Source organism: Camponotus vicinus, unplaced genomic scaffold, assembly GCF_025532165.1.
Source record: "Camponotus vicinus isolate PSW18456_S1 unplaced genomic scaffold, iyCamVici1.0 SCAF_8, whole genome shotgun sequence".
Classification (NCBI taxonomy): domain Eukaryota; kingdom Metazoa; phylum Arthropoda; class Insecta; order Hymenoptera; family Formicidae; genus Camponotus; species Camponotus vicinus.
In genome coordinates, this window is record NW_028141980.1 from 5,205,998 (window position 1) to 5,278,086 (window position 72,089).

Sequence of the window (72,089 nt, forward strand, 5' to 3'; positions counted from 1 at the left end):
ATATTTTTTAGAAATGTCAAAAAGTATCCAACAAAATGCAACATCTGATACACTGAATTCTATTAATGGTGATCCTCAAACATCGTACAGTCCATCTCATTCAACAAATACATTTAGATCATCTTCGAATGAACAAAGTGCAACATCTGATACACTGAATTCTTTTAATGGTGATCCTCAAACATCGTACAGTAGTCCATCTCATTCAACAAATATATTTAGATCATTTTCGAATAATACTCCAACTACTTCAACTGTAATTGAAAATAGCTTTCAAGATAGTATCCACAATCACGGTACAGGTAAAACTTAAATTTGTTAAAAATTTTGAAATTTAATAATTATATTATTATATTATTGTCTTATATATTTTTTTCAGTTACAAAAAAATATTTTCCTTCCTTATTCATATTAAGGAACAAAATAACAAAATATTAGCATTATTTAATGATAAACAAATCGCTCCAAATACTTCAGCTCAATTTACATTAGAAGATTTGCCAGTAAATTTACCTGTATCGACTCAAGCGGAGTTGGATAGTTTTAAAAATTATTTAAAAAATAATCAAAATAATTTATCTTCCATGGTAAATATTTGTTATTAAATCAATAACTTTTTCTGTTACTATGTGATTTCTGTTAATACAAGTTTTAATATTACAGTGTTCATATTTAGTCACATTGGGTGGAAGAGATTTTACATCCAAAACTAACAGGATTTTAAAGTATCTTTTAAGAGATGAGGTAGCTTCTAATTACAGTTTTTACGGTAAACGAATGAACAAAAGTCCCTTTTCTTCTTTAACTTGCTGCAGTGCTGTAGTTAGTAAGTATTTCTTTTTATCAAATTTAAAAAAATTTATTATACAATTGTTATTATACGTTCACTATCCATATAAATTTTATTATGGGCAATGTTAGCTAAAACATATCCAATAAGGTTGTTCTAATGATATTAAAACTATAAATATGCAGTTGCATTAGTCGCTTATCATTTACATTTATATTACAATTCTGAGCTGTTAAATATATAGATAACTAAATAAAACAACTACATGTTTATTAATAACATTAATAACAATTAAAAACATTGACACAGTAATAGATCTTTAGCTAATATCAATTATGACAGTATATTATGAAATTTTCTTTGAATTTTGGTCTCAAAAAATACTCTGTATTGCTCATTTCATGTATTAAACTTTTGTTTTTATAGAATCGGTAAAATCAACATCATCTCAGACAGAAAAAGATATTGAAGATGTGATTAAGGTATGGCTTAAACACGCACCTCAGCGTATAAAAAATCGTAATAAAAATAAAGCTCCTGAACATAATAATTAAAAAGAATAAATTGGTTTTCATAAAGATTAGGTTGTGATCCGTTTTGAGATAGAGTTTTTTGTTTCAAGTTTCTTAGAATTTATTTGTTTTATTCGGTACTTATATTTTAAGTTTTTGTCTACAGAAACATTTATTTTACTGTTCTATTTTAATTTTTATATTTGCGTTAAATTTATTACTATTTCTTGAAATATATTCATTAAAATATATTTAGCTTTGCTTTTTTAGATATCAGATAAGTATTAATTTATTTTTATACAAGAATGTTTTCAAATAAAAAAATCAAACATAAAAAAACAAAATTAAAACATAATGTAGGCGTTCGACAGTTATATAGGAGAGTCTCAAAAGCTGTAAGTACTATTTTAGATGAAGTAGTGCAGATTGAAGCTAATAATATTAGTGTTAATAATGGTAATATTTCAAATATTAATAATGATGAATGTTCCAATTATAATATTAATAATGATGAACGTTCCAATTATATTAATAATGAATGTTCTAATTGTAATAATTTCTCTGAAGAAGAAAGCTTTACATATACACAAAATGTTACTTCATGTAACTTAGATGTTATTGAAAATATTATTTCCGATACAGATTTATATGATTCCGATAGTAATAGTATAGTTACAAATCCAGTTTTATTATCACGAGATAATCATTCACCTTTGCAAAATGATGTATCTACAAAGCTACAAGACTGGGCAACAAATTATAAAATTTCCCATTCTGCACTTACTAGTCTTTTACATATTCTTTCACCTCATTTCGCAGAATTGCCTCTTCATTCTAGAACATTGCTTCAAACACCTATACATATGCAAAGTAAACAATTGGAAAATGGAGAATATTGTCACATTGGCTTAGCAAATGAATTAAAGAATTTTTTGGCACAAAATACTATGTTCTCAGCTGAGGTGCTTAAAATTGGATTTAATGTTGGTGGTTTACCTTTATTTCGTAGTTCAAACATTCAGTTTTGGCCAATTTTAGGAACAGTTAAAAATACCACACAAAATAAACCATTTCTTATTGGAATTTTCTGTGGCACGTCAAAACCAATACCGTTAGAGAAATTTTTAGATGATTTTATAAATGAATTAGTTTATCTATTAAAAGAAGGTATTGAATTTTGTAATAAAAGATATCGTTTGGAAATTCACAGCTTTGTATGCGATGCTCCGGCCAAAGCATATTTGAAAATGATTAAGTCACATTGTGGCTATTCCTCATGTGATAAATGTACTGAATCAGGTAATTATGTTCAACGAAAAGTTATTATGAGAAATATTTCGGCCTCAAAACGGACAGACGATTCTTTTAAATTACAGTTGGATAAAGAACATCATATTGGTAAATCACCTTTGTTAAAACTTGAAATAGGTTTAGTCACATCTTTTCCAATTGACTATATGCATTGTGTATGCCTAGGTGTTGTGAGGAAACTTATACATTCTTGGATCGATGGACAACCATTACAAGTAAAACTTTGTAGTAGATCTACAAATATAATATCAGAACGATTAATATCACTAAAGCATTGTATTCCTGCAGAAATTAATAGAAAGCCTAGATCACTGTCAGAGTTGCAAAGATGGAAGGCAACTGAGTTTAGAACATTGTTATTATATACAGGTCCTTTAGTTCTCAAAAATGTGGTTGATAAAGCCATTTACCAGCATTTTTTATTATTGCATTCTGCAGTTACAATATTAATTTCTAAAAAGCATATTTCTAAATTTACTTGTGATTTTGCTGGTGAGCTATTAAAAATCTTTGTTAATCATTGCGAAAAAATATACGGATTACAATTTTACGTATATAATATTCATATGCTATCTCATTTGAGTGATGATGCACAAATATTTGGCCCTTTAGATGAATTCTCTGCTTTTGCATTTGAAAATTATTTAGGGCAGCTTAAACAAAATATTAAATCTCCTCACAAGCCACTTAAACAAATATACCGTCGGTTAAAAGAACTTTCTATTTCCTCTGCTAATAAATATCTTACAACTAAAAGTTTAATAATGTATGAACTAGAACATACTTCTGGACCTTTACCAACAGCTGGTTGTCATTATAAACAATTTAAAAAATTGCGTTTAGAATCTTTCACTTTAACTATTAACCGTCATTCCTCTTCTGATTGTTATTGCCTCACAAATGACAATTTGGTACTGCAAATCTTTAATATTATAGTTGGAACAGAAGATGAAATTTTAATAATTGGTAAATATTTTCTTTCTTATAAGTCTTTTTATTCATACCCTATTGAATCGAAAGATTTATATATTTTTGAAGTAAAAAATTTATCAATACAGAATCATACGAGGTCCTACAAAGATATTATTGCGAAATGTATACTTTTACCAATGGATAAAGTTTTGTTATCTATGCCTTTAATACATTCATTATCAGTTTAATAATTATTATGTTTTTTACTTGAAAACATTCTTGTATAATTAATTTTTTAATAACTTTACATTATAATTCATAATTTTAATTGTTTATTTTATAATAAGATATAAATGTATATATGTTTGTTATAAAATATATATACAACATAATTTTTTTATAAAAAGATTAATGTATATGTTTGTTATAATATATACAACATTATAATTCATAATTTTAATTGTTTTTTTTATAATAAGATATAAATGTATATATGTTTGTTATAATATATATATAACATTATATATATAAATAACTATAAGAAATTAGGCTCTGTGTATTAAAACATAAACTTAAATTTAAATAGGCCATAAGAGCTAAACGCGGATGATAGTGCGTAAGTTCAACGAGAAAATAAGTTTTTCGTTGAAACTTATTTGTGTGCACAGGGCACAAATTTTCTTGGTACGATACCAAGCAAATTTAAATAATTCTCAATTCGAGAATTTATTTAATTATTATCCCTCTTTCCCCCCTGTAATGTTGTAGGCGAGAAAAATATCGGGCCGAAAGTCGCTGAATCGGGAATCGAACCTGAGTCTTTCGCTTGCCGGGCGACTGCTCTTACCACTGAGCTATTCAGACCCTCGAGGGTCTGAATAGCTCAGTGGTAAGAGCAGTCGCCCGGCAAGCGAAAGACTCAGGTTCGATTCCCGATTCAGCGACTTTCGGCCCGATATTTTTCTCGCCTACAACATTACAGGGGGGAAAGAGGGATAATAATTAAATAAATTCTCGAATTGAGAATTATTTAAATTTGCTTGGTATCGTACCAAGAAAATTTGTGCCCTGTGCACACAAATAAGTTTCAACGAAAAACTTATTTTCTCGTTGAACTTACGCACTATCAACCGCGTTTAGCTCTTATGGCCTGTTTAAATTTAAGATTATATATATATATATATATATATATATATATATATAATATATGTTTCGTTACAAAATATCCATCAGATGTATATGCCAAGTTACATATCAGCAATAAATACATGTGAAATAAATATGTACTATACATTTTTTATTTTGTCCAAAATATTAAAATGACGTCTTTCTTACGTCAGAATAGAGTAAAAAAAGGTTATTATAACACGTCATTTTCACGTCTCATTATGACGTCTGTGGACTGTGACTTATTCCCGTCATTTTTACGTTATTATTACGTATTTATAAAAGGATAACTGACGTTACGACTGACCAAAAATTAACGTGAAAATCACGTGACGTTGCTGCCTGGGTAAATTCGAAAAAATGTGATATACAAATACAAATTCGAATATAAAAGGCTCTTACTAGTTTATTAGCCCTTACTATAGTCCTTTATACCCGAATTTATATTTTTATATCAGAAAAATTTTTTCGATTTTATTATTTTAAAATATAATTCTTACTCATTATATTTTCTCTATTGTGCGCCTTACATATGAGCAAAATGTATGTTGTTACACATTTACACATTGTTATATATATGCATTTGAAATGTTTATGTTACTTAATGTATATCCACATTGCGTGTTTATTAGGAATTAATAGGTAACATTTAGAGGATTAGCCATATTGTAATGTTATTTTATTCTTAAGTTATTTTTTATATTTTTGTCAAATATTATATAACAGAAATTACATAAATAATTAAAAAATGTATTAAAATCTTATATTAATGTATAGTAATTATATATCACAAGTATATATTTATTTTTTATAAATATTTAACATACATACACTTGAGAAAAAAAGGATAAAATAAAATTTCAAAGATAAATAATAATTTTACAATGTCATGCTGAATATCAAAATATAGTCTGGAATGTCGTGAAATTTAACTTACATCATATATATATTTCAGCATTTGCTAAAAAACAAAATTTATTATTTAAGTACTATAAAATTTAAAAAAAATATGCACTCTTGTATATAAATATAAATATAAATATATATATGTGTGTGTGTATAATATATATAAATAAAATAAAGTAATAGTTTTTATAAATTCTATAGCAATGGCAAAAATTACTCAAGTTACTAGTCATATATGCATGTGTAAGTGATGTGTACGTGTGTGATATGTATATGTAAGATTTGATTTGTTTTGTACTACATTTGTACACACTGCACTTTTTTTTACATTGCACATTTTTCACAGCATTTGAACTCATATTGTTACTTATAATATAATTATATTAAGAAAAGTATTTGAAAATCAATTTTCATTATTTATTTTAATTTTCTTTGTTATCACCTGCGCCTGCTTCATGTCTATATTTTTGTTCTCTTGAAAGCCTTAATTTGCTGAGACGGAACCATTCACTCGCTGCCTTTTGAAAATGTATTTCTTGAAAATTGTAATGCGTTGACAATACTGCATCTTAAAATATTTGTATAAGCAAAAAAATAATATTCGCATAAATAAAATATATTTGAAATCGATTGAATAAGCAAATGTAAGTACTTACTTTGAATTACTGTTATTAGTGAAAGATCACAAATCTTGAAATTGTTTCGTTGGCCTAACCAACTGCACTTTGTACCAAGATTTGTAAAAATCCTTTTGAATATTGCTTTTACGTTGTCTGTTCCGTTTGCACCACCAATACGTTTGACATACATTATCTGAAAATATTTATTAATTTTAACTACTAAAGCATTTGTAATATACAATAACTGCTTTCGCGACAGAATCAAATTGATCCAGAATAAATTGAAAATTCAATGAAATTTCAGATTTGACCAATCACAACGCAGGCTCATTTTATTCTGGATCATTTTGATTCTGTCGCAAAAGCAGCTAATATATCCAAATAACATACAAATGCTTTTTTAACATTCTCGTTTTCCATAGATTGATCAAAATGAATCAATTGATCAATTGTTTTTATAGGCAATTGATCTTGTATTATTTGTATTTTCTCTCCATCGGAATCATTTTTTTTCTTTCCATTCTCGAGACATTTCAGTCGGATATCAATACTTTTTACGTACATTTTTATTAACGTACATTCTTGTAGAATTCTTTGTACTTTGTCTGCAATATATATAAAAACATGCAAATATATAATAATATATAAAAATGTAAATATTAATGTAAATATTTGGAAGTTTTTTCTTACTGTAGGTATTTGAGCTGGCAATGCCAGCCTGGCATCCGTGACTGGTTTTTGAATACCAGAGGTAACTTCTCTATTTGGACGAATTGGTTCTAAATCACACACACACATGCAAACATAATAATATATAAATAAATATATAATACATAATAACATATAAATAACATATATACATACACCATGCAAATATATATATATATATATATATATATATATATATATATATGAGTAAATACACACACACACACACACACACACACATATATTTTTTTTCTTATATATATATATATATATATATGTATAAGAAATAAAACATACCTTCTATTTCAAAAGCTGGTGATGTATATGTTGAATTAGACGCTATTACAACAGGAATCTCGTTCAATGTTATGACATTGCTATTCTGATTGTTTTCATTAACTAGTACATCTGTACAAGAAAATTCTCCATCGCAAATATTTGTTGTTGAAGAAGACAGAATAGAGTCCGGTAGCTTGTCATGTGATACATTAAGTGTTGAAATTTTGTAATTTTGCTTAATCACATTGCTTTTCTTATTTAATTGTGGAGGAGGCTTATAACCTGTAATAAAATATTAATATTTAGAAGATAATTATTTTAGTATTATGTATTATATAACTTTCACTTCTCTATTGTGTTGTAAAATTGTATTTATTTTTATTATTTGAAAAAGTATGCTATAAAATGAAATTTCATTATGACTAAAATTTAATAATTTTGTTATTACTATTTTTAAATGGAACAAACATAATTTCTTTTCTTGTTACATTTTGATTCTAAATCTTCAGAACTTTCACTGTCGTCGCTGGTCAAAAGCTTTCTTTTTTTTTTTCGCTGACCTTTCCTACGAAAAACATTCTCTTCAGTAGAAGTGCAGTTGCTGTCTTCGGCTTTTTTTCTTGCCAGTTGCACAGTTCCTATTGAATATAATAATTTATTTTACAAGAGAATTTATAATTTCTATTTCTATTTCAATAAAGAATAATTTCAGTTAAGCATAGGAAAATTTACTATAATAGTTTGCACAATTATTCATAACAGTAAAATATATACCATAAAATCCTTCAACCTCTACGTCATAAATTTCCCATGTTGTTGGATCAGGTGTTACGCTGTGATTAATATATTGTGATACATTTTTAACTTTGGGCCACCAGCATTTATATTTTTCTTCAGTGAGCCATGATGATGGTATCTCTGAGTAATCATTGCTTTTTATAAAATGCACTACAGCATAGGAAACCATATTTCTTCTTATATTTTCTATAGCATACCACAAACATAAATTCCAAAATTTCTATATTAGTGTGCATATTTTAGTGTGAATAATGATAATAAGTATATTATATTAATAAGTGTATTATATATTAATAATAATTATGTATAAAAGGCAATATTACAAGATCTCCAGATTCTGTTTCAATAACGACATTCTTTTCACGCACTTGATTTATATTTACTGAATTGATAGCAAACATGTCAGTTTTAGATATCAGAAGAATAGATAAGTCGATAGAGTTACAAGGCGTATTAAAGAAAGATTTGCATTTTGTAACACATTTACCAGAGAAGGAAATATGATTTTGATATAAAATTTTTTCCACAAAGATTACTGATCCATCATGTAGAAAACAACAATTGTCAAATTCTTTCGTAGATAAACTAAATCCTGCAAATTCTATTTTCTCGATCATGTCATTTTGTGCATGTTTAAAATGAATAATGGGATATACTTTTATTTCATTTTTTTTTACTATTTGTGCTGTTTCATGTAATCTGTTGAATACTTGTTCTAAGTAATTTTTTCCTATATGTATTTTACTCTTTAATTTATATAAATAATTTTCAAATTTAAATGCACTAAATGAATCCAATGGACCAAACAAGGCCACATCATTTGAAAGATGTATAAGATTGTGTACATTATAAGAAATGTGTTGCACACCATATAATTCACCATAATTTTTTACAAAATAAATTAATAATTCCTGTGCATATGATCGGTGACTAATACACATATGTGTATGACAAAGTATTCTAATTGATACACTTAAGCATAGAAAATGTTCATAAACACGTTTTGACAAAACATCTTTTAATAATACTGGTCCTGTATAAAGTATAAACAAACGGAACTCCGTAGCTTTCCATCTATCGATTTCAAATAAGCTCCGAGGGTATCTAGCGAATTCTAAAGGTATAAATTTTTTCATATTTTTGTATGTATCTGAAGTACTTTGTAGTAAGTGTGATTTTATTCGAACATGCATTTTGCCTCGTACCCAGAATTGCAATAATCTTTTCATAATTCCTAAGCATACTAAATGCATGTAATCCAAGGGTAATTGCGATACCAAACCGATGCCTGTATTTTCAAGAATAGATGATATACGATGATGCTCAGGTTGCATTCTGTTTTTAAATGGCATATCTGTTCGAAGAGGGCATTTGTACTCTAGAAAAACAACCCTATTTTCAATAAAGTCACCTTTGCATATACATTTTGTACAGCCAAAATATCCTGTATGATTTTTTATTCCAGCGATAAAAGCTCTTGCTGGTGCATCGCACACAAAAGCATTTATTTTTACAGGAATAAGTTTTTTATCTATAAATATACCACATTGATTCTTTATAAGCAACATATCTAAAACTAATGGCTGTAAGAAAATATTTACATTTTCTGGTTTTTTGGTACCATAATAAATTCCAACTGTGAATGGCTCAGTATACAAGGCATTATCCACTACAGCAGCTAAAATAGGCCAAAATTGCCCAGAAGAACTTTTGGATACAGATAATCCATCTATATTAAAATTTAAACATATTTCTTGCGGTAAATTAACATAATGTTTGTATATAGAAGCTCTGATGCCTTTTTCTAAACCAAAATGTATATATTTGCCCTCTTCGAAAATATGTGTGATATTCGACTGTACATTTCGTGGTGTTTTCATTAAAGATCTGACATCTTTTGGCAAACTTTTATGATGTTCGTACTATTTCAAAATTTTTAGAAGATCATTTGCTGCTGCATGACTTATATTATATTTTAAAATCCAAAAACGTATATCATATATAATATCATGTGTCGAATCATCTTGCATTTTTACGGTAAAATTTTCGTCGCTTTCGATATCACTTAACGATTCAAAATTACTGTAATCACTTTTAGATTCAATACCATCATTATTAAGATTCGGTATAAAAGCAGCATCATTATTAACAATACTATTTGTCGATGCATTTAATTCACTGAATATTGTGAGGTTAACCTCTTCATTTGTTAGGTTAACAATACGTCTACGCTGTTGGCGAGCTGATAAATCACAAAAATCTTTTCTTTTCGACATTTTTACGCACTTTAAGACTATTATTATTAGTACCCAGTGAACACGTTTTATAACGGCAATATAACATGAAAGTTACATGTAATGTAAAATTTGCTACATGCAGGTAATATAACTGTTATATATCGTTTTGGCATTACAGTTATGTAACAAAAATTGTGTAATTGTTACATAATATGCTTGTATCAATGTTAATATAACTTTGTGATATTCTGATAATATTAATGGAGTGTAACAAAATAACCTAACAGTAATGTAACAAGATTGTTAATTTGTTTACTATTTACGTTTTTTTATATGCCCAGGCCCTTAAACCCTTGCGTCGTTCTATTTCGTAAGGGCTAATTAATGGTGCTTTTCGTCAAAAATTCATATAATTACACAGGACCACAAAATAAAATCGATGGAAGGTTCCATGGACCAGACCTAGTGCATAATATGTTTTTGGGGTCGCTGAAACCGAATCTGCAACCTATTTTTCTCTATCACGTCAGCACTTTTCCTAACCTCAAAAAATAGCTAAACATGGTAAAATCCAACCTTATCAACCATGAAACCTCATTTAACCTTATAACTTTATACCCTTGTAACCCTTTAACTGTAAAAACGATAACTAATAACCCTAAATCTCATAACCTAAAAGTCCATAACCTCAAAACCCTAATTCTCAAACCCCAATAACCCAATAAACGCATGAAACAGCAGACATGTGAGATTCCAACCTAAATCTTGGATAATATTAACCTTAAAACCCCACAACCCTATAACCCCATAACCCTACGAGCCTGAAACGCAACTTCGGAAAAATTTATACGTAAGATTTTGATTCTGAATGTTACAGAGTTCAAACTCCATAAACTAACATCTTTATAAGTCCATCAACTTTAAATCTATAACCTTAAAACCTCATAACTCTATAACCTCACAATGCAGCATCAAAAGAACCCGATAAGAATACCCGATAAGGTCACTTGTGTTACTTTTAACGAGAATTTCGTCCAGGGCATTGATTTGTAGTTGCATTTGAGAGTTTCAAGATTGTAAAGAAGATGTAGTTTTTTTATCTTTTAGATCGAAGATTAAAGTTTTATCTGTAAGTCCTTTTGATGCTGCATTGTGAGGTTATAGGGTTATGAGGTTTTAAGGGGTTATAGGGTTGTGGGGTTTTTGGGGTGTAAAGAAAACACATAGTTGTTTTTAAGAAAAAATATGGAATTGTTAATTGCAAATTACATATTTTTTCTTCAAAACAACTATGTGTTTTCTTTACACCAATTGATTCCTCTCATTATTTTGTACGTAAAATTATTAAGGTAAGATAATCGAAAAATAAATATTTTACAAGATATTTTACGGTTTATGTAAAATTAAGAAATTATTTCAAGCCTCATAACTCAAAAAGTACTTAATGAAAAGGAATTTAATTATAGTGTTTTGGAAAGCTCTTGAGATAAGCTACAAGAGTGTGCAAAAATATATAGGGTGTTCCATTTAAAAAAATTGAAGTGACCTTCACGTGACCTTCAAATGACTCTTCAAGGTCAAACCAATGGTACCGTCTTATGGCCCCTTTGAAACCAAACAACTTTTGCCTGAAACATTTTTTTCTAAAATGCACCGTTTGTGAGATATTTAGGGGTTTCCACACTTTTGACAAACCCTGTATACAATTCATATAAAAAACATCAATGTAGTTATACCAAAATTACGAAAGAAAAATTAATATTTTGCAGTTATTTTGCGTGATCCATTTCGAAACAAAAAATGTATTTGTGTACACAAAAAATTGCTAAATTTAAATACCGCAACAAACTTATTTTTCTAAAATAATAACATTTTAATTGATTGTATTTTGATTATCATAGAATTTACAAAAAAATCATCGAAACCAAATTAAAAATTAAGTGATATGTTACTTACTTGTGACAATAAATCAGGATCCACATTTCTCGTATTATCCCAGTGTTTCACATCATTCTGATCCAACATTGCATGAATCAATGCTGGATGATAACACACCTGACGCAATAGTAGTAGCATCAAAAATAAAAGCACTAAAATCTCAAGCCTTTTTACATCGGCACGCGTCATCAGTAATTTTTAAGAATTTGAAAATTGTTTCTATATCTGGAAATAGAAAAAAAGGAACAGATAATAAGTACCATGAACTTATTATTATTATTGGATTTACACTTATTTTATAAATACTCTTAACGTTTCTGTACATTTTCGAAAGTTTTGTTGCTATTTGGAAAAAATAAGAATAAAAGTTTTATAGAATAAGAAAATATGAGTCAAAAAATATGAAAATATATACAATTCATATAAAAAACATCAATGTTGTACCAAAATTACGAAAGAAAAATTAATATTTTGCAGTTATTTTGCGTGATCCATTTCGAAATAAAAAATGTATTTGTGTACACAAAAAATTGCTAAATTTAAATACCGCAACAAACTTATTTTTCTAAAATAATAACATTTTAATTGATTGTATTTTGATTATCATAGAATTTACAAAACAATCATCGAAACCAAATTAAAAATTAAGTGATATGTTACTCACTTGTGACAATAAATCAGGATCCACATTTTTCGTATTATCCCAGTGTTTCATATCATTCTGATCCAACATTGCATGAATCAATGCTGGATGACAACACACCTGACGCAATAGTAGTAGCATCAAAAATAAAATTTGTTCTCTTCTTAGATTAACTTTCACCCTTGGTTGCGTTCGAAAACTTACTCCTTGGAATAGAATAGTGTTTTCGACTGACCAATTAGGTCAAAAGAAATATAAATTTCATTGTTCTGATTGGTCAGTCTATTCTATGCTAAGGAGTTTTTCGAATGTAATCCTTTAGGCCAGCTTGTACGTTATTAGCTTTTATTTAAGAAACAACGATCTCACAAACGTTTTAATTAGTATATTCGTAACTCACAAACGATTTCGCGTTGATTCATCCTCTGCAGAACTTAAATAGAATTGAAATTAAAAACGGGGAAGCTAACTTCTCGTCATTTCTCCAGAAATTATCAGATATGGTTTTTGGCTTTTATTTAAGAAGCGGCTTTCTCACAAACGTTTTGGACGAATGGATCAGTTTTCGAAACTAACTAAACTGCATCTAATGAGAAGCCAAAAACTCGACGCAATCATGGACGCGTTGCAGTTGGAACATTTTCCACAACTGGGAATGCCGGAGGAAATTCTATCCGACAATGGAGGTCAGTTCATAACCAACCGATGGAGAGAGTTCGCGGAGAACATGGGATTCGCCATAAGAAGAACCACACCATATAACCCGCAGAGCAATCCAGTCGAGAGGGTGATGCGCGAGCTTGGACGAATAATTCGAGTTTACGCACATGATAGACACACATCCGGGGCAAGATAATTCCCAGAACGGAGAAAACGATAAATTCGACGAAACATCGAAGTACGGAGTGTGTACCATTGGAACTACACCCAGAACAAGAGGGATACTTACCTATGGATCCTATATTATATCCAGAAGAAGACCAGAAGGAGGACGAGGACCTACTACTGGAAAGAAAAATTGAAAGTGCAGCCAGCTTTCTCAAAAAACGAGCTGGACAGAGAAAGAAGCAAACCGATAAACATGGTGAGGCGGAAGTCTACACTCAAGGGCAGAAAGTGTGGGTGAAAATCCATCGACGAAGCGATGCGAGCCGGAGGCTTACGAAAAAGATACATCTCGTCTATGATGGACCATATCAAATCAGAGCCCAGATAAGACCAAATGCCTATGCCGTGGAGGATGAAGAAGGAAGTACAATCGGAATATTCAATTCGCGATTATTAAGACCACATCGGGAAGCAAAATTAGAACCGGTGGCCAGAAGAAATATGATTTCAGTCAAATGAGAAATAAACGAACCTCAAAGACAGGAAATCGAAAATTTCTGTAGAAACCTGAAAAGGAAAACAGAATTAGATAGAGTGAGTAAAAAATCAAATATACTTACCAAAAAATCCGGAAACGAGTCTGAAGAGCAGGAGTCCGAAGTGCAGCAGGTGCAGCAACCAGAAGCAGCGGAGGACGACGAAGCCAATGATGACATCCTGGAAACCAGCGTGGAAAGGAGCCTGAAAAGAAAATGATCAGGACAAATCAGCGAAAAGGGAATGCGGCACATAATACGCATATCACGATTTATTTTCGAAAAAGAAAAGGAAATAAGAATCGACGGGTTAGTTAACGAAATACCGTTGAAAATATTACCAGATTTCAGAGGTGAGTTTAACGTGATCACGAGAAAAGCGTTAGAACTCATTGAAAAGAAAAACGGAAGACTCAAAAGAATCTACGATACGAAAAGCATACCTTCGTATCCTCGAAACGAAAAGAAGATTAGATTCAAAGCAGTCGGAATTAAAATCGAAGTAAAATTCGAAAAAACCTACGAAGAAGCCGTAGTAATACAACATGATAAAACATACATAATTATGGGACGTCATGTATGTAAAAAACTTGGACTAAAGAATATAGCCCAAGATAAATCAGACAATGATTTTCAATTAACAAGATGGAATAAAAAACGCAGTACAACCCAGATGACAAAGTTGCGGAATGTCTGAGAAACCAAGAAAAACAAACGGAATCCAAGGAGCGGCGATCCGGAGGAAAGAGAACGTCGAACGAGCCCGAGAAGGAAGAACGACATCCGAACGAGCCGAAATCCGAAGGGAAGGACGTAGAAATCATCGTAATCAAAGAAGAACCCGAAAGTGCAGATATCACTGAAAAAAGTGTAGAAAGTGCAGTTCGCGAAAAGTCAATTTCGAGCGATGATATTAACAAAAAAGCAATAGAGAACGCGAAAAATGATGAAATAAGTCATGCTAGAACCGAAATAGAGTCAGTGCGCGATAAAATTAAAGTAGCGTTAAATTGCGAAAGAAAAATTCAAAATATGACAAAAGGACAAATTAAGAACGATGCGTGCGTAGAAAGTAAGAAAACTTGCGTGCGAAATAGTTATAAGAATAATAACGAACAGTCGAAAGACATTAAAGTGCAAGAAAGTGCAGATGAACAATTTAAGAACATTAAGTTAAATAAAGATGCGTTAGAATTAAGTGCGAGCGATCAAATAGAAAAATCAGAATGCGAGCCATATTCTATCTGCGAAAATACAGATTCTAATTTAATACCTAAAATTAATTTATTAAATAAATTAAATCTAATCACGAGCACACCAATAAGCGATAATGCGAATAAAACGTATGTGATTAAAAAAGAAGTAGATCTAAAACAAGATTTACTTAATTCAATTAGAAAATATAAAGAAATAGTAATTAGCCAATTAGAAAGGAAATTACTAGAAAGAATCGCCAATGTCAATACGCGTCCGAATAACGAACAAACCGACCTAACCTTCAAGAAGACAGCGCCACGAGTGTCAAGTGGAAACCAGTCTACTGACGAGCGTACAGGAAGAAACACGTATATCGATTGCGACGCAGAAGAGACAATGGATAACAACAACAATGATTCCGGTAAGAAGGATGTCCTCAAAGAAGAAGAGGATAGATCATTGGAAAAGGCTACTATTAAAGCGAACGAAAAAGCCATCGAACAATTAAGACTACAAAGGATAGCTTTATTGAAAGAATGTGTAATCTCATCAGACGACGACGTAGAGGACAAGAAACTCGACGTTGAACAACTAGACAAGGAATGGCAAGAAGAAACAGATAGAACGACAATGATCTTGTCATCGATCTACGATAACTTCAGAATGATGAACGCGACAAATACCTACAAGGATACATCAATTCTGAAAAATGAAGTTGGTGAACCGCATTACCGAATCACAACTAAAGTAATGACGGAAAAACTGACAAAACAAGCGGACGATACAAGAAAAATTAAAGGTACGTTCGAAATGAAGGGCAAAGAATGGAAAATAATCCATGAATACGGAGACAAAGAAAAAGGTGCAACAGAATCCATCGAGCGCAAATCGTCGGAAAAAGGACGAGTTTTGGAAGATATAACAATGAAGAATCCATTAAACGACCAAGAAAATATTTCGATGGAAAAATTGGCTAAGAAAATAAAAGCGAATAAACCTAAAATCAAAGAGATTAAAATAATACAAAGAGCCAGAGAATTGCAATCGTCAAAACGACAAAGAAGCCCGAATTCTACAGAAAATAAAGATAAGAAGAAGACGTCTCACCTCGAAGTCGCGGCAAGACGGTGGCGGGGGATATGCAACCGGAGTTGCAGAACACCTCGGCTCCCCAGGACTCAGGAATGATAGAACCAACACCTGGAACATCAGGGGCAACCCAGACGAAAGAAACCGTAGATAAGTATAAATCTACGGACAAGGCAATGATTATGAGCCCAAAAGGAAAATTAATACCGTTCAGGACCTTGGACAGGATGACCAAGAATGACGAGGACAGGAAGGAGGACAAAAATAATTCTGACCCTCCAAAATACAAAATATATTTTATAGTAATAAGATTTAAATACATATATGATTATTATATGTATAAAGTCATGTAAATTAGTATCCTAACCTATAAAATAAGAAAAAGTGTGAAATGGGAAGCACTTTAAAGATAATAGCCCAAAAAGTGCAAAAAGTGTACGTCGAAAGTGCACTTAAGCGTAATAGAGTAATAAAATAGAGTTAAAATGTTAAAATAATAATAATAATATGTTAAGAGTATAGATTAAGACATATTATACTAATATTAAGTATTATTAAGAAAAAGAGACTGTATAATACTGACTGCGCAGGTATTGAGTGACTGCGCATATGAAAAGACGAATTGCGCATGCGCAGTGCGACTGCGCATACGAAAAAGATGAATAAGGGTGACTGCACAGGTGCTAAGCGTCTGCGCATGTGAAAGGACGAAGTGCGCATGCGCAGTGCGACTGCGCACACCAGAAAGGCGAATACGCAAGCGAAAACGATCCGACCAATAGCGCGTAGCGATTAAAAACAGACCGAGCCGCCGAGAAAGCGTTAGTGGTGGGGATAGCGAAGAGTGGGGTGGCCTATATAAGGGGCTGCAGAGCTCACTCGACAGCTTTTTCCCGGATGTCTTCGTTGCGATATTTCGATAGCGAACGTATAGTGAGTTTGTCGGAATTTTCCATAAATAGAAACGAAACGACGCGAATATTGTTCCGCGTACACGGCGATATAGTGTAAATAAATCCGAAAGCTTTTTCCCGGATGTCTTCGTTGCGATATTTCGTTCGCGAGCTTGTAGTGAGTCAAACGGAATTTTCCATAGAAATAATCGAAGTAACGTGAATATTGTTCCGCGTACACGGCGATATATTGTAAATAAATCCGAGAGCTTTTTCCCGGATGCCTTTGTTGCGATATTTCGGTAGCAAGCGTGTAGCAAGTTTATCGGAATTTTCCATAGAAATAACGAAGTAACGTGAATATTGTTCCGCGTACACGGCGATATTGTGTTTACGAGGACTTGCATGTCCAAGTGTGAAATAACTGTAGAATCCAAAGTTCATTTATATTTTATTTTATTTTAAATATATAAATATATATATATATACAGGGTGACCCATTTTAACTTAGGCAGCCAAATAACTCGAAAAATAAGCAAGATAGAGAAAAATGTTTTAGACAAAAGTTGTATGGTTTCGAGGGGACCATAAGATGGTATCATTGGTTTGACCTTGAAGAGTCATTTGAAGGTCACGTGAAGGTCACTTCAATTTTTTTAAATGGAACATCCTATATATTTTTGTACATTCTTGTAGCTCATCTCGAGAGCTTTCCAAAACACTATAATTAAGTACATTTTCGTTAAGTACTTTTTGAGTTATGAGGCTTGAAATAATTTCTTACTTTTACATAAACCGTAAAATATCTTGTAAAATATTCATTTTTCGATTACCTTACCTTAATAGTTTTATGTACAAAATAATGAGAGGAATCAATTGGTGTAAAGAAAACACATAGTTGTTTCGAAGAAAAAATATGTAATTTGCAATTAACAATTCCATATTTTTTCTTAAAAACAACTATGTGTTTTCTTTACACCAATTGATTCCTCTCATTATTTTGTACATAAAAGTATTAAGGTAAGATAATCGAAAAATGAATATTTTACAAGATATTTTACGGTTTATGTAAAATTAAGAAATTATTTCAAGCATCATAACTCAAAAAGTACTTAACGGAAAGGTACTTAATTATAGTGTTTTGGAAAGCTCTCGAAATAAGCTACAAGAATGTACAAAAATATATAGGGTATTCCATTTAAAAAAATTGAAGTGACCTTCACGTGACCTTCAAATGACTCTTCAAGGTCAAACCAATGATACCATCTTATGGCCCCCTCGAAACCATACAACTTTTGTCTAAAACATTTTTCTCTATCTTGCTTATTTTTCGAGTTATTTGGCTGCCTAAGTTAAAATGGGTCACCCTGTATATATAATTTGAACGGTAGCAGTTATCATTTATCCAAGCGATAAATTCCAAGATCCTTAAATCCGGTAGTGATTAATCCATCCGGGAGTGATCTGAAAAGAAATATTTGTGAAACAAATATTTCGAAATTAAAAGGTGACTTACCTGAGGAGGAATCCATAGCGGTGACGTCATCCTGTCAGTGTTGTTCAGCGGCGAAGTCCATCGTCCAGCGGCGACCTGAAACAGAAAAAGAAATATTAGAACGAGTGGAATTACGACGGGAATACGTCGGAAATTTCCATCGTTGAGACGCAGTCAGCGGCCATCTTGTAACCCGATACGGTGGCGTGACGCAGCTAGGCGAGGCCAGTGGAATATTCCAGGGATCTTGATTCTGGCGTTGGGCTTATCCCAGCCCAAAATCCTTGCTTATTGGTGGATAAATAAGCTGGCGACCGTACTTACTAAAGGTAAGAGAACTACATCCTCGGATATTTTTACCCAATATTAAGTCGTCCGACCACAACCTAACTCTAATCTAAACCTATTTCTGATTTAAAACGAAAATTTGGTTTAGGGTGAATCTTGCTTTGCGTGAAAAGTTGCAAACCCATGTGAATTTCGTTTTATCTTGCAAAGTACATGCATGGCTACAATGGGTTCTGCCTCCCCTACGGTGGGGCTCCACTTCAGAAATACCCTAACTCTATTCTGATTTAAACCAAATTTTAATTTTAAATCAGAAATATGTTTTTTATAGCATCTGCATTAATTAAAGGCTATATTTATAGAATGGTTCCATAACCAGAAAAGCGCATTCTATTATTTAATATTTTAAGAGAAAATAATTGTTCTTTCTTTATTAATGTATATAAAAGTTGACCTAAATCGTAGTGACAAATTCCTTCAAATAAATCATGCATCAACATGATTGATATTTTTGGTTATGTAAAAATTTGCTATTGAATGAAAGACACATTCCTCGACAATACCATGTTTTTGATCAATGACATCTAATTTTCTATATTTCGAAGTAATTTTGCTTCTTCTTGTTTTTGTCGTATACATTAGGCAAATTCTGTAAAAATAATTGGAATTGAAACTTGTACTTAATCCGAATATGGTATGAAGTCCTAAATTGTCCTCAAGAATATGCAATAACACAAAATTTTTCTCCAAATTTAAAATATTTAGCCATTAGTTATTTTAGTTTAGCTAATATTTATACCATTAGTTTGAAGTTCATTAATCTGATTAATTAGAGTTGAAAAAATACTTTTATTTCCAAATTCTTTGTAATCTACAATATTATGTAATTGCACCAAAAATATATTTTCAATAACATTTGCTCTTCATCGATACCACCGATGGTACAATATACATTTTTTTTATAAGAGGGAAAGTGCACTTTATGCACACCTCGCTGGCAGGGACCAGCAAGGTATTGTGAGGCTCTGCTGGTCGCCATGTTGCGATCTAGGCAAATACATTAAAAAATCTCTTGCGTCTTCTACATCTCGCCCGTGTGTCGACCACCAGGGATCCGCGCTATTACTTCCTGAGAATCAGCGGGCCGCGCGCTGACGACGACGACTCACGCCCGCGCGCCCTCACTTTCAGGACCCGGAGTCATACTCCTTGGGCCCTCTTAGGCTGTGTTCCGATTTCCCACCCGGGTACATCTAGAGAGCGTTCAGATTCCTCCTAAGTACTTTTGCTGGACTCTCAAGTGAAGCGTTCAGATTACCACTCTATCCACCCGGGAGAGTGAAACAATGGAGTCGGGTGATTTGGGTGGTGATGACGTATAAAGATTACTAGCGATACAAATCGACACAAGCATAGGCTGTGTTCAGCAGGAAATTTTTTCAGCATCAGTGAACAAATAATCTAAAATATAATCTAATCTAAAATACATGAATATTTTACGTACAAAAATGTTCTCGGAAAAGAAATTAATTTTAGATGCTAAAAGGCATCAATTGTGCAAATCGAAAGACAATAAAATCACCAGTTTTGACGGCTCATTAATTGTATATGATAAAATCAGTAAGTATTTATGTGACATAAACTCACACAACACAAAAGGTTAGAAATTTCTTAATTTTCTGTAATTATTTCTTATGTTATTGAAGTGTTTACAGTTTTATCTATCGTAAAATATCCGTAAAAACAAAAATAATTCGAATTGTTATTATATTACATTTTTGATAAGTGTTAATATATTACATTTGTAATAAGAAACAATGTATATTCCATGCAATCAACTAGTATATTTCAAAAAATCATATTTTCTTTACCAAATTTCTTTTAATAATGCTCATATAAATATTGTTAAGGATTGTAGCGCTAAATGGAGGGCAGAGCGCACGGGAATAGGGAACGTAGATGAAGGAGAGAGATAGATAGCAAGATGGCGAGAGAGCGTGTGCACGCGAGAACAATGTGATTAAAAAAATATGTGATTGTTAAATAAAGACAAAGTTAAAATAAGACAGCAGTTATTAATCACTCAATAACAAAATTGGCGCCCAACTAGAAGCAACGAACCAAATCTGAGAAAAAGAGTTTGTGTCGAAATTTGGTGGAAAAGAACAATACATCGAAGAGTCGAGCGCGTGGCGAGCGTTGCGGCTACGGTGAAAGACACGAAAACGTTTCACGACGTACAAACAATAATATAGTGAACGTATTACAATCGTTCGGTAACAAGTATCGTAACGGGTGTAGTGCACATGTACATATCACCTCGGTGATATTCGCACAGAGGAACGAGTATATTGAATACTCACACATCGAAAGAGACAGAGTCTCACATACACAAGGATACGGCGTGGCGGTGGACGACGCGCAGTCGAGACATAACCTCAAAGACGAGAATTAGGCATTGGCGTGGGACGACACGCACATTCAAGGCATAACCTCAACAACACGAGAATCGACGCGGCATTGGACGGCGCGTAAACACACGGCATAACCTCGACGATACGTAACGAGATAACGGCAAATATTAGGTAAGTGAGTCGCTCATCTTCTCCTTCGCTCATTCTCTCATCCTTCTCTTATCCAAATAAATAAAGAAAAATGGAACCTAAGCAGTTGAGAATGAAACGCGGTCAAGTGAAAGCGCAACTTACTCGTATTCAGACATTTTTCAGTACAACAGCTGAGTCAACAGTAGCTGAAGCACGAGTACGATTAGAGAAATTACAAGAATTATGGGATAAATTTGAAGAACTTCAAGGTTCTCTCGAGAGCATGCAGGAAAACTTAACCGAGGAGGAGTTGCGGGAAGCTCAAAGCAACAGCGAGGCTGAACGTGCAGTGTTTGAAGCAATGTACTACGACGTGGCGGCGAAGGCTCACGGTATAATAGACAGAGCCAATAGGGCACGAGAACACTGAACATTAGAATTGAATCAAGGTAACAATCGTCAGGACGAAAAAAATTATGTAAGAAGAGCCAAGCCCAAGCTACCGGAAATAAAACTCCCTGAATTTCGCGGAGAATACACAAAATGGATGTTTTTCAAGAATAGTTTCGAATCGACAATTCATAATGATGAGGATCTCTCGCCGGTGCAAAACCATCAATACCTGGTGGGGGTGCTTTAAGGTGAAGCTCGACAAGTATTTCAAGGTTTTAAAATTTCAGATGAAAACTATGAGTGTTCGAAAACCGAAATATCATTTCGCTTAAAAATTATTCGCAAGTAAAATCCGCATTTTTCAATATGTTGTAAATTCGCAAATTCGAATTTAACGGGCGTCGAGAAACTTCTCGAGATGTCTATTTTTCAGAAAAACTCGATCGTTCGTATTATCTCCAATTTTTTTTGGAGCATAAGAAACGCGTGTCATAAACAGTGACAATAACAACGTCAACCGTCGACAAAATCAGCGCGACGCACGGGCATGCGCGCCCATACGTCACGAACAGCTGATTGCCAATCAGCTGTTCTAAAAAGACTGCGCGCATGGCAACCGCGAAAAAGCCGACGTCAGGCCTCATCGGCGGCCAATTACGCGCGGCGCCATGAGGTCACCGCTAAACAATCAAATTTATTGGGCCACGTCGCAACGGGCCCAAAATTCCGCTCGCCTTATAACGGGCACCGCACGCGAGCAAGCCGAAGTCTCGCACTTTTTGTCAAACCGCTTAGTTACAACCGCTCCGCATAGTAAAAACCGCTTATAACGATCGCTTACTCTCTTGGACTTTCCGCAATCTCTTAGATAAAACCGCTGATTAACCGCATTATACGACCGCTTACGAATTCGGAAAACGCTTTTATATCGCTGCATCGCTCGCGATTCCGCTCGCGAAGACCGCTGTTCCGCGAATCACTCAATCGCTGCACTAAACACTTGTCTTTTAAGTTTGACTTTAATAAATGTCACTTTTCGTTTTGTCAAACGTGGCGCACTTTTTTTACTGAAAGACCTTCCGCTCTTACTGTCCACTGTCGGATTCGCTCGCGAACATTTCTGGTCCTTCGAGCCGGATTAACATCCGCTTCCGCAGTTCGTGGGTGAAATTCACGTGTGTCGTCCAGTGCGCGAACCTGAACAGAAAGACAATTAGTGAAGATGAGTGCCGATTTGAAGGCGTTGCTGGAGGCGCAGAATGATGTCCACGGGCGAATGTCTCGCTCCGTGGACAATCTGCGCAAGATGGGCGTCTCAAACATCACCGCCGAAGCCATCCAAGCTCGCCTCCACCTCCTCGAGACGCTGTGGAACAAGTTCGAGGCTCAGCATGAACTCATCAGGACTGCGCTGAAAGAGAAATATCTCGACAGTGAGTACGCAAAAGCTGATTTTATTGACATTGCGGAATCAACTTACGTGACACAGCGGAGCACGTTAGTCGGGTACGCGAACAAACTCAAAAGCGAGCCGCCCAGCGTGCCGAAGACCGAGGCTTACCAGGAGCACGCGCTCAAGACATCGTTGCCGCGGATAAAGCTCCAGACGTTCTCTGGCGCGTACGGAGACTGGCCAGCGTTTCGCGACATCTTCCTGTCCATTATAGGAGACAATCCGTCTATCTCTGACGTGGAAATGCTCCACTACCTCCGTACCAGCTTACAAGGTCCTGCGGAAAAATTAATCCGGTCATTACCGATTGTCGGGGGCAATTATGAGCGGGCGTGGACGATTCTGAGCTCGCATTACGAGAACAAACGGGAACTCATTCGCGCTAACTTCGCCGCTTGTACCGCCGTGCCAAAAATGAAAGCCGCAACCGCCGACGAGCTAAGTCGCCTCTATAACGCCGCCACGACTGCCATCAACGCTCAGGAGAGCATCGATAGGCCCATTGCCACGCACGGGATGGACCTTTTCAATCACCTGCTCGTCGATCGATTCGATCCGCAAACTCGGATGGAATGGGAGTCCTCCATACGCGGTTCCGTCGATCCGCCGAGTAATGCCGTCCTGTTGGGTTTCATGTCCGATCAGATCCTCACACTCAACGCCGTGCATCCGAACTCCGTTGCGAAATCCGGAGGACCATCGAAATCCGCGAAATCGCATTTCGTGAAGCGCACATCCGACTCCTCGACGTGCGCAGCATGCAAGGGCAAGCACTCCCTTATGCAATGCACGGAATTCAAGTCGAAAACCGCGAGCGACAGAAAGAACTTCGTAGAAGCAAACAGACTGTGCTTCAACTGCCTTGGCAATCACTTCCTCGCCAAGTGTCAGTCGGTGAAGACTTGCTTCACGTGCAAGTCACGACACCATACGCTACTCCACGACGCATACGCACCAGCCGACGGAGCAAGCTCATTGTCGGCCAAACGAGTCGCGTCAGACCGCAAGGCGATCCTCCTCGCCACCGCACGCGTCACTGTTACGGATCACCTGGGGAGGCCTCAGGACGTTCGCGCGCTGATCGACCAGGGATCGGAAGTCTCTCTGGTCTCCGAGACCTTGGCGCAACGCTTGCGTCTGCCGCGGATCCGATCCTCGATGATCATCGCCGGGGTTGGAGGAGCATCCGGAGCTACTCGCGGAAGGCTATCTCTAAGCCTCGCCTCTGGAGTGACAGGGGCCACGCTTCCAGTCATGGCGTACGTCCTTCCGCGCCTATCGACATACCAGGGTCCCATCGTGAGAAGTACCATCACCTGGCCACACATTCGCGGTCTTTCTCTGGCGGACCCGCAGTACCTCGACCGAGATCCCATCGAGTTACTGCTCGGCGCGGACGTGTACTCCGCCATTCTCCAAGACGGTCTTCGCAAGGGGCGCAGGGACGAGCCCATCGCGCAGCAAACCTCACTCGGCTGGATCCTGTCAGGAGGTAACAGGGCTACGACCCAAGGCAACCAAAATACCCACCAATGTTCGGTCGATCACCACCTAAACGACCTGGTGCAGCTATTTTGGGAGCAGGAAAGAGAGCCTGCCGCTCCCGTCGCTCTCACCGCCGAAGAGAAGAGGTGCGAAGACCTCTTCACCCGCGAGCACGCACGCACCAGCACCGGACGGTACGTAGTGAGACTGCCGTTCGCTGGAGCACCGCCCTCTCTCACCGAGACCCGCAAGCCGGCCGAACGTCTGCTCAACGCCATGGAGCGCCGCTGCTCCAAGGACGCTCGATTCGGCGATCTTTACCGCAGCTTCATGCAGGAGTATGAAGACCTGCAACATATGGAAGTCGTAAACACCTCATCCGAACAAGAAAACACCGCTAAGTGCTACTTACCGCATCACGGAGTGCTGCGGGAAACGAGCACATCAACGAAGCTCAGGGTCGTCTTCAACGGCTCGCAGCTCTCGATCTCGGGCGCGTCCCTCAACGTCAACTTATTGACGGGCGCCAACCTCCTGCCAGTCCTCGCCGACGTGCTCCTTCGTTGGCGTTGGCACCGCTATGTCTTTGTGACGGACATCGAAAAGATGTACCGCCAAATCCTCATCCATCAGGAGGACCGCGACCACCAGCGGATACTCTGGCGGCACCGAGTCACCGACGACGTCCGCGAGTACCGCCTACGAACGGTCACGTATGGCTTGGCGTGCGCGCCATTTCTCGCCATACGGACCCTACACCAGCTCGCTGACGACGAGGGTTCGCAATTTCCGCGCGGAGCGGTAGCACTACGCCGCGATACTTACGTGGACGACGTCGTCACCGGAGCAAGCACCATCTCGGAGGCCACCACGTTGCAGCGGGAACTACGCGGTCTTTGCACGGCGGGCGGGTTTCCGCTCAGGAAGTGGGGGGCCAACAACCTCGGTATCCTGTCTGGAGTCCCACCAGAACACTGGATCACCAGCTCACCGCACTCGTGGTCCCACGAAAGCCACGCTACACTGGGCCTCCACTGGCACCCGGCCAGTGATCACTTCACTTTCTCGGTGCAAGCACGTCACTTCACCGAGTTCACAAAAAGACGCGTTCTGTCCGAGACCGCACGGCTGTTTGATCCTCTAGGGTGGCTCACTCCGGTCACAATGCGAGCTAAAATTTTGATCCAGTCCGCCTGGCTGAAGAAGCTGGACTGGGACGCTCCTCTTCCGTCGGCAGACGCCCTGTCCTGGAAGAACCTCCTCTCTGACCTTCCGCGGCTGAACGAGATCAGGGTCTCTCGCTGGTTGGGCAGCGACGGACCACACGCACAGATCGAACTCCACGGGTTCGCCGACGCCTCGGAGCGAGGATACGCCGCGGTGGTGTACCTCCGCTCCACCACTGAAGATGACACCGCACTTCACTTGCTGGCTGCCAAGGGCAAGGTCGCTCCGGTGAAGCCAGTGTCATTTCCGCGACTCGAGTTGTGCGCGGCCACCCTACTAACGAATCTCACTGCTCACACGCACACTCTCCTGGGTTTGCCCACAGCGCCAGTCTTCCTGTGATCTGACTCCAGGGTAGCGCTGAGCTGGATCCAGGGGCATGCCTCCCGCTGGAAGACCTACGTGGCCAACAGGGTGTCACAGATCCAGGTCCAACTGCCCGACGCTCGATGGCGGCATGTGCCGGGAAAGGACAATCCGGCCGACTGCGCCTCCCGAGGAACCCAACCGGGTGACTTGATCGGCCATCCGCTCTGGTGGACCGGACCATCCTGGCTGCGGAGTGACAAGGCACTTTGGCCGAGCGACGACTGCGTCTTGCCAAACTTGGAGGTGCCGGAGCAACGAGCCGCCGGCTCGCTCAATACCTCCGTCAAGGCCATCACCGAGCCAGAACTCATTCTCCGTTTCTCGTCCTTGCACCGGCTACTCAGGGTGACGGCCTGGTGTCTTCGTTGGCGCAAAATCGCACGGAAAATGCACAACGCCACAGACGTCGCACAAACTCTGGAGCCACGCGAAATCGAAGACGCACTTTTACGATGGGCTCGAACTTCGCAGGCACTGCACTACACAACCGAGGTCTCATCACTGAGCAGAGGACGTGCTTTGCCACCACGGAGTCCGCTCACCAAGCTGAGCCCCTATCTGGACGACAGCGGCACAATGCGAGTCGGAGGCCGTCTCAAACACGCCATCCTGTCTCACGATGAACGGCACCCAATCATCATTCCGCCGGACTCCTGGATGGCTGGGCTCCTGGTGGACTCCTGCCATCGTAGGACTCTACATGGAGGAGTGCAGCTCACCCTCGGGCTACTGCGCCAACGGTTTTGGATCCCGCGAGGTCGAGCCATCGTCAAGAAGTCCATCCATCAATGCGTCACGTGCACCCGATGGCGAGCCACCGCACCGCAGCCACTGATGGGCAACCTCCCCCAGGAGCGAGTGACTCCGGCGCGTCCATTTTTGCGTACCGGAGTCGACTACGCCGGTCCGATCCTCATCCGGACCAGCAAGGGACGAGGCCATCGAGCAAACAAAGGTTTTATTTCTGTTTTTGTCTGCCTTAGCTCCAAGGCAGTTCATCTAGAAGTGGTCTCCGACTACACAGCTGAGGCGTTCCTGGCTGCCTTCCGTCGCTTCGTTTCCAGACGGGGACTCTGCCACGAGGTGTTCTCGGACTGCGGCACTAACTTCATCGGAGCAAGCCGAGAACTCCGAGAAATGTTTCGCGCCTCAACTGCCGACGGCCGTCGCATCGCACAGGCAGCAGCTTCAGACGGCATAAAGTGGCGGTTTAATCCGCCCGCAGCTCCTCACTTTGGCGGACTTTGGGAGGCAGCCGTCAAGTCTACGAAACATCACCTTCGAAGGGTCATCGGCGAGGCAACGCTCACCTTTGAGGAGATGACGACTCTTCTCACACAGGTGGAGGCGTGCCTCAATTCGCGCCCGCTTCAACCACTGACCGACGATCCGGACGACTTGGCGGCACTCACACCCGGTCATTTCCTGATCGGAGCTCCCCTTCTGGCCGTCCCCGAGCCGTCGCTTGCCACCGAGAGAGAGAACACGCTGTCACGATGGCAGCTTCTTCAAAAAATGCGCGATCACTTTTGGGAACGGTGGTCGCGCGAATATCTTCAGACGCTGGCTGGCAGACCGAAATGGCAGAGGAGCGAGACCGGCCCAAGCGTCGGCGACCTGTGCCTCCTGCGGGCGGAGACAACACCTCCAACCAGGTGGCCACTCGCCCGAATCACGGCACTGCACCCGGGAGACGACGGCGTGACACGCGTGGTCACCGTGCGCACAGCATCCTCGGAGTTCGTTCGGCCACTCGCGAAGATCATCCTCTTGCCAGGAACTGACACCGCAGCATCTCCAACGCACTCGGATTCGTGAGCTCTCACGAAACCCGAACTTTCTTTCATGTCTCATCCACATTGTACAATATTCACTCACATTATGTTTCACGGTATCATAATTCCGGGAATCGTACGCGCTTAATCACATGTAATTATATTAAAGCACATTCGATATTATGCGAGATCCGCGAGCCGTGTCATCAGTCTCTTTTTTTTTCTCTGATTTCTCTGTTCTCTCTCTTGCACCACAATTTCACGTTCACGTTAACATTTCACTGCACTCGCGAGATTATTCACAAATTCACTGTACATTTTCTCATCATTCATCACTGTATAAATCTCTTTACTTCACACGATACTATTCTCGCGAAAGACACGAATAAACTGAACGACACGTGTCTTTGTACTACGTCACGCATTCCATTCATGATCACTATCACCAACTCATCAATCGGACCGTTCGCGACACCTGCCCGCGCCCGAACACATTCGCAAATTTCGTCACGTACTGACGAGGCGGGCGGGATGTTCGAAAACCGAAATATCATTTCGCTTAAAAATTATTCGCAAGTAAAATCCGCATTTTTCAATATGTTGTAAATTCGCAAATTCGAATTTAACGGGCGTCGAGAAACTTCTCGAGATGTCTATTTTTCAGAAAAACTCGATCGTTCGTATTATCTCCAATTTTTTTTGGAGCATAAGAAACGCGTGTCATAAACAGTGACAATAACAACGTCAACCGTCGACAAAATCAGCGCGACGCACGGGCATGCGCGCCCATACGTCACGAACAGCTGATTGCCAATCAGCTGTTCTAAAAAGACTGCGCGCATGGCAACCGCGAAAAAGCCGACGTCAGGCCTCATCGGCGGCCAATTACGCGCGGCGCCATGAGGTCACCGCTAAACAATCAAATTTATTGGGCCACGTCGCAACGGGCCCAAAATTCCGCTCGCCTTATAACGGGCACCGCACGCGAGCAAGCCGAAGTCTCGCACTTTTTGTCAAACCGCTTAGTTACAACCGCTCCGCATAGTAAAAACCGCTTATAACGATCGCTTACTCTCTTGGACTTTCCGCAATCTCTTAGATAAAACCGCTGATTAACCGCATTATACGACCGCTTACGAATTCGGAAAACGCTTTTATATCGCTGCATCGCTCGCGATTCCGCTCGCGAAGACCGCTGTTCCGCGAATCACTCAATCGCTGCACTAAACACTTGTCTTTTAAGTTTGACTTTAATAAATGTCACTTTTCGTTTTGTCAAACGTGGCGCACTTTTTTTACTGAAAGACCTTCCGCTCTTACTGTCCACTGTCGGATTCGCTCGCGAACAATGAGAGTGCATGGAAACTGCTCAAGGACACTTATGACAATGAGATGATCATAATCGAGACACATCTCGACGAATTGTTACAATTTTCGAATATCACGAAGGAAAATAAAGCTGAATCAATCCGACAATTTATTTGGCATATTCAGACACACTTCAAATCGCTCGAAGTGTTGCAACAGCCCGTATTTGAATTGGAGACAATCATAATACATCTGGCAAAAAAAAAACTCGATTTCACGGAGCAGCGCGATTGGCAGAACATTGTTGAAGGTAAGACACCTCACAATATGCCACGACTGGATGAATTTATCAAATTTTTGACGGAACGTTGTCACATGCTCAGAGTCTTGAACAACTCAAAGGAAAAGCCTACAGTGCAAAAGCCTCAGCAGCAGAAGAGGATCGAGAAAAAGGTTTCTCTTGCTTCGACATCATCGAGTTGTAAGATTTGCAACGGAGATCATCCAGCATACAAATGCGATGAGTTGCTCAAAACGGCAACATCGGAAAGATTTCAATTGGTTCGAGAAAAGCAACTCTGCGTAAATTGTCTCAACCCAGGGCATTATGCAAATAATTGCAAGGCATCCTCGTGTAAAAAATGTCAAGGCAAGCACAACACTATGCTACACAGAGAAACGGAAACATCGTCGCGAGAGAACGAAAAAACGGATACATCAGTAGTGATAATTTGCTCAGAGAATTTATCCACGAAAGCCATACCGATGACAAAGGTTTCGAGAGATGAGGAGACCTCGGCAGGAGTATAATACGCTCAAAGACCAGCGTCCCGTGTGGTACTGTCAACAGCTCGAGTCTATGTACAAGATGAAGATGGCAACCAGCAGATTTGCAGGGCATTACTTGATCCTGGATCGCAATCAAATTTAATCACGGAAAAAATAATACGAAAACTTAAGTTCATGTCGATCAGAAGATCGAGATATCTGCGGTGTCAGTCAGTCGAGAACAAAAATACGAAAAGCCGCGCAAGTAAGACTTGCGTCAATGCATAATGATTTCGCGACAATACTCGAGTGTCTCGTCTTACCATCGATAACAGAAGATTTACCGCAAAAAAGGATCGAAATGAAAGGCATTACGTTACCGAAGGATATTTCGCTGGCAGACCCTATTTTCCAGGAACCGGGATCGATTGATCTATTGATTGGCGCAGAATTATATTGGAAAATACTTCTAGGCGCACCGCGAAATCGCATAAACGGACAACCTGCGCTGCAAAATACAAAGTTTGGCTGGATAGTAGGAGGTTCCCTAAACGACGATGAAGCTAATTTTCGTCGTCATGTCTGCTCGTGTCGAATCAAACGTTGAGCGAACAAGTCGAGCGGTTTTGGAAGCAGGAAACGGTTCCCGAAGCCTGTCAATTCACGAAAGAAGACGTTGAATGCGAGACGAAGTTTATTGAAACTACAGAACGAGACGAGACAGGAAGATTTATTGTTCATCTACCAGTACGCATGAGCGTGAAATTAGGCGATTCGAAAGATTCGGCATATCGGCGATTTATTGCGCTAGAACGACGGTTGAGTAAAGATCCAACGTTAAGGGCGAGCTACGTGGATTTCATGTAAGACTACGAGCAGCAAGGACATATGTTGGCGGTGACGGAGGAAAACGCACTCGAATCGGAATCATATTATTTGCCGCATCAAGCTGTAGTGCGACCTGATAGTGTGACAACTAAGCTCCGAGTTGTATTCGACGCATCAGCCAAAACGAGTACGGGGAATTCGCTAAACGATAAATTAATGGCAGGCCCAAATCTACAGAAGGAATTATTAAACATTATACTCCGTTTTAGGATGCACGAATACGTTTTAACCGCAGATGTGGCGGCTATGTTCAGGCAGATTCTCGTGGACAAGCGAGATCGAGTGTTACAGCGAATACACTGGAGAAAAGATTCGAGTCAACCGGTACAAGTTTTTGAGCTGAACACGGTAACATACGGAACAGCATGCGCTCCATATTTAGCGATGCGTTGTCTTCAACAGTTGGCGAGGGAGCACCTTGTCGATTTGCCAGAAGCAGCGCATGCCATTAAGGACGATTGTTATATGGATGATATTTTAACAGGATCGAGAAAACTCGAAGATGCGATTAAGTTGCAAAATATCTCTCAGATTTTCATGAACGGACAATTTTCTCTTCGTAAATGGAGGTCAAACGACCCACGAGTACTTCGGCACCTTTCAGAGAAGATTAGAACCGATACCTTGTTACGCATCGACGACAATGGGACCTTAAAAACGTTGGGCTTACTGTGGAACTCGGCATCAGATTGTCTACAGTATAGCATCGAGATATCAAATTCACAAACGGTGACTAAACGAATGTTGTCAAAAATAGCACAAGTTTTTGACCCACTCGGGCTTCTAGCTCCTTTGTTGGTCAACGGTAAGATAATTCTGCAGCAATTATGGTCGCATAGCATCGAATGGGGCGAAAGTGTACCCGAAAATATCCGTGCAACGTGGGAAAATTACTATCTCTCCTTGCCAAGAGTCAATGAATTACGAATTCCGAGAAATGTAACTCCAGCGCGAAATTCGGAAAAATTCAATGTCGTTGGATTCGGCGATGCATCAGAAAAGGCGTACGGAGCATGTTTGTACGCAGTGAGTACCGACAGTAATGGTAACGTCAATTCTCATCTTATTTGTTCGAAATCGAAATTATCACCTTTGAAGACAATCTCATTACCCAGATTAGAACTTGAAGCCGCGCTTTTACTTTCGCGATTATACACAATAGCGCGAAATTCGTATGGTTCAAGAATCGATGAAGTTACTCTCTGGAGTGACAGCACGATAGTTTTCGGTTGGATAAAAAGTCTGCCCAGTTCACTAAAGACGTTTGTAGCGAATCGCGTTTCAAAAATTCAAAATATGACGGAGAATATCGCCTGGCATGATGTGTATTCTAAGGAAAATCCTGCTGACTTAATCACGAGGGGAGTCAGCGTGGACACGCTATTGAATAACGGCCTCTGGTGGAACGGTCCCCACTGGTTAAAGTCCGATTATTGTCGACCAGAACAGGAAGAAGAGCCGGAAATGAATCTATCAGAAATGAAATCAACAGCGATTACAATGAAGATAACGGAGGATTACGATATATTAATGAGGTATTCCTCTTTCGACAAGCTCAAGCGGGTTATTGCGTATTGCATGCGATTCAAAAATAACGCTCTCAAGAAGAAAAATGGCGGTCCGTTGACGGTCGAAGAATGCGATGAGGCTGAAAAGGCAATAGTAAAATTGGTACAACGAGAAACATTTCGTCAAGAGATTCGAGATTTGAAGGAGCAACGAGAAATCTCTCGCAAAAGTCAATTAAGAGGATTAGATTCCTTCCTGGATACAGACTGATTCGAGTAGGAGGGAGACTCCGAAATTCAAATCTACTCTGGACACAAAAACATCAAATAATTTTACCGGCCAAACATTTTGTAACCGGTTTGATTATACGCAGTGAGCATGTCAGACATCATCATTGCCCTCCGGAGCAACTTCTCAGCGTAGTCCGGAATCGTTATTGGCCAGTATGTGGTAGACGAGAAGTACGAAAGGTTGTTAAACGCTGTCTGGCTTGTTTTCGATTTAGGCCAACAGTACAGGAAGCAAAGATGGGAGATTTGCCCAAACAACGAATAAGCGGATTTATTAGACCGTTTACTTGCACCGGAATCGACTACGCGGGACCTCTGGAAGTACGAGAAAGTCGATGTCGTGGACGTATTCATGTTTCGAAGGGATACGTAGCCGTGTTTACGTGTCTTAGCACAAAGGCCGTTCACTTAGAACTCGTGTCGGATTTAACTACGGAAGCATTTTTAGCAGCCATGAGTCGTTTTACTGCCCGACGAGGTATATGCTCTCAGATATTTTCCGATAATGGCACGAACTTTGTCGGGGTTTCGCATGAATTGAAAGAGATATACCGCTTTCTTGAGAAGGAAGCTCGTCAAATAGAGACAAATCTCGCTCAACAGCGTATCGTATGGAATTTTATTCCTCCTCGTGCCCCTCATTTTGGGGGTATATGGGAGGCGGCGGTAAAGATAACTAAAAGACATCTTTATACGGTGACGCAGGGTAGACTGATGACATTTGAAGAATACGCTACCCTGCTAACGGAAATCGAAGCGATTTTAAATTCGCGACCTCTCACACCTCTATCCAATGATCCTAACGATTTTGATGCATTAACTCCAGCCCACTTCCTTATTGGCGGCTCACTGACCCTACCTATCGAGAATAATTATCTGGAAACTCCAGATAATCGATTGTCACGTTGGCAACATATATATAAGTTACGCCAACGATTTTGGAAACGTTGGCAGGCGAAGTATCTGCAAGAACTTCAAAGACGCAATAAGTGGGCAACCTGTAGCAAAAATATCGAGTTGAACGCCTTGGTTCTGCTCAAAGACGATACCTCCTCTTCAGTGGGTACTAGGCAGAGTATCCGATCTACATCCAGGACTGGACGGAGTCGTACGTGTGGTCACGGTCAAAACGAAAAGTGGAGACTTTAAGAGAGCGGTGAAAGGGCTGTGTCCCATTCCTACCGACGATTCATTAATAGACTAAAGCAAGAGATTACGAGAAAGTTCAAAGAACTTATTGTTTGTTTATTATCGTATAGTTCAGAGAATTTATTATTTTATTTATGTTTCTCGTAAAGCTAAGAGGCAATTATTATTTAAGTTTATTTCGTAAAAAAAAAATTAAAGAATTCAATGATTTATTTTCGCAGAAGCGAAGACTTCTCGCAATTTTAGTGTTTCTTTACGTTTCTTAATTTTGTAATAGTACTTATGTAGGTTAAGTTTAGAGTGCAAGTATCTCGTGCGATATGAATGGAATTAATTGAAAGCAATAATTTTGTTGAAAGATAATCCTTTCGAGGGAGGCGGCATATTAAGGATTGTAGCGCTAGATGGAGGGCAGAGCGCACGGGAATAGGGAACGTAGATGAAGGAGAGAGATAGATAGCAAGATGGCGAGAGAGCGTGTGCACGCGAGAACAATGTGATTAAAAAAATATGTGATTGTTAAAGTTAAAATAAGACTGCAGTTATTAATCACTCAATAACAAATATATATGTATATATTTATTTATAATCTAATAAATTATGATTTATTGCAGCTAATGCTCTTATGACGTTCCCTGATACATTAGAAACAAGGCAGTTTTTTAATCTTAATACAGTAGATTAGTACGGTAGATTAATACAGTAGAACAATTCAAGTGAGTACATTTTTGAATAAATAGATTATTAATTTTCTTTTTATGTTTCTTTTCTATTAGTGCAATTGTTGATATTATTGATATGGTTTCTCTAGTTTCATCAAATACTGCTAAAATTGATACAAGTAATACTGATGAGTTCATTCTAGACAGATACAATAACAATTCAGGTATAACTTTAAATAAATAAAACTTTAGTTTTATCATGTTTTTCTTCTGTTGATAACCATTTTATTTTAGAAAGTTGTAATATAAATCTCCTTCTATCGGATTCTGTACCAGTTGTGTGACCAAGTGGACAGATGCTAATGCTGTTAGAGCACTTATTTCGAAATGGAAGAATCACGAAAATGATTTTAAAAACACACTTATTAAAAATAATAAGGAGTGGCAAATGATAGCAGACGATTTGGAAAAAGAAAATCCCCTGTGGAACTTCACTAGTACGCAATGTGAGAACAAGTTTAAGGATGTTAGAAAATCATATATCAAAGTAAAGGATCATAACAATCAAAGTGGAGCAGAAATTAAAACATGTAAATTTTATGATGAAATGGAGGATGCTTTAGATGAAAAACCAATAGTGAAACCAATTTCAGTATCATCAACGCTGAAAAATAGAATATGTCCAAATTCAATATCATCATGGAGTTCTGATAGCTGTGATGAAAAAGAAAATGTATCACAAATGCCAAGTAGAAAAAAAAGCAGAGTAGCGAAAGAATTGGATGAATGGAGTGCACAACAAAGAATAGAAGCAAAGGAACGGGAACAAGCAAGAATGTAGCGGCATAAGGAAAAAATGGAAAGATAAGATAAAGCTATAATAATTTATAAAGAGCGAATGAAAAAATTACTTGAAAAGCTCTAACATGTAATGTTTAAAAAATTTGCTTCTTTCTTATTTCTTGTTAACTTAGATTTCTTTATGATACAGTTTCATAAAAATACTTTTATCTTTCAAAATGTTTTAAGACATGAATTTTCTTATACTGTAGTTTCATACAATTGATTTTGTTTTCATAAAATATTTTGTTTCTTTATTTTTTTCATATTTTATGTATTTACTTTTGAATAGTGATTTAAACAATTTTGTTTACTTGTTTTTTTTCGTTAGTAATCGCTCATTGTATGTGATACATAATTACAAAGATAAATGTGATACTTAAATACAAAGACTGTTCATTTATAATGTTTAGTTCAAAAATGTTTCCATTTTTCTAGTCAGGAATCATTTGTTTTTCTATGTAATATATAAGGTAAGATTGAAGAAGTTTTATTAAGATTCTCTTTAGTTAATTTTTCGTTACTCTCAAGAAGATAAACAGAAAAAGTTCATATTAAATATTAAATTCATATTAAATTTTCATATTAAGAATAAGTTGTACCATTTAATTATAGTATAAATTTAAATTTATATTTAGAATAGCTAAAAGATATTGTTTTTACATTGAAAAGTATTAGAAAGTTTATTTTATCATTATATCATTTTTCATATATATAATTTTTGTTCTTATGCAACAATGTAATCTTAGAACGTAAGTTTTAGTTTAATAAATAAAAATAAATATAATTAAATATAATATATTTTCTTTATTATTCCTAAATTTTATCGTGTCTCTCTTACAATATGATTACATCTTTTTTACATTATAAAAGTACGTTTCGATGAACTCTGCTAAATATTAGAACAGTTATATTTTTTTTGTTTAAATGAATTCTTATAAAAAGAATGATCAAATTGTGTCAGTATTAAGCTTCAGCGACGAGTGCACACAAGTATTCACGTTTTATTTCTCCTGCCTCTTCATTAAATATATTTCTAATATAAATCTCATCATTTTCCACTTTCACACCTTCTTGTATGAAATCTTCTATATCATTTTCGTTAATACCATCCAGGCATATATTATATAATACTGTACAAGTAATTATGATATAGGGGATCATTTCATCTACGTTCATATCAAGAAACTTCAATCTACGGAATCTACCTTTTAGTAGTGCAAATGCACGTTCAATCACTGATCGTTTTGATCGTCGAAAAGAGCGGTATTAAATTTTTTCTGAGCCTGAAAAGATAAAATATATATATATTTGAACAAATTTTCTTACTACAAGAAAATATATAAGATATGTAATAAAATACGAGATATGTAATCATCTTACAACTGTAAGTTGGCCACGATCAATATATGGGGGAATACACCATGTTAAAACAGGATATGCTTTATCATCAATAATGTATTCATCATTTGGGAAATAGAAATGTTTATCTCTTTGAACTTCTTTCCATAAGTCTGAGTTTTTGAAAACTCTTAAATCTCCAACTGAACCTGCAAATCCTGCAAAACAGTCAATGAATTTCATACGAGAATCACAGACTGCTTGCAAAATTATGGCATGTGTTTTCTTATAGGTTCTGTAATATTGGGAGTCAATCTGAAAAAGAAAGAAATGCATGATAATACTATTTTTTTTTCTTTAATTCTAATTACTTACATTACAGTTACAATGGATATCAATAATATAATTACATACTTTAGGAGCTTTTATAAGAATATGCGTGCCATCAATTGCACCAATTATATTTTGCAATGGTGCATTCTTATTGAAATCTGCTTTCACTCTATTAAGTTCTTCGCCTCTTGGCCATGAAATAATTTGGCTTGCTATATCATTCAAACATTTAATGACTTTCATGAAATTCTTGTTCAATGAACTCTTAGCAAGATCGAACTTTTCCCCTACAGAACTGAAATCAATCATTCATACTAATTAAATCATTGTACAAGAGCAAATGTTTATCAGAAACTTACTGAAAAGAATCAGGTGTTGCTAATAACCATAACGATCCTAGTAATTGTTTTCTCACTGGAATTACAGTTTTTTCTTCAGAAAATGAGAGCACAGGACCAGGTTTTGCTTCCAGATTTTCATATGTTGTTGGGATCATGCGAAAATGCCTTCTAAACTGTTGTGTGTTCATTCTTGGAATGATTATTTCGACATAACCTTCAATTCTTGAAGGCTTTCGTTGAACTCCACGTAACTGAACTCTTCTTCTTATATCTCCTTCATTTAAGTCTGAATCATCACTGGTTTCATTATCTGCATCAAAAAATACGTGACAATGAAGAAAATCGTTACTAAGAGCAATCGCAGTAAGTGTAACAGCTCGCCGGTGCTCTTGACAATGATTTAATTAGTATGAATGATTGATTTCAGTTCTGTAGGGGAAAAGTTCGATCTTGCTAAGAGTTCATTGAACAAGAATTTCATGAAAGTCATTAAATGTTTGAATGATATAGCAAGCCAAATTATTTCATCCATGTTTGCAACAATTTGGTGTTTAATTTTCAATTCCCGCCGGAAAATTATGGCAAGTGCGTTCTGATTCCATAATCCTCTTGGACACTTTTTGTTAGGCTCCGTCCATCACCCACTCACCCGTCTGTTACCCACCAGGTGGAGAATCGGACCTCCCCGTGGGAGTCCACCTTGTCGTGGTGGGGAGGCTTAAGGGATCTTGGCCGCTGAGAGACTATGTCCGCTGTTTGCGGACCCTGGAGAGAGGCCTCAGTGGCTCTCGATCCGGGGCTCTCGGCGGGCGGGATCCCGAACTAAGCGGCTCCCACGCTCTTCTCCGCCCGATTTCGGGGCTCCGGTCCCCTGGGGCGCATTGGCACGGCATTGCCGGCCTCTGCGGCCCGGGGGGGCGGGGCCCCGGGGTGGGAATGAGCATTGCACTTCCCGTCTCCGGAAGGAGACGGAAGAGGGGTTCCGCTCCCTTCGGGCGCCTTGGCCTGATGCGGATAGGGGATGGCAAACCCTGACTTCAAATGCCCGGCCCACCGAATGCTGTTAGGGGCGGGAGAACGCCCCGACTCATTTCTCTCTCTCTCTCTCTTTCTATTCTTTTCTCTTTTTTGATCCCTTCAACCCTACCCTTGTTCCTATCTAATTCCTGGTGTGTGAATGAGTGCGTGTGAATGGGTGTGTGATGGTTGGGGGTTATCCATAAAACCCCACCAGGGAGGTGATACCCTGGCCAAAAAACACAATAACCTCTATGAATGGACAACGAAGAGAAAAAAACTTTACCGCCCCAGGGGAGTCGGATGCCCCAGGGGACGGCGTATGGCCGAGATATCGTCCCTGTCTCGGTTACGTCGGCATCAGAAGAAGGGCAAGGTGCAGCGTTGGCGGCGGGCGCTGCCCCGAGAAGGGCTACCGCTAATATTGAAGGCGCAGAGGAGGTAGTTTTGTCGATTGCTGAGGTAATCCCTCCCCCAGCAAATAAGGAGCTCGGCGGTGTCGACGTAGATATTTCCCAGGAAAACCCAGGCTCACAAATAGCGACTACACCTGTGAACGCAAATAATGAGAGCTGGGTTAACCTGGTTGAAGAGGAAGAAAAAGGGCAGATGCAAGCTCTAGCACTCCCAATGGAGATTGAGAAAGGAGAAGTTATCTCAACCTCTACTAAAAGAAAGGCGAACCGCATCACTGATAGCGACTCTGATGAAACAAAGGCTCCGGATCCTAAAATTCGGGAAGCCAAATTTCTCGAAAAGCTAAGACCCAGGACTATGGCGAAGACATCTTGTAATGTCACCGAAAACACATCGAACAGAGAGATGAAGGTAAAGATCCTGATGGCTCAAATACGGAAGCGACACAGACTACGGATGGAGAAGAGGTTCAGAAGAAGAAGGTCGGAAGACCTAAGAGAAAGGTTCGGGCCATGGACCCCATAGTCGCAGAGAATGAGATCCAAAATAAAATCGGACAGGCACCGGAGGGCATGGAGAAAGAAGTATTATATATTATGACCGCTTCTGATTTAAGCGCACAGGCTCTGGACTACATCTCGGATATAGAGACAATTAGAACAAAATGTGGCCGCATGCAGGGAGGCTTGAGCGGTAAATTAAAAAGTAGATTAATGTGCCTACAAGATCTGGTAAGAGCGCTCCAAAATAAAGCGGATTCAAGTGGAGACCCCAAGTTCTGAAGAGCAAAAATAAATACACTAAGTACAGAACTAGAAAAAGAAAGGAAGTATAACAAAAGAGAAGAGGAGAGAAGAAAAAAAGAAATTAGTGAGATGCAAGAAATAATAAGTGAGCTTAAAAATGAAAATAAAAGCATACGAGAAGAAATGCGAAGAATAAAGAAAAGTATGGAAAGAGATAATGAATATAGAAATAAGGAAAGCTTAAGTGATAATTTACAGACTAACTTACAGACTAAGACTAGAAACTTGCCTAATGTACAATCTAAGACTAGAAACTTACCTAATGTACATAACTTACCTAATAGGAAATCCTTCGATGATGCGTCCCACAAAAGATGGTCACCTCCAGAACGCCAAGCTGACAAAGAATTTCGCTGGAATCTGCAGGCAAGACTCTCCCAAGCAAGATCGGCGGAGAAAGAAGAAGTATCCTGGCCAACTTTTGGGGATCCCTGGCCCAGACTGCCTTACGGTGAATCATCGTATGAGGAACCTAGAAATAAAAAGAAAAGGAAATTAGAAACTATGGATACTCTGGAACCTCTGTTTCAGAGGGAATCAACGCCTATACTACCCATGACAAGTGAAATCGGATTTACCTTTTGGTAGAACCCGCCATGTAAAAGGAATTAAAGTTAAGGAAAACATACAGTTAGTCCCACCGAAGGTGGAGACTAAAACAGTACGTCCAGGAGAGGAATGGATAGAAATTGGAAAAAATGGTAGAATAAAGAAAGGAAAGGGAGAAAATCAGCGAAATACAAACAAAGAAAAAGAAGGAAATCAACAGGAAATAAACAAAGGAGGGAGACAACAGAAGACAGATATTAGAAAGGAAAGAAGGAAATTACCGAAAACAGCAGCAATCAGTATCAAGAGAAAGAACAATTCTTTCTCTTATACAGAAGCCTTGAAAAAGGTACGTACTGGAATCTCCCTACAAGATCTGGAGATCCAGACTCCAAAAATAAGGAAAGGCATGAATGGTGCCACAATCATTGAAATATCTGGTACAGATAATACCGATAAAGCAGACAAGTTAGCTACTGAGATAAATAAGCTGCTATCTGGTGAGGCAGTAATTACAAGGCCTAGCGTTAAAGGCGAAATTCGGATCTTCGGAATGGAAGAATCAGTTACATCGGATGAAATCCAAGAGACCGTTGCAATAGAAGGAGAGTGCAAGTATGAAGAAATAAGAGTTGGAAGAATTGGACGCACAAGATCTGGTAATAGCGTAGTATGGGTTCGGTGCCCGAAAAACGCAGCAATTTTACTTGCTGAGAAAAAGAGAATCTCAATTGACTGGTCTATGGTCCGGATAGAATTGATAAAGGCACGTCCGTTGCAGTGCCACAAATGCTGGAGAACAGGCCATGTCAAAGAGAAATGTAAGTCGGATAAAAATTATAAAGGTTGCTGCTTCAGATGCGGCGTGGAAGGGCATACTGCTCCAACATGTACGAATAAGGTCAAATGTAAAATTTGCACGGATTTGGGCCTCAAAGGAGACCATCGTATGGGCTCCCAGATTTGTACAGCTATTAAGATACCTGCGAATTCACAGGACATAACAACAAATAAACCCAACGCGGACTGTGAAACACAAAGGATTAATCCCTCGGGTGATCAATACCCGAGTGATATACGCGAGGCATCCGGAAGTAAATCGCCAGATCGGAGGACTGACGATATTCTTATAATGGATGAGTAGCAACAATGTACATGTCTACGTATGTGGATATTTACATGTTACAGGCTATATAAACATACTTACATGATTCGTATAATACAGACTAACCTAAATCATTGTAAGGCGGCACAAGATCTGCTAGCTCAAACAGAGATAGAGAAATCTATCGGAATCTCTATAATTGCGGAACCATATAACGTTCCCGATGGAAATAGTTGGATGAGCAGTTTAGATGGCCGTGCTGCTATACATATAACAAACAACATGCTTATATTCGGTGTAACGAAAAGAAGAGGTCGTTTTTCCGTCTCATATTTGTGGAAGAAATTAATCATCATATCGGCTTATATATCGCCTAATGAGAGCATTGAAACTTACGAGGAATTCCTAGACGAGCTGGATACCTATATACAAGATGCGACGGAAGACGTCTTGATATGTGGGGACTTTAACTCCAAAGCGATATTATGGGGTTGTAAGTACAACTGTCCTCGTGGAGATCATCTCTTACGCTGGATATCAAGTAGAGACATGATACTTTGTAATGTGGGAAATAAACCCACATGTATACGTCACCAAGGAACATCAATAATAGATTTTACATGGTGTAGTTCTACCTTGAAGCCGTGTATAGAAAATTGGTCGGTGCTTGAAGAGGAGACTCTATCAGACCATGTGTATATATACTTTGATATCAACTATAATAAAGAGAAATATAGACAAAAGAAAAAGAAATATGTGAGATGGTCTCATAAAAAGCTCGAGGAGGATCGATTTAGAGAAGCTATAGAATGGAGTTGTATAGGTGTGTCGCTAGATACATATATACAAGAGGACGATACGGAACTACTGGCTAAATGGATACAGGATACAATCAGCGAAGCCTGTGATTATTCAATGCCCAGGGCTCGTACATTTCAAAAAAATAGCGTGTACTGGTGGGATCCTAAGTTTGAGGATCTAAGGAAAAAATGCCAGTCTGCACGCAAAAAATGGCAAAAAGCCAAAAGAAAGAAAGAGGTTAATATCATAATACACAACTCGAGGATGAGTACAGAAGTTGCAAGAAAAATCTTAATAATGAGATAAAAAATGCAAAAAAGAATGCTTGGAATGAACTTATCCGTACATTAGATAACGATCCTTGGGGTCTCCCTTATAAGATCGCACTAAAAAAGCTAAAAAGAGCTACCCCTAGCATTACGGAGACGCTGGAGGTGAAAATCTTGGATCAAGTTATTAGTAAGTTATTCCCTGAAGATCCCTTATGGAACAGTTATGTGGAAAACGATATCGAACGAGATGTCTGGAAAGAGGAATATGAAGTGTCCATCGCAGAATTGTGCAGTATCCTAAAAAGAGGATCAAGTGCGAACAAGGCACCAGGCATGGATGGAATAAAAATGACTTTTCTGAAGAAAACTCCTAAAATACTAATCCTTAAGCTAACTGCTATATACAATATGTACATCAAGATGGGTATATTTCCCAAGCTATGGAAAAGAGCGATACTTACCCTAATACCCAAAGGGGAGCTAGATCCTATCGCGCCAAAAGTCCGGCCGATCTGCCTGTTAAATGAGCTGGGCAAAATAATGGAGCGAATTATAGACGGACGCATTAAGGACTGGATGGAAAATAACCCATCATCCAGGCTAGCAGTAAACCAGTTTGGATTTAAAAGGAATACTTCTACGTGTGACGCGCTCCTGATTGTCAAGGAGATAATAGAGGAAGCCAAAGTTAAACGAGAATCGGTTGTTTGTGTGAGTTTGGACGTAACCAATGCGTTTAACTTACTAAAGTGGCCTAAGATTAGATTAGCCTTGAAGAACAAAGGATTCCCCTCATATCTCCGGAAGATCATAGGAGATTACCTTAAGGATAGATTTATAGAGTATCCTACGATTGAAGGAAATACAGTATTAAGGAAAATAACGGCGAGTGTTCCACAGGGTCGGTCCAAGGACCCTGCGGAACATTACATATGATTACGTTTTGCGCACTCCATTCGAAGAAGGCTGCATTATAATCGGTTATGCAGACGATACTTTTATCATATCTACTGCAACAACTACAGAAGAAGCAATTGTTCGGAGTAACTTACAGCTAAGCAGAACCATGCGGAGGATTCGACATCTTGAATTGGAAATTGCTGAAAATAAAACAGGCGTCGTAATCATAGATAATAACAGATATGGATCTAAGCTTAAATCTAAGGATAATGTATATACAATTAGAATTAACAATTTAGAAGTACAGGCATGTAAATACATAAAATACTTAGGACTGTTAATCGATGAAGATTGGAGCTTTGTCGAACATATAAAGTATATTGAAGAAAAGGTTTCAAAAGTATCGCGAGCCTTGTACGGCCTGTTACCCAATTTAAGAGGACAGCAAAAAAAGAGAAGGCTCTATGCGGCAATGATGAATTCCATTATTATGTATGGGGCACCCATTTGGGCTGACTCCACATATAGGAAGAAAATTAATGACGGACTAAGACGAGTTTAAAGAGCGATAGCTATTCGTGTAATAGCTGGGTACAGGACCGTCTCGGCGGATGCTGCGCTTTTATTGGCAAGAATAGCTCCAGCCCCTTTGCAAGCGGCATACTATAAACGCGTATTTATTCGAATACACGAACTAAAGAGACGCGGTGAGTACAATAAACTTGAGGAAAAGGATATAAAAATGGAAGAGAAAACTCTCCTAAATAGACAATGGGAGTTGTTTCTTCGTAGACAAGGAGTGGCGGGGGTGAGAACGATTAACGCAATCCTCCCCCACATAGGACAGTGGATGGAGACAACCCATGGAGAGTTGTCCTTCCATACGACTCAATTACTGACCGGACATGGTTGTCTATATACATATTTGTATCGTATTGGTAAGGCAAATACTCCGATTTGCCCTTTTTGTGATATAGAAGAGGACTCGGCAGAGCATACAATCCAAAAATGCCCGGAATGGAATGCAGAAAGAGATCTGCTCACATCGGAGATAGGTGAAGACTTGTCGTTAGATAAGATTATTGAAAAAATGTGCGAGTCAGAAGATGGATGGCAGGCGTTCTGCAATTTTGCAGAAGAAGTGATGATAAGAAAAGAAGAAGATGAGAGAGAAAAAGAACGTTTTATTAATGACAGTGATGACTAGACTAGACTAGGTTAAACTAGTCTAGGAAATTAACTGGACTAGACTTAATTGACTAGAAAAGGCAAGACAAGATATGATATGATCTTGACTAGAATTTGGAAACTATCCTGACTAAAACTTGACTGATGTAGGACTAGGAAAAAGACTAGAATCCATCTTGATGAGGAATCCAACTGGAAGCATAAAATTGATCAGATCATGAATGGAGGTCCGAAACATCTCATTACACAACACATGATTTACTTGGGGTCATTGGGTTGGGGTTTATTTCTTTCTTTATTTTCTTTTATTTTAATCACTCATCACCATTATCACTGTAACATAGTTATACACTTACACGAACTACAGGGACATATTCATCGACATTGGGGGGGAATTGGAAGGGAGGATGGGCTGGAAAAGAAGAAGAGTGGGGGGAAGGGGGGTAACGGGGTATAACGGGGGGATAGGGTATCATTAATCTCATCTCATCACACGCACATAACCTACACACGCATTGTTCAGACATATCCGTATATACACACACGCACATATACACTATAGAAACACGTACACACACACGCACACACACACACACGCATGAACATACATACACAAACACACGCACAGCAACTACACATCTAACACGCACACTAGGACCACGGAAGTACCTGATAGGATGAGGGTCTTAGACCCAACCGTGAGGGCCCCCGGGCGGGTAATGCGCAAGCGGGTACCGCCCGGGGGTCATACTCGGAAGGTAGGAAGCCATCAAGGAGGGGTTTTAGCGGGTAGGGGCCGCTAAATAGGCCGAATCCCGCACAACCCCGCCCTACGGGGAACGGGGCGTGCGTAACAGCATTTCCCCTCCTTGCGCAAAAAAAAAAGGTGGAGAATCGGAACACAGCCTTAAGGGGGTGTCCAACAGGCGAGCGGGAGGGTCCCGTTAGCGCACGGTGCGATAGCGCACGGTGCGATAGCGCACGAACCCGATAGCACACGAAAAATTGAACACAATTCCCGATAGCCCACGTCCCGATAGCACACAAAGTAAATCGCGCACAATCCCGATAGCACACCAATGAGAAAGTACACGCACAGACTGCACCCTCGCCCCCCGCGCCCCCCCCCCCGCCATCCACCCCGTTGCAAACCCATGTGGAACCTTGTGTGCTATCGGGACGTGGGCTATGGTCCGCCGATCCAAGACCGCACATAGCGGGCAATTGAATTTAACCGCCCGTCAGCCTCTCATCCTGTGGAAGGGGGCGCCGCATTTGTAACAACGTCCCCTCCGATCCGGCCTCTCCGCAATCATCCGCAATATGGCCCGCGGAAAAACACTTGTAGCACCGCGCAGGCCCTCCTCCAGGTAAAATTATCAAGGGACGGCCCACGCGGCGCTTTCCATCTTTCTGAACAACATTAGTCGCACCATTCGTTGAGGACTTATTGGAGGCTGTCGATACAGCCCCACTGTCCCCCTTCCCCCCCATCATTCTGTCGGCATCGGGAATCTCGATTAGCAGATCCCCGGTGCCGAGTTTGCGCAGCCGCATCATCCCGATCCCCGGCGCATAGACCACGAGTCCGGCGCCGACGGATCCTCGGAAGGCGGGCTCATCGGCGGGTCAGCCCGATCGGGATCCTGCGGCTGAGCCCGCAAACGACCTGACTGGATTAACTGATCCGTCGCACTCTCTGCTCGGGGCTGGAGCGACCCCCCCTCCCCTCACTAACTATACTCGCGTATGAGGGCCGGTCCGACCGTGGCTGAGTTCGCGGACGACCCGACCGATTTATCCGGTCCCGCTGCGCCCCCAATGCTGGGTTTTGTAGCCCCTGGTTTCGCCTTTCGACGAGCCAATAGGGGGGAAGACGCCTGTTGCGAAAGACCCCCCCTTATCTTCCTTTCCCTTTATCGGGGTAAGTTATTTGTCTCCCGAGGCTCCTATTTTCGGAGCTCCGGAGGAACAAACCTCCCCGCACTTCAACTTAAACGGGGACGTGCTCCGGTCCACTCTTTGTCCCCTACAAGAGGGGGTGGGTATCCCGGGACTCACCCCAATCTCTCTCCATGAGGGGACTTGTGCGAACCTTGATGAGGTCGCCTCGTCCTCATCCGATTGTTCTTCTGAGAAAGTAGAGGAGGCCGGATAATGGATCACATATCCCGCCTCTCCAAACTCCGCCGGCAGCCATTTGGCTCCTCTCTTCCGGTCCTCCACGTTCCTCTTCGTGGGGGGATAGTTAAGGACAGAGTCAAGGAGCGCGATGAGAAAATTCGCGAACTCCTCGATCCTTTTTTTTTTGGTATCGCTATGAAAATCCTTTATGGATACCCTCGCTCTCGGGGGAGAGAAGAGAGTTATGTCAGACTCCAGACTACAGATCCGTATACCGACTAAAATCACAGCGGTGGCCTCATCCTGGGTGATAACAGATGCCTCCCCGAAACACCGAGGATAGCCCATCGTATGATAACGACGGGGAGGAGGCCAGGACGACACTCCCCCCACACCCTGGGGATCCGAAACCCTTGGGCCGGTACGTTTCTCGCGTATATCACCCACTCCCGAAGGAATGGGAGTCTAAGAGCGCACCAAAGTATAGAACTGGGTGATATACGCGAGAACTGGGTGATATACGCACCTCTCCCCACCGCATCAAGGTGGCGTATCGTCGGAGGGGGTGCAGTACTACTCCGATTTTATATAAGCCTCCATGACTACTGGATTATTTATTTCGAGTTCATCAAAATAAAGAATCAAAGGTAATACATTGTTGTCAACTGTTGTTCAATAGAACACCAGAATTTACTTTACAGTACACTTGTTATTATTTTATTCTGTTAAATTTCTTTATATTGATGTTATTTTATTATATACATTTGATAATTTTAGGAACTTCTTTAGTATTTTTTTAAGAAGTAAAATACATATCTTTTTATTTCTTACGACAACTTGTCTATCGGTTTTTATAAGTTTAGAATCGATATACATACATGCGCCAGTAGATATTTCTTGTAGTTCTATTAAATAATTTAATATTTTGAAATAAAGTATTGGGTAATTATGCATAAAAAGGGCCCACCTTCGCACAAATGTGTTATTGACATATGTTGTGAAGATGTTATCCCTGATTAACATTCTCAAGGTTTTAGCCGGCGATCGTTCTTTATTCAAAAGTTATTAACAAATAAATGTGAGAAATATTGACATAAAAATTCTACTTTATTTGTTCACCGATTTGCTTTATTTTTAAATATGTTATAGGGGAGATCTTCTCGAGTAATTTCGTATATACAGGGCGATCCCGAAAAACGTTCTGTCTGTAAAATGACGTATTCCTGACACCATTCTAAGACAATTTTTCCTTTGGCAAAATTTCGTGCAAAGCATAGTTTTTGAAAGAATTATTAAAGGAAGTAGTTAACGTATGACGGGTCGAATACAAGAGGCAGGCAAGGGTGGCACGATTCACCGTCAGACACGGGTGCTTACGCGGGGCGCCTGCTGCGATCAGCTGGTCGCTATACTATGCACGGACATACATGCGAATACATACATTCTCTTTCTCTCTTCTCTCTCTCTCTCTCTCTCTCTATCTCTCTCTCATTCGCTCACTTACCCGTGTTTTTTTTTTTTTTTTTTACGAGGGGAAAATGCATTTTATGCATACTCACCGGTCGGTCCAGTGAGTTATGTGGGACTCGAATACCAAGTCTAATTACCAACTCGGTACTCCCTACCCACTAAAAACCCCTCTCTTTTCACGAATTTCCTTTGACACACTGTCCCTCTGACTTCCCGAGATCTGTTTTCACATAACGTCAAAAAATAGTTATCATTACCTTGTTCGATGACTTTTGATGTATTGCTGTAATTGCTTGAAGGAGAAATGAATTTTCCAATAGATCGTACGTTCTCAAATTTAACGTAGATATCACGTTGCAAAAGACAAGAAATCCACACTAAATTATTAACTGAAAGTTTTTCTTCTTTCATGAACTGTATTCTTTTATAAACTTTAACGTAATCACATTTATTTACTCACTCGATGAGACGAGAAATTTACTAATGACTATCACTAATCACTATTAATCACTGTCGAATAATAACTGTTGGCGATTAAAAATCACTCATTGCATTTCTCTTCAACTTGCCAGTTCGACCGCCATTTTTAAGTTTCATATTCGTACAGGAGGTAAAAATACGTAGAAAATGAGTATTCTTACCCATTATTTCATATAGGTGGGTTTTCCGAAGGTTTACTTTATTTTTGTATTTATTATTTTTATCTTCTTTCAGCCTGTATCTCCAAAGCTATTTGAGTCCGACCCTTATATATATATATATATATATATATATATATACGAAATTACTCGGAAAGATCTCCCCTATAATATATTTAAAAATAAAGCAAATCGGAGAGAAGGCCCCTTTTATGCATAATTACTTTAATAACTTCTGAATAAAGAACGACCGCCGGCTAAAACTTTCAGAATATTAATTAGATATATGACCTTGACAACATATGTCAATGACACATTTGTGCGAAGGTGGGCCCTTTTTATGCATAATTATCAAGTATTGTTTTGTATTCTGAGGAATAATCTAATCTGAACTAAATGCATTATATAAAATATGAAACATAGAATTCAAATCGGAATAAGAATTCAATTCAATAGAGAGAGAGACTTATACTTATTTTCTATAATTTTTACATAACCAAGAAGAATTTTCATTGAATTAATTATTTCCTAACAAAATGCACGCAGTATGGTCTAGAATATAAGTTTGCTACAAATAAAGTCGAAGTCTTTGCGATCTTATCTGCAAATTGTTCAATTGTGATATTTAACATATTATCGCAACTATTAATGGCACAAGAAATTGATGACATTTGAATTGACTAAAGATGAATTATGTATGTAAGCAATGTGATTTTCCCGATCCAGCCACTTGTTTCCGATCCAGCCACTTGCGCCTCACATATTTTTCTAGTCCGCGAATATTGTTTTCTAGCAATTATTCGTTGGGCTGAAAAATGTGTGAATGCTCTCTCCACAGGATATGCGTCGATGCGCCGTTGCCACGGATGGATTCTGTCGCTTGTTGATCAAATGGGCGTATAGACACGTCCGACCTCCTCCCACATCCCTATCTTTTCTGGATTGCATTACATACATTGCTTCTTCAATATTTTCGTTTATTTCAATATTACGGTTTGTAAACAATGTATCAAATGTAATATTGTTTTCTTCTGTACTGGTTTTTTGTACCGTTTTTTTGTTTGTATGGCTTTCTGTTCTATATTCTTCTAAATGATTTTTAAATAAATGTTTAAAGAAAGTATGAATATTACCGAAAGTACGAGGACGTGACTTCTGTTGACATTTAAAAGAAGAATAGTTTTGTACAATGTGTTTTTTTCAATTTGCAATGAGCCTTCAAACTTTTAATACAAACACACGATTCAGAACAAAATGGGTAAAAAACATCTTGGATAAAAGTTAATATTTCACAAGTAATTAAATTTTTAAATGTAAATATAAAAATGTGAAATTAATATTTAAAAAAAATTAAATTAAATTATGTAATCGTAATTGCAATCGCGATTTATATGTTATAGATTATTTATTATACGTATTAAAATATAGATCTCTAAAGATTGCTTTGTATAAATTTATTTTAAAGTTTTGTTTTTCAATGCAGTTAATATCTCTATAATATATGATGGACACTTATCCCTTTTTGTCTTAAATTGATATAACTCACGTTAAATCAATAGCCATATATGATCACTTGCTACAGGATATGTAGCATTTAATACATGGAAAATTTTGAAACAAGTGTCAATTACTTCAAATGCCGATGATACTTTATATAAAATTTTATCTACTGACACAAAAAGCGATAATATTTTGTCCAAGATAGAACAAGAAGTATGTATGTATGGTTGAAACGTTAAATTCATTTCAAACATTGTATTAATTTTTGTTGGATGTTACTTATATCTCCAGCGTTATGAAATCATAATAATATCTGTAATCTGCAAATCCAGAAAAAATAGGGATGTATGTGGGAGGAGGTCAGACGTATTTATACGCCCATTCAGTCAACGAGCGACAGAATCCATCCGTGGCAACGGCATCGACGCATATTCTGTGGAGAGAGCATTCACACAATTCAGCCCCACCTTTCAGCCCAATGAATAATTGTTAGAAAACAACATTCGTGGACTAGAAAAATATGTGAGGTGCAAGTGGCTGGATCAGGCATCGAACCCGAGTCTTTCGCTTTTCGAGCAACTGCTCTAGACCACTGAGCCTAAAGTGAGCCTATCAGTAAGCTGCAAATATTTATTCTTTATACTAAACGACAATTTAAAATCATATTTTAACATGTACAACAAAACTATTTTCACATTCAATCGTTGAAAGTTTCCAAGGTCCTTTTTTTATTCTAATCCGTCCCCTTGGAGGAATCATAAGATAATGAGCACAATTGCGCAATGGCTTTGGATTCTATTTTCAACATAATACAAATTATTAGCGAGAAATTATTAACATATAATATTAATTTTGTGAAATAATATTGCATCATACCATTGCTTTGATCACTCTCCAATATTTTTAACAATTCTTGTGCTCTGTAGACTTTTCTTTTTCTCAAAAGGACAAATTGCTCGCAAATTTCGGAAAAACTGGGATCACTGGCTAATGGCATTATCTATTGTACACACTTCCAAATATATAAAATCTTTACGTATCAATAACCAGCCCATTGAATGGCATAAAATGGGCCATTTTTTAAATATTTCAGAAATTGACAGGCTACTGTTTTTTCGAATATTATTCAAACGAATGGAAACTGTAGCTTTCCAATGACTTAGCACCTTATCCCATGGTCCTTGATTATTTTCCAATCATTTAATACATGTTTTCAATGTCTCATTTGTAACTAAAAATGGAATTATATAATGATAAAAATTAAGGAAATAAAATAGAAATAAAAAATAAAGAAGTACTTAAATGCTTACTCTCGTTACATGATTTATTTTTTTGATCAGTAGAACTTGTAGCAGAATTCTCTGTAAATATACGTTTACTTTGTCGAAGTTTATTTGTCTACGGGTATTTAGGGTCCATTCGTCTGTTATTGGCACAGTGAGGATATTGTTATTTACTAGAGGGATCTTGAAGGATGTGGTCACTCTATGGCGTTGTGCTCGTCGGTACTGTTTCTTACGGAAGGCCAGTCGAAAGCTAGCATGCAGTGTACGCGAATACCTCCATCGGCACTTATTTGGTCAGTGAGCGATCAGGGGTTCTACGTGGCAACTGACATTGCTTAGATCGAACGAGATGTCATTGCTATGGAGTCGCATATTACTGTGTTAAAAAGCGGCATTAGGTGTGAGGTCTGGATAGCTTAGTGGTCTAGAGCAGTTGCCCGGAAAGCAAAAGACTCGGATTCGATTCCCGATCCAGCTACTTGCACCTCACATACTTTTCTAATCCATAAATACTGTTTTCTAGCAATCATTGGGCTGAAAAGTGTATGAATGCTCTCTTCATAAGATGCCGTTGCCACGGATGGATTCTGTCGCTTGACCGAATGGGTGTATAGACACGTCTGATCTCCTCCCACATACATCTCTACATATTTATTGGAGACTACAATGGACCCATTTGTTTGCGTGGCAGTGAAAGTACAAGAAAGTATTGTAGAACAAAAAAGATTAAAATGCCATGGAGAAGAGTAGATTTTGATTTTTTAGCCACCGGATTGGAACTACGTCGTAGTCCAAGATTAAATCCAACAAAAAACGAAAATCCGATAAACGACGTATCAATGAACGGAGCATCAACATCCAGAGAACAAAAAAGATATAGAACAGGAAAATTTTATAAATTTTTTTGTAAATTTTTTCCATACGGAACATTCCTGAAGTACAATTTTGAACGCCATTTAAAATCCAGAAAACAAAGTTACCGAAAAGAAGATAAAAATAAATAATAAAGAAGAATAACACACAGACAACAATAAAGGAATAAATAGGGAAGAATAAAGGCGAAAATAATATGTACAAAAATAAAGGAATAAATAGAGGAGAATAAAGGTGAAAATAATATATAAAATAATATATAAAAATTTTATTTAAAAAACTTACGGTATAACTGTATATTAGGGACGACCTCACCAATTTCGATGACCTTGACATATTTGACAAGTTGTCAAGGACATATCCCTGATTAATTTGTAAAAAGTTTTAGCCCCCCGTTGCTCGTTGTTTATTACAAAGTTATTTATAAAATAAGGTAAATGTTCCCGTGAACTTATTTTGGATAAATCTGCATAAATTACACTCTCAGCAAGAAGTAAGATGTAAAATGAATTTTCCTTTATTTTACAAAGTACATGCATGGATAAAGTGGGTTCCGCCCCAGGGAGGCCTCACTTCTGGAAGTGATGCCCCCCTGGGGATGGAACCCACTGCCCATGCGACTCCAGAGCGATGTTGGTATCTCACTCGATGGATGCAATGCCGATTGCCATGGAGGATCCCTGAAAGATAGCTCGCTGACCAAATAAATGCCGGTGGAGATATTCGCGTGCATGCTGGCTTCCGACTGGCCTTCCGTATGAAACAGCATCGACGAGCACAACGCCATAGAATGACCACATCCCACAAGATCCCTCTAGTATATACTAAAATCCCCACTGTACCAAATAGCAGTGGCGGATGGACCCTAAAATAGGGGCGGGACAAGCCTCCAGAAAAGAGGGATATAACCTAACCTCGAAACCGACCACAGAGAACACCCCAACTCCCCAGGATGCCGGAACAGCTGAACCATCGCCAGGAACATCGGGGACCACACAGAAAGAACCAGCCAGGGAGAAATCGGTGGAAAAATACCGAGCTGCTGAGAAGGCGATGATACTGGGACCAGACGGCAAATTTATTCCAAGGGTGATCCTGGAAAAAGAGAGCGAAGAGATGACAAAGGGAAAAGACTCTCGAGACACGCCAAAGTACAAATATATTCTGTAAAGATAAGAAATAAATATAGTTATCTGTAAACCGTAAAAATTATTCTAACCTATAAATTTAAGTAAACAGTGCAAATTGGGAAGCACTCTAAAGAAAATAGCCCAATAAAGCGAAAGGTGTAGAAAGTGTACACCGAAAGTGCACTTCAGTATATTACATATAATTAAAATAGATATATATATTAAAATATACTTAAATATGTTTAAAATAGTAAATAAACGTATAATATACACTAAGAATAAGAAAATATACTGTAAAGAAGTAACTGCGCATGAATTATGGTACCGCGCATGTGAAAATGTAGTTTGCGCATGAAAAGTACAAATGCGCATGGAAACTAAGTGCAAAAAAGCGACTGCGCAAGCGCGAAGCGTCTGCGCAGAAAAAAACCCGAAATGCGCATGCGCAATGCGTCTGCGTACAGCAAAATCGCGTAAACCAATGGGAAAACGACCCGATTAACAGCGCGTTGCGTCAGCGAACACACGGGAACGCCCAGTAGCGCTGTTGGTGGGGAGAACGAAAAGTGGAGAGACCGATATACAGGGTGACCCATTTTAACTTAGGCAGCCAAATAACTCGAAAAATAAGCAAGATAGAGAAAAATGTTTTAGACAAAAGTTGTATGGTTTCGAGGGGGCCATAAGATGGTATCATTGGTTTGACCTTGAAGAGTCATTTGAAGGTCACGTGAAGGTCACTTCAATTTTTTTAAATGGAATACCCTATATATTTTTGTACATTCTTGTAGCTTATTTCGAGAGCTTTCCAAAACACTATAATTAAGTACCTTTCCGTTAAGTACTTTTTGAGTTATGATGCTTGAAATAATTTCTTAATTTTACATAAACCGTAAAATATCTTGTAAAATATTCATTTTTCGATTATCTTACCTTAATACTTTTATGTACAAAATAATGAGAGGAATCAATTGGTGTAAAGAAAACACATAGTTGTTTTTAAGAAAAAATATGGAATTGTTAATTGCAAATTACATATTTTTTCTTCGAAACAACTATGTGTTTTCTTTACACCAATTGATTCCTCTCATTATTTTGTACATAAAACTATTAAGGTAAGGTAATCGAAAAATGAATATTTTACAAGATATTTTACGGTTTATGTAAAATTAAGAAATTATTTCAAGCCTCATAACTCAAAAAGTACTTAACGAAAATGTACTTAATTATAGTGTTTTGGAAAGCTCTCGAGGTGAGCTACAAGAATGTACAAAAATATATAGGATGTTCCATTTAAAAAAATTGAAGTGACCTTCACGTGACCTTCAAATGACTCTTCAAGGTCAAACCAATGATACCATCTTATGGCCCCCTCGAAACCATACAACTTTTGTCTAAAACATTTTTCTCTATCTTGCTTATTTTTCGAGTTATTTGGCTGCCTAAGTTAAAATGGGTCACCCTGTATAAAGGGCTGCAGAGCTCAGTCGAGAGCTTCTTTCCCGGACGCGTTCGATGCGATAAAATATCGAAACGACGAGAAATACCGTTCCGCGTGCACGGCGATATTGTGTGAAAATAATCCGTTTTTATTAAAGCGAAACTGACTGTAATAATCCGAGTTCATTATATTTTATTTTATTAAATATATTAATTTAATATAAATTTGAACGTTGACGGTTATTATTTTATCCAGGTGATAAAGTTCAAGATCCTAGATACCGGTAGTGTCTCGTACATCCGGGAGTGATCTAAAAAAGAAATATTTGTCAAACGAATATTTCAAACAACTACGGTGACTTATCTGAGGAGGAATCCACATCGGTGACGTCATCATTCCAGCGTTGTCCAACGGCGAAGTCCATCGTCCAGCGGCGACCTGAAACAGAAGAAAAAGTATTAGAGAGAAGAAGCACGACGAGAAAACGTCGCAAATTTCTCTCGTTGATGCGCAGTCGGCGGCCATCTTGTAATCTGATACGGTGGCGTGACGCAGCATTGAGACGTAGTCGGCGGCCATTGTGTAACCTGATACGGTGGCGCGACGCAGTAAGGCGAGGCCAGGGGATATTCCAGGGACCTCAGCTCTAGCAATGGAATTACAACACCCATAAATCCTTGCTTGTTGGTGGATAAACAAGCTGGCGACCGTAATAAATAAAGGTAAGAGAACTACATCCTCGGATAATTTTACCCGTATATAAGTCGTCCGATCACAACCTAACCCAAACCTATTTAGTTAGTAGAAGTTTCTCTCCCGTGGACGCCACCTTGACGTGGTAAGGGAGCTTAAGGTGTCTCGGTCATCCGGGGCGTCTTAAGAGGACATCCTCCTCTCTTGGCGGCTTGGGCGGGCGGGGCACTGAACTAAGAGCGTCCATTGCACTTCCTCATTCCTCTCCCGGTGGGGACAAAATTTACCTTGTACCTCGGCGGATGGGGAATGGGAAAGGGGGATTCCGCTCCCTCCGGGCACTTTGGCCTAATGCGGATAGGGGAAGGAAAACCCTGACAACCCCTAAAAAACCCGGTACAATAGAGCCGTTACGGGCGGGAAAACGCCCAATCCATTCTTTCTTCCCACCTTCTCTTCCGTTCCTTTATTCCCTCCCTTGTGTTGTTTTCCTGAAACTTTCCCCCTCTCTTTTCTTCGGGGTGGCTCTCTGCTATACAATAGCCTAGAGGAAGGAAAACCTCGATAAAAAACCAAATTTCAATTATGAAATGGGGAAGAAAAAAGTGAAAAGCTTACCGGAGGGGTGCTCGGAGCCCCAGGGCCCGGCGGGTGAGGGGGGGTATTGTCCCGGCCCCTCCCCCGCCGTCATCCGACGACGGGCTATCCCCAGTGTTCCTGGCGGGCACTGGAGAGGCAGGGACGACCACCCCCAATTTTGAAGTGGACCCCTGGAAGACGTTTTAGATGTTGGGGCCCCTGGATCAAGACATCTCCGATTTCATCGACGGCACAGGGGATTGGGAAGGTTGAGCCGGGAGGCTTCGGGATCGGCTCAAGTTTGAGGGTGAGCCGGGGTCTCCTGGTTTCTCCATGGAGCCTCAGTCTGTATAGGAGCTTTACGAATGGTTCCTGTACGTGTCCAAGGACTTCGTGGCGTGGAGGCACAGGGCGGAGGACATGCTCGCGCATTTCAATCGCCTGGTGGATGCCATGGGGCGTGAGAGGGAGGAGCTGCATGGGAGGTTGTGCGCTAAATGCTCACCATCTCTTGCGAAAAAAAGTGTGGCGGTGGGAGCGTGTCTCGGCTCGAAAATGTCGGATCGGGGCACGTCCCCTCTGAAGAGGAAGGGCGTTGGGGTGGGGGTGAGACCCGGTCCCGAGTTCCTGCTCCCCCCCCGTGTGGACGCGTCCATCGACCTCGGTCGATGTACGCAAACTTCGACGATGGCGGATAAGGAGGGGCCTTGCAGCCCTTCCCGAGCAAAAGGTGGGGGGACTAGCCCAGCTTTAAGCACCGCAGCTAGTTCCCCAAAGCGTGAGCGGCAGAGGACCGTGTCTGACGGGGATCCCAGGACTACGGTCAGGGGGCCTGATCCGGGCCGGCCCTCTTTTGCGGACGTGGCGAGAGCCTCGAGACCCCGGATGCCTAGACTTGTTGTGGGGGCACCCGGAATCGGGGAGATCAGGGTAGGGTGGGATGCCACCGGGGACCATGTCGTAGAAGTCCCCGGTGCCATCTTGGGGGGTTTAGCGGTGACCCCCTCCCCGTTGAGGAGTGTGAGACCGAAGAAGGTCTGGTTTCCTCCTCGGATGAGGACTCGTCGCCGCGGCCCCCCCAGTTCGTCGGGGCGGAAACGGGCGTGCCGCCTGGCCGGCCGCCCCTCGGCGGTATTGCCGAGGGAGTGGCCGCCCAGGTGCTACACCTGTCTTAAGGCGGGGCACCTCGCACGGAAGTGCACCGTGCGAGGTGCCGAGCGAAACGTGCGGTGTTACCAATGCGGCGCGCACTCGCACAAAATAGCGAAGTGCTGCGATGGGAGTCCGAGGTGTCCGCTTTGTGCGGACCTCGGACACCCTGCGGCGCATATTTTTGGGGCGGAGAGGTGTAAACCCCCGCCCCCGGAACAGGACAGGGATGTGAGGGAGTCACGTTGAGCCCGGGAGCGGACTCCCCCCATCCAAAGAAGGAGGGAGAGGGCGAAAGGGCCGGATCCGGAGCCCCTCCAGACCCCCCTGGGGGGCGAGCGCCCGGGCCCTGTGTGGCCGATTCTCCCTCTGGGTCGCTGATTATGGTGACCTGGAGGGAGGTCAGTCTAAGGGGAAGGGCGAGAGCACTCGCTGTATAGCGGAAGCCTTAGCCCACAGGGGGATCGCCGGGGAAACTGACCGCCTACGGGCGAAGGTCCCCTTCCCCGACGACCCCTCCCCCGAGAAGGGTAGGGATAAGGGTGGATGACTTCGGTCATCCGCCCGAACCTCAAGGCGGGTCCCCGGGTTAACGGCCGAATCCGTACCCCTACGGGGAGTGGAGGGAGCCCCAACCCGAGGGCTAGGGGGGCCGGGGCTCGAGTCTCCCGCTCGAGGGGGTTTGGACCCCGTCCCCTATAACACCAGAGGGGGCGTGAGTGGGCGGTGTGGCCCCGCCCACTCACAACCGCGAATCAAATCGCGCGCGGAAGAAGGGAGGGCCAATCGAGCCTTCCCCGAGATGGAGACCCGGCGCATTTTTGCGCCCGCCGCCGCCGGGTCGCAAGCGAGGAGGGAAGTAACAGACGGGGGTGCCGAAGTATTGCAATTGCGAGTCCCGGGCCCTGAGTCCAGAAAAGATAGGGATGTATGTGGGAGGAGGTCAGACGTGTCTATACGCCCATTTGATCAACGAGCGACAGAATTCATCCGTGGCAACGGCATTGACGCATATCCTGTGGAGAGAGCATTCACACATTTTTCAGCCTAACGAATAATTGCTAGAAAACAATATTCGCAGACTAGAAAAATATGTGAGGCGCAAGTGGCTGGATCGGGAATCGAACCCGAGTCTTTCGCTTTCCGGGCAACTGCTCTAGACCACTGAGCTATCCAGACCTCACACCTAATGCTGTTTTTTAACACAGTGATATGCGACTCCAGAGCGATGTTGGTATCTTGCTCGATGGATGCAATGCGGATTGCCATGGAGGATCCTTGAAAAGGTCGCTCGCTGACCAAATAAGTGTCGGTGGAGGTATTCGCGTACATGCTGGCTTCCGACTGGCCTTCCGTATAAAACGTTTTTAAACAAATAATATTATCGACTTCTACCTCGGCTTGTTTTAAAAAAGAAGGTTCAAGCTATATGTAAAAAAATCGCGCACTTTGAAATCTAATGTTTACAATAAAATATAATTATCTAAACTTTACAAAAAATCAAACTTTTAGAGGGTGAAGAATAATCATATATTAAAATCATAGAATTTATGCGTTAATAATAAACATTTTATTTAAATGTGATTACAACTTTATTATGATGAATATAATAGTTTATATGTGTAGTCAAAAAATATGTGTGCGCGAAGCAAGACGACGCGTGGGCACTCGAGTCTCGCGACAGATGCGCGGCTTGCAAAAAAAGTGTATAACAACGCCACAAGTCGAACATGTGTGTGTGTACATTCAGGAAAACCATAATATATATTTTTAAAAAATCCAAGCTCATATTTTAAATATATCGATATTTAAGCTTTTTATGGTCGCCATCTTGAATCTGCCATTTTGAATTTAAATTTTGATGGTAAATTTGGAATCAGCACCTCCAAAAACCTATAAAACCGTCTTCATATGAAACGCATTTTTTCTGGAAAAGCCGGAGGTACGAAAGAGTTAAGCTTCTCGACCGCGTCAAGGTGGCCTACAATCGGAGAAGAGATGAGACCTTCCTTTTTTTTTGGTAATGCAGGGGAAATGCTTTATGCATATCCTCGCCCTTGGGGAATATGGGGCAAAGGTATGCATAATTATGTGGGACTCCTGGCCAATTGACAGCCGGTTTACCCACTAAAACTCCTGCAGTGGCCTTCCCGATGCTGAAGGGGCAGACAGGGACCCGGAACTTGCTGTTGCATTCGGTGTCCCTACCTGTGGTTCCCCTCCGCGCTAACAGCTCGGCAACTTTGGTTGTCGCCGAGCTTCCTTCTCGGGGGCGGGCGGTTGCCCCCCCCCCAGGGCCAGATTAAGGTCTTTGGAGGCCCGGGGCTATTAACTCCATGGAGGCCTTCTGCTGAATAAATGGGGGGGGGGCAAATTTTATACACTTTTCTCCCTTAATATAAAAGATGTACAAATCAATATTTTTTGTACAGCTTTCATAAAAAAAATAAATATTAGGAATAAAATAAAGTCTAACATAATTTTGATTACATTTGTTTTGTTTTATTTATAAATGTTTCTTCCGACATTTTTTTCCCGCAAACTCTCTAATAACATCGTCGAAATCCAGAGTTCTCAGTAACTCGGTTTTGATAGCTAATCTCGTCAAGGATGATAGACGGCTATCAAGCATTGACGATCTGTACAAATTTTTTGTCCTTTTCAAAATTGAAAACGATCTTTCGGCCTCACAATTTGCAACAAGAATAGTTAAAAATAACCGATACGCGATGCAAACGTTTGGAAAAATATCGATCATACCACAATTGATTATCCAATTTAAAACTTTTAAGGGATTTAATAGATCGATATTTTTCCCGTTTTGATTTGAAAAAAAACCTTCAGGTTGTAATTTTAGCAGTGGTGTGAATTGTTCCAATTCATAAATAAACTGCTCTTCCAAGTCTTGAGAGTAAGCCTCTATAAGATTTTTAGCGCTTACTCGCATTGGGCGTATCCCGATTGGACACGTAACGATTCGACACCGCTCGATTGGACACGCATTATTGGACACGTTTTATTGGACACCGCTCGATTGGACACCGCACGATTCGACACCGCACGATTGGACACAGCACGATTCGACACCGCACGATTCGACACCGCACGGTTGGACACCGCATGATTGGACACCGAACAATTGGACACCGCACGATTGGACACCGCACGATTGGACACCGCACGGTTGGACACCGCACGGTTGGACACCGCATGATTGGACATCGAACAATTGGACACCGCACGGTTGGACACCGCACGATTGGACACCGCACGATTCGACACGCAAGATTCAACACCGCACGATTCGAAACCGCACGATTGGACACCGCACGATTGGACACCGCACGATTGGACACCGCACGATTGGACACCGCACGATTGGACACCGCACGATTCGACACGCACGATTCGACACCGCACGATTCGACACCACACGATTCGACACCGCACCATTCGACACGCACGATTCGACACCGCACGATTCGACACCGCACGATTCGACACTGCACATTTGGACATGTATGCACCCCGCCGGTAGGGGTGCCTACGATAGGGTGCAACTTTCCACGCGAAGCGAGGTTCCACTTTGCAACTTTTCACGCGAAGCGAGGGGGACGGGGTGGGTGCGGGAGGGGGGCCGAAGGCCCCCCTTGCACCCCCCTGTGTGTGTGTGTGTGTCTGCTCCATGCTCTTTGTGCGGTGTCGAATCGTGCGGTGTCGAATCGTGCGGTGTCGAATTGTGCGTGTCGAATCGTGCGGTGTCGAATCGTGCGGTGTCGAATCGTGCGTGTCGAATCGTGCGGTGTCCAATCGTGCGGTGTCCAATCGTGCGGTGTCCAACCGTGAGGTGTCCAACCGTGCGGTGTCCAACCGTGCGGTGTCCAATCGTGCGGTTTCGAATCGTGCGGTGTCGAATCGTGCGGTGTCGAATCGTGCGTGTCGAATCGTGCGGTGTCCAATCGTGCGGTGTCCAATCGTGCGGTGTCCAACCGTGAGGTGTCCAACCGTGCGGTGTCCAACCGTGCGGTGTCCAACCGTGCGGTGTCCAATCGTGCGGTGTCCAATCGTGCGGTGTCCAATTGTTCGGTGTCCAACCGTGCGGTGTCGAATCGTGCGGTGTCGAATCGTGCGGTGTCGAATCGTGCGGTGTCCAATCGTGCGGTGTCCAATGCTGCCGTGTCCAATCGTGCAATGTACGTGTCCAATCGTGCAGTGTCCAATGCTGCCGTGTCCAATCGTGCAATGTGCGTGTCCAATCGTGCAGTGTCCAATCGAGCGGTGTCCAATAAAACGTGTCCAATAATGCGTGTCCAATCGAGCGGTGTCGAATAGTTACGTGTCCAAAAGGAGGTCACCCCTCGCATTTCATCGCGGCTAATATTTAATAATTTTGTAAGAAAACCAAATAACTTTGTTATTTGGCTATAAGGTTCGTTCCGTTTCTGTAATTCAACTATAAGTTTATCGATGATCGTGTAAAACTTTTCGATTCGGAATTTATCAGATTTTTCTAATGCTTCCATTTCTTTCCCACCGTCGCACAGCTTTTTTGTTTTCTTTCTTTTATCAGAATATTCCTGTTTAACAATTTCGACATATTGACTAAGTTCTTTCGATTCGCTTTCTAGTTTTGAAAACTCGTCTTGCAAATTTTTCACAAATTCAATCAACGAAAAAAGCATGTTACTAGCTGTATTTAAATCTACTTCAACTTGTTGAAGAAACTTGCTAACGATATTAAACCGGTTAAGAATACGATGTACAGCCATAAATATATTTTCAAGTTTGATCCAAAATACAGCCATAAACATATTTTCAAGTTTGATCATATTGTTTAATAAAGATGAAGCTTCGTGCCGAGTGTCCGATTTTTGGTCTTTATCTTCCGCTATGAAAGATAAAGCTTCATAAATTCCGTCGAAATTCTCAATTAAATCTTTGGAAGCATCAGTTCTACACGACCATCAAGTAGCTGATAAATTTGTCAGTTTTGAATTATTTTGATTTTTTAACACATTCCATCTATGTGTTGATGCGCCAAAAAACGAATACAATCGTTGCAAAAGACCAAAATAATTTTTAGAACAAATCAGGGTTTGCAAACTCCTTTGTTAAAATGTGCACCAGCGTTAGTAACGCCATCTGTGCCTTCGGATAATATGAACTATCTTCCGAGAAATCAATATGGTCGATCAAAATATGATAGATCAAATGTGATTCAAATACGCTTGAAGACACGTGTTGCAATATATTGTCGTCAATTGTAGTGTTAAACAGTGTTAATTTTATTATCAACACATTCTCAGTTGCATTACAGTTCAAGTATGTATTTGATAAAAAATAATTATACATATATGCAACTGAGAATGGTTGATAATAAAATTAACACTGTTTAATACTACAATTAGTACTTTGTTTAATACTACAACGACAACAATATATTGCAACACGTGTCTTCAAGCGTATTTGATCCACATTTGATCTATCGTATTTTGATCGACCAGCATTTGATCAACACTTCCAGATGGCGTTACTAACGCTTGTCCAAATTTTAACAAAGGAGTTTATAGACCCTGGAACAAATGCATTCATCAACGCTACATTTTCAGACCAAATTTAAAGAATAAGCAACACAAGGAACGTACAATGCCAATTTATTTTGTTCTTTTAAACATGCTTGCAGACCGGAGTATTTGCTAGACATATTACTGGCATTATCATACGTTTGCGTACGACAATCGGCTATATTGATATCATGTTCTTCAAGTAATTGTAATATTTCGGTATTCAATGATTTGTCTTTATGGCTTGTAATTTGTAGAAAACAAAAAATCGTTCATGAACATGATTATTGAAATAATATCGAAATATCACAGATAGTTGATCTACGTGCGAAATGTCTGGAGTAGAATCGACAATGAGTCCCCAATACTTAGATTCTTCAATTTCGTTTTTAATCTGCGTTAGAATCTTTCTAGACAAAAATTCAATAAATTCTTCACAAATAGTTTTTGATAAGTAAGAAACATTCCCCCGACCTTTATTTGCATACATATTTATATGCTGTTTCAAAAAAGGATCAAATTCGGCAATCAATTCTAATATGCCTAAGTAATTTCCATTATCTGATGCTCCAATCACTTCATTAGTATCATGAAATGGAAGACCTCTTTTGGATAAAAATCAGATAGCGGTAAGGATTCTTTTTAATACTTCTGTCCAATATTTAATTTCGGATTGCATTTCATTAATCATATCTTTATCGACGTGTGCATTTTTTTGCATAAAATAATCCAATCCACCGTACATCGATTATGTTCTTTACTATTTTCATGATTAAAAATCGTTTTGTCGTTTTTTTTCCAATTAGAGAATCCATTTTTTATAAACACGTTGTCATGATCCTTTGAAAACAACTTACAAATATAGCAAAATACGCTTCCAGTGGATTCAGAAACCATCAATCATTTTCGTTCACATCGTTCGCCATTTTCCAATCCTCTTTGAAAATACTTAGGAGAAAAATATCTATTTTGTTTTAAGTAGTTTCGTTTTGAAGATTTAAAAGTAGAGTTCTTATTCTGGAATATCGAGTTCTGCATTTATATATTTTTCAAGCTGATTTTTGTCTAATTTTAGTGGCCATAATGCAGGATCTGTTTGTAAGGCATCTAAAAATAAATTAATAAATCCGTAGATTAAAAAAATGTATTGTCCCATTTTCAACTATTTTCATTAGTTAAACGATTTTTCCCGCAGACTAAATATGTAATTGTGACATTGATTGTTTAGAAGCATGATATCCATTTTACAAGCAAGACAATAAACCTATTAATCCACGATGATTACTAATGATAACAGATAACAGGTGATGAATTATATAAGTAGTAAGACTATGAGGTTTCTAACTCAGGGATCTCAGGGGGGGTGAGGGGCGAGGGGAACCGGGAGGGTGACGTCACGCGGGGGGGGGTGACGTCACGTGCGGGGGATGATGACGTCACGTGCGGGGGTGACGTCACGCGGGGGGGTGACGTCACGTGCGGGGGATGATGACGTCACGTGCGGGGGATGATGACGTCACGTGCGGGGGTGACGTCACATGCGGGGGTGACGTCAAGTGCGGGGGTGACGTCACGTGCGGAGGAGGGGGAATCCGCGGCGCGAGCGATGGACGAGGGGGTCCGCGCGGGTAGGGGGGATCCGCGGAAAGAAGACGGTGCGAAGGTGTGAGAAGGATAGCGCTACGTGTGGGAAAAGGATAGCGCTAAGTGTGTGAAGAGGATAGTGCGACAAGGATGGCATCAACGTGTGACAAGGATGACATCAACGTATGACAAGGATGGCATCAACGTGGGACAAGGATGACACATTGTAAGATGCTGCATAGGTGGGAGAAGGACGACGCAAAGGTAAATGAGTGAGTGATGGCGACGAGCATATAAAAGAGAGAGAACGATAATATCGCGAGACAACGTGTACGAAAGAGAACGATAATGCAACAGCAACGTGTGCGAGAGAGAACGATAGCGCGAAGAGAACGCATACGAAAGAGAACTATAATATCGCGAGACTTAGAATGATAATAGCGCGAGAACAACGCGTGCGAGAGAGAGCGATAATAGCACGAGAACAACGCGTGCGAGAGAGAGCGAAGATATCGCGAGACTTACAACTAACGCGCGAGAAACGAAGATATCGCTATACTTACAACTAGCGCAAGAGAGACGCAAAGGATGGGAGCGCAAGAAGAGGCGCGTAAATAAATACATTTTTTTTTTAATTATAATATAAAATTTATTATAATGTGTAAATACATTTGTGTGTGTGTGTGTGTGTTATGCGTGTGCATGTACTTAATATATAATAATAATAATATAATAATAATAAAATAAAAAAGATATATAAAGAAGATATATAAGGGGGGGGGGTGATGCGCCGGGCTAAGGGGAAGCCGCTCCTGCAACAGAAAAAGAGACATTTCATTAGTTTTTAATAATTTATTGTAAGATACTTTTCATGTAATATAAATTGAAAGTTACTTACGATTTATGTTTCTTGAAAGAAGAGTTCGTTACGCGTCGCCGACTTCTCGCTCTGAGTAGGTAGCATATAATAAGGTTCCAGCAACTCCTCTCGTTGCTCTTCTATACTAGGAGGTTCAGACGGTAAAAAATATATTTTCCATATTTCCATACGGTCAGTATTATATACTATGACGGACATATTATCAACATCATATCCTTGCTTCTTGAGGGTACGGAACGTATGACAGTATTCCTGGTAACAATCCTTACAGTCTAGGACAGGTCTTATCACCGTTACCTCCGTACCGCAGTGACAGCACCTAAACGGTGTAAACCGTCCCTCGAAGAACCCGTGGAAATAATTATGCTGTAATGCATTGTTACGTCCAGACCCTTAAAAGATCGGGCCGTCTGGAAGGACGCAACCTACTTACCCGGTGACACACTTTTCTGGCGTGTGTATAGATTGGGTCGAGCGCACTGTCAGGGGCCTGGCACAGGTCAGTGACCAGAATGGTCCCTTTAACTCTGTGAGTGTCCTAGGCCGTTACGCTCGTCGGTCCCTTTTCGGTAAGAGAATCGAATCTCTTTTACTCGGGACGGGACCCTGTGCGATTTCGGATTTCAAGGAATGAGAACGGGTAGCAAAATTAAATGAAGACTTTATTATAAATTATCATTTATTCAATAATTAGTCGTTTGAGCGATATGAAATGTTTACATAAAGATCTTTTCTAAAAATACAAAATATAGTTGAAAATTTTATATGTGTGTTGTTTGTATGTGTGAGGGAATTTCCGCGGGTGTTACATTGGTTCGGAGGACATCAGCCAGGAATAAAAGTGGTAAATCTAATCTTAAGTATTAACCCTGGCTGGAGATTATTACAATTTTGTTACTTTTAATTTAAAATTTGCTATCTAAACAGGTATATTATAGGTGGGGAAGAAAAAAAAGGGGGGGGGAGCACAAAAGATCAAGGATTTTCAAATTGGATAGTGGACGGAGGGAATTTCTTCCACAGGGCTTGTATAGGAACTCCTAATGGAAGGTGGGAGCCAGGGAGATGCCAAGCAATTATAGCATCGGGAGGGGCAGTGGTAAGGTAGTGAAGGAACTCCTCGTGATCAACAGGACCGGAGCCCACACGGAAAGTTCCTTCGGGAATGGGGAAGTCGATGAGGGGAAACTGTGATAGGAAATAACTTAGAGGGTGAGGAGGGAGAGGTTCGGGAGTTTCAGGGGTGTCGGGATGTTCCGACGGGGAATCGGGAGGGAAGTCGAAGGGGTTGGAATCCTCTTCGAGGTCGGGAAGATCTCTCGCAAAATCTCCCAGAGCCTCGCCGAATTCAGAAAATTCTGAGGAGGTGGAAGGGGAAGGAGGATCTGAGTCGAGGGTGATAACAGGTATGGGAGGAGTACGCTCCCGGACAGGAGGTGAGGGGGGACGAGGGAGTTCGGAAGAAGGCAAAGGAGAGGGTTCAAATACAAGGGTAGACGGGGAAGGAGAAAGTTCTGGTGGGAGCGGGGTACGAGATCTGGGGGGTGAACCAGGCGAAGGCGCGGGGGCCGAACAGGTGTACCGGGGGAGGTCGAGGAATGCCCTGGGGACGAGATTGGAGAATAATTCGGGATAAGGGATGAGGAAGAGGGGTTAGGAGGGTGTGTGTTAGTGTCGAGTTTATTACTATCTATACTAGTGGTCGAACGATTTACTGGACCGCCGATAACCTGAGCCAGCCCTTCTCTTAACCGTTTGTTCCGGCGATTCCGCCAACGCCTATTGTTTGACCGCGAATTATGAGGCGACACTAGTAAAATTTAAGATACGCGATTTAAATACGGTAATTATTGATGAAGATAGATGATCGATCAGGTATATTAGGTCTCTATCAAGAAACGATCTTCAAGGTTTATTTATCGTTCAATCCTTTCATTTGAAATATATCCGATCACAATTTGAAGAAGCAAATATATATATATATATATATATATATTTATATCGAGAAGAAAATTAAAGGGAACTAATGGGATAGATTGCTGTAAAGAATCTTTGGAGAGTGGGGAAGTATTCGTGAATTCCAATTCTGAAATCCGCAACGAATAGATAGGAGGAATATTCGTGAATTCCAATTCTGAAATCCGCAACGAATAGATAGGAGTAATATTGAAAGGGAATTGAATTGTTAACGATAAATTACTATTGATGGTTATTATGAAATTCTAACTGATCGAGAGTATTATTGATTAAATTTTTATTATTTTAAGGATCTATAGTTCAAACTCTTTAATTACTTAAAGATCGTTTTTGATATCGCCAGTCGAATGGGAAAGAGAAATAGGAACTGAGAGAGAAATTTAAACTTACTACTTATTGTGAACGTTGCAAGGTGTTGAAAAAGAAATTTAATCCGACCGGAGCTGAAAGCGCAGGTGGGTGGCTGTTGGTTGAAGATGAGTGGAATGCTCAGTTGATCCAAAGTTCACCTCACTCACTTCACTTACTTATTGACAATGATTGAATTTAAACAGATACTCTGTGCTGCACGAAAGAGGTGTCGTAATTTCTTTAAAATGAACTGTGTTCTATGAACTGTGAACTGAAGTGTCCGCGTCTTCGGCTCGCGAGTTTTAAGGATTTTACTCCTCCTCCCTTCTGGATGGTGGGGAATCTTTTTAGGCGAATGAAATGATTTCTATTACTCCCTTCCTAAGGTCAAGGAGCTTGATTTTTTAAAAGGAGAGGGGTCTCTTAAGATTTTAATTGGTTAAGCCCTTTGGCTCGAGACTTAGCTCCATCCAGTAGAGAGTGGGAGTGAGCTGATTATCTTATCGTTTGATGATTTAGCGATTCGGAGAACGCTTGAGGGTGGCCTGTCGAACGAGCGCACGTGCACTATCAATTTCGAAAGGTTTTGTCTTACGTTTATTATTTGTCACTCTTCCGAGGACCAGATCTTTATTTTGAAAATTCTTTGGATAGAGAGGCTTGGAACATAAAGCCGTACCAATAGATACGGGACAGTTAGAATTTCTCATAACAACTTTTCATCATATAACTCGTAAATTTATTTAGAGTTTCGTTGACGCTATCTCGACTGGCCATTCTCAGTATTAGATTTGTTAAAGTTTAATGACGATACCCGCGGGTGAGGTTGCGTTCTTCTAAGTGCTATCTTTATTTCTAAGAAGAATCGCTTTGCATTCCGAATGCAAGTCGATCCTTGATTTCCTTCTTCCACGAAATCGTTTCGAGGAAAGAAAAGAATCGTGGAGTCCACCGGACGTAACAGCATAATTTCCAATCCATACCGACAATCCTTGCAGTAGTGTCGGTTTCGACGTAGGTAGGACTCGGTCCAGAAACATTTTGTAATATGTATTCTCGGGAGATCGGAGTGAAAGCGAGGATCGGATCTCGGTTTGTATGGTTTAGGAATACACATAATTTTGTCTCTTCTTTTCCTAATTATTGTAAATAAATGTACTGTCAATATAATTCTTTCATAAAATATATGGAATAGAGTAAAAGAAAGTGTAATAAACTCAAAGCTCACTTTTCTTCCTCGCACACTCTCCACAACTTTGTGACAAGCACAGAACAACGAAAGAAATAATATTCTAATGTCGCAGACTCCTCTTCATTATATATCTTTTAATATCTTTTGTTTCATTCCAACTAGAGCATCACGTCTCATCTACCTCAGCATTTCTCTACATCTTTAGCGGAGCGTGTGTAGAAAAGTATAACTATTCTTATTCATATGGAAGGAAAGAATTAAAATCATAGATGGAATAAAAATAATGATTTATTGCAAGCATTGTAAAAAATATCATTTACAGCGCATGTTAATAATTCGCAATCGATTAATGATTCGCTATTAAAGACATCACTCTCGCGTATCGTTTTTACAGCATCGCATACAGTAGTAATATTGTTACGTCGTAAAACAGTTTCAAATTGTTTAAATTTTTCATTCACGAGATACGTATTCTCGCATAACCAATTATGCATATGATCGATGCAATTTTCAAAATTAAATAAATGTAATAATGTTTGTGGTTTCATGTACAAAGAATTGTCACATAATACAAGTTTTACAATTTTCGATTGATACATTTCGATCGATAAATCTCCAATCCTTAATGGGAGAGCAGTCGATTGTAGAAATTGTTCAATGTCTGCTTGCTTCTGCATCAACAAATTCCACGATGAAAAAGGTAACACTATTTGATTGCCTCGATTATCGCCGAGAATCAGTTCCACGTACGATACAGCTCCAACGCTTATTCCAATGTCCAAATACTTGTACGACGTTGGGGTTAGAGCGTATCTTCTTCCAAGTATGCGAGTCGCACGATGAGGCTGAATGCTATAAAAATATAAATAATTAGATCAATATTTAAAAAAATTAATAAATAAAATTTTTAAACGATCGAAACTTACGTGTCACATTTTTGCTTCTTACACGGTGGAGTTTCACCGTTTCGAATCGGAACGTAAAAATTCATGTTGATTTCTTCAGTGAACCTTTCACACGCGTGATTGATGTAATACTGATCGTATTATAATTAATATCAATTTAAATAGTATCGCAAATTGCAATGTAGAGGGGATTATTGCTGACATGACATTTTAATTTCCTCTAAAATTTTATCGCGCCGATGTACGGCTGCGATGACATCATCCCCAGAACAAAGAATTAGCTGAATTCGCTAAAATCGAGCGCCGATGTATGGCTGCTCCTGATGCAATCACGTTAGATTTTTCAAATGTACGTGACAAAACGTAAAATTTTCAAGGTTAAATTGCACATCGGAACAAAGATTTAGCTGAATGTGCTAAAATCGAACGCCAATGTACGGCTGCTCCTGATGCAATCACGTCAGATTTTTCAAATGTACGTGACAAAACGCGAAATTATCAAGGTTAAATTGCACACGCTATTCCGGGGAATTTTTTAAGATGAAATCATTCTAGAATGTTCGATGATATGCAGGAGACAGTATATAAATCATGATAAAGAGGCACACCCTGCCAGTATTTTCGCTAAAGTACATCCGGAACTATCATTGGGAAGCGCTTTTCGCAAGTCTGATACAATATGGAGGAACAAAATTTGCGAGAGTAATCCACATTGATTGATTCGCTGGAAGATTACATTGTATGGGAGCAACGATGCGACCAATACATCGAGTCGTTGGAAGAGCAAAGTCGCATCAAGCGACCGCGATTATCGATCGGAAATCGACAATCGCTGATTGCTCGGATCGCGCGCCTCGAAGGGTTGAAAAATTCGGTACGTGGACGTTTCGTATACGCGGATGCCGGATGTAGCGTGCGTCAAAATGGACTTGTGTGGCGTGAGATTGATACGGCGTTCGAGAGTCGCGTATCGACTGGTGCAATGATAAACTATAATCACATCGAACCTCGCCAATTTCTCGATGACGCCAAAGACATTGTGATAGAACATGTGCAGGACGTTATGAAAAAACATTATAATGTGAAAGTGAACACTATATTTAACGGTGAATTCGTGGCTGGAGATAAACGCGCCAACAAAAGTATCAATATGAGAAACTATGAACTCTTTCGCACATCCGATTTACGCGAGTGGTACGAACGGCGCGTTATCGAACCCACCCTAGCATCGCTGGAAGAGTTTCAGGAACGCGATAGCGGGTGGGCTTTGTCGCGAATACTAAATTTAACTGTAAATATAAATAAGTATAATCCTATGTGTGCGGGACGTTACATCAAATTACCGCGGGAGATTATGATGAAAAGAGCGGTGATTAATGTGCAATCAAAGGACAATGCATGTTTCGCGTGGGCAGTGGTCGCCGCACTATACCCCGTCGAAAGGAACGCAGAACGAGAATCCTCGTATCCGCATTACACGACAGTGCTGAATCTCCGGGACATTGAGTTTCCAGTGACTGTGAATCAAATAAAAAATTTTGAACTTGTTAATGACATTTCTATAAATGTGTACAACATCGAAGACAAGAACAGTATTGTCCCGATGCGTCTTTCGCAGCAGAAGCGGGATAAGCATATCAACTTGCTGTACATTGAAGACGACAACAGCGTCGGACATTTTGCATGGATTAAGAATTTATCCCGGCTAGTGAGCTCGCAATTGAGCAAACACAAGAATCCAAAATATATCTGCGATCGGTAAGTTTAATTTATATTATTTGAATAATCATAGGTTATACACTTTGTTATATAAATCTTTAAAAATTTTTTCTTTTACAGATGCCTGCATTATTTTAATTCGGACGCCAAGTTGC

The 72,089-nt window shown here is 39.8% G+C and overlaps 8 protein-coding genes across 8 annotated transcripts in view; all 8 read left to right on the forward strand.

The window, feature by feature from the left end:
• LOC145976336 (uncharacterized) overlaps window positions 1-1,515 on the forward strand; it is a 2,351-nt gene extending 836 nt beyond the window's left edge. Inside the window, exons 3-6 of the mRNA XM_083107399.1 lie at window positions 12-302; window positions 478-503; window positions 664-826; window positions 1,217-1,515. Coding sequence (XP_082963525.1) covers window positions 12-302; window positions 478-503; window positions 664-826; window positions 1,217-1,344 — 608 coding nt within the window. The 3' untranslated portion in view covers window positions 1,345-1,515. The remainder of the gene's footprint in view (window positions 1-11; window positions 303-477; window positions 504-663; window positions 827-1,216) is intronic.
• Window positions 1,516-23,308: 21,793 nt separating this feature from the next.
• LOC145976337 (uncharacterized) lies at window positions 23,309-25,226 on the forward strand. The gene is made up of 2 exons (XM_083107400.1): window positions 23,309-25,023; window positions 25,124-25,226. The coding sequence occupies exons 1-2, from the start codon at window positions 23,309-23,311 to the stop codon at window positions 25,224-25,226; spliced, it is 1,818 nt and encodes a 605-aa protein (XP_082963526.1).
• Window positions 25,227-25,630: 404 nt separating this feature from the next.
• On the forward strand, window positions 25,631-26,593 carry LOC145976338 (uncharacterized). The gene has a single exon (XM_083107401.1). It carries the CDS (start codon window positions 25,631-25,633, stop codon window positions 26,591-26,593), a length of 963 nt encoding a protein of 320 aa, XP_082963527.1.
• Window positions 26,594-27,007: 414 nt separating this feature from the next.
• Window positions 27,008-28,438, forward strand: LOC145976339 (uncharacterized). The gene has a single exon (XM_083107402.1). The coding sequence runs from the start codon at window positions 27,008-27,010 to the stop codon at window positions 28,436-28,438; it is 1,431 nt and encodes a 476-aa protein (XP_082963528.1).
• A 1,349-nt stretch (window positions 28,439-29,787) lies between these two features.
• LOC145976340 (uncharacterized) lies at window positions 29,788-30,513 on the forward strand. Its single transcript, XM_083107403.1, has one exon. It carries the CDS (start codon window positions 29,788-29,790, stop codon window positions 30,511-30,513), a length of 726 nt encoding a protein of 241 aa, XP_082963529.1.
• Window positions 30,514-31,359: 846 nt separating this feature from the next.
• Window positions 31,360-33,138, forward strand: LOC145976341 (uncharacterized). Its single transcript, XM_083107404.1, has one exon. The coding sequence runs from the start codon at window positions 31,360-31,362 to the stop codon at window positions 33,136-33,138; it is 1,779 nt and encodes a 592-aa protein (XP_082963530.1).
• Window positions 33,139-33,395: 257 nt separating this feature from the next.
• On the forward strand, window positions 33,396-34,307 carry LOC145976342 (uncharacterized). Its single transcript, XM_083107405.1, has one exon. It carries the CDS (start codon window positions 33,396-33,398, stop codon window positions 34,305-34,307), a length of 912 nt encoding a protein of 303 aa, XP_082963531.1.
• A 10,234-nt stretch (window positions 34,308-44,541) lies between these two features.
• On the forward strand, window positions 44,542-44,898 carry LOC145976343 (uncharacterized). The gene has a single exon (XM_083107407.1). The coding sequence runs from the start codon at window positions 44,542-44,544 to the stop codon at window positions 44,896-44,898; it is 357 nt and encodes a 118-aa protein (XP_082963533.1).
• Window positions 44,899-72,089: the final 27,191 nt, after the last annotated feature.

Bases quoted from the DNA above. Each gene is read 5' to 3' on its own strand.
- LOC145976337 (XM_083107400.1), top strand. From the start codon at position 23,309: ATGAGTGCCGATTTGAAGGCGTTGCTGGAGGCGCAGAATGATGTCCAC. The intron at 25,024-25,123 runs GTCAGGAGGTAA...TTTTGGGAGCAG, and splicing joins ACCTCACTCGGCTGGATCCT to GAAAGAGAGCCTGCCGCTCC.
- LOC145976338 (XM_083107401.1), top strand. From the start codon at position 25,631: ATGTACCGCCAAATCCTCATCCATCAGGAGGACCGCGACCACCAGCGG.
- LOC145976339 (XM_083107402.1), top strand. From the start codon at position 27,008: ATGCACAACGCCACAGACGTCGCACAAACTCTGGAGCCACGCGAAATC.
- LOC145976340 (XM_083107403.1), top strand. From the start codon at position 29,788: ATGATCATAATCGAGACACATCTCGACGAATTGTTACAATTTTCGAAT.
- LOC145976341 (XM_083107404.1), top strand. From the start codon at position 31,360: ATGTTGGCGGTGACGGAGGAAAACGCACTCGAATCGGAATCATATTAT.
- LOC145976342 (XM_083107405.1), top strand. From the start codon at position 33,396: ATGGGAGATTTGCCCAAACAACGAATAAGCGGATTTATTAGACCGTTT.
- LOC145976343 (XM_083107407.1), top strand. From the start codon at position 44,542: ATGGAGACAACCCATGGAGAGTTGTCCTTCCATACGACTCAATTACTG.